At 31.6% G+C, this 70,943-nt stretch overlaps 8 protein-coding genes and 1 pseudogene across 11 annotated transcripts; 3 read left to right on the top strand and 6 right to left on the bottom strand.

Annotated features, from left to right (window-relative positions):
* Positions 1–5,773: 5,773 nt before the first annotated feature.
* Positions 5,774–7,101, bottom strand: LOC119610651 (testis-specific serine/threonine-protein kinase 4; the record flags this gene model as incomplete). The annotated part of the gene is given in 6 exon segments (XM_037965964.1): positions 5,774–6,179; positions 6,261–6,421; positions 6,480–6,567; positions 6,570–6,612; positions 6,614–6,629; positions 6,740–7,101. Coding segments are annotated over 6 exon segments (927 nt in total), but the record flags the coding sequence as incomplete, so codon positions are not given.
* A 1,603-nt stretch (positions 7,102–8,704) lies between these two features.
* Positions 8,705–9,402, top strand: LOC119610655 (B9 domain-containing protein 2). The gene is made up of 3 exons (XM_037965967.1): positions 8,705–8,831; positions 8,890–9,241; positions 9,307–9,402. Exons 1-3 carry the CDS (start codon positions 8,744–8,746, stop codon positions 9,398–9,400), a joined length of 534 nt encoding a protein of 177 aa, XP_037821895.1. The 5' UTR covers positions 8,705–8,743; the 3' UTR covers positions 9,401–9,402.
* On the top strand, positions 9,368–13,144 carry LOC119610653 (tectonic). Its single transcript, XM_037965966.1, has 4 exons — positions 9,368–10,092; positions 10,150–10,297; positions 11,859–11,935; positions 12,110–13,144. Exons 1-4 carry the CDS (start codon positions 9,418–9,420, stop codon positions 13,142–13,144), a joined length of 1,935 nt encoding a protein of 644 aa, XP_037821894.1. The 5' UTR covers positions 9,368–9,417.
* A 2,474-nt stretch (positions 13,145–15,618) lies between these two features.
* Positions 15,619–17,676, bottom strand: LOC119610660 (trimethyllysine dioxygenase, mitochondrial-like). Its single transcript, XM_037965975.1, has 3 exons — positions 17,574–17,676; positions 16,736–17,514; positions 15,619–16,584 (listed from the first exon to the last, which is right to left on the bottom strand). Exons 1-3 carry the CDS (start codon positions 17,591–17,593, stop codon positions 15,728–15,730), a joined length of 1,656 nt encoding a protein of 551 aa, XP_037821903.1. The 5' UTR covers positions 17,594–17,676; the 3' UTR covers positions 15,619–15,727.
* Positions 17,677–21,643: 3,967 nt separating this feature from the next.
* Positions 21,644–24,995, bottom strand: LOC119610654 (annotated as a pseudogene).
* LOC119610657 (telomerase Cajal body protein 1 homolog) lies at positions 22,861–53,108 on the top strand. 3 transcript variants are annotated; one of them, XM_037965969.1, is made up of 7 exons: positions 22,861–22,990; positions 50,996–51,046; positions 51,113–51,826; positions 51,885–52,050; positions 52,108–52,296; positions 52,360–52,786; positions 52,857–53,108. In XM_037965969.1, the coding sequence occupies exons 2-7, from the start codon at positions 51,007–51,009 to the stop codon at positions 53,052–53,054; spliced, it is 1,734 nt and encodes a 577-aa protein (XP_037821897.1). In that variant the 5' UTR covers positions 22,861–22,990; positions 50,996–51,006; the 3' UTR covers positions 53,055–53,108. The 3 variants fall into 3 exon arrangements, with proteins under 3 accessions (XP_037821897.1, XP_037821896.1, XP_037821898.1); XM_037965970.1 differs by lacking the exon at positions 22,861–22,990 and having other exon boundaries at positions 50,983–51,046; positions 51,113–51,162; positions 51,225–51,826; XM_037965968.1 differs by lacking the exon at positions 22,861–22,990 and having other exon boundaries at positions 50,809–51,046.
* On the bottom strand, positions 29,852–36,835 carry LOC119610658. Of its 2 annotated transcripts, none has more exons than XM_037965971.1 (2): positions 36,706–36,835; positions 29,852–30,915 (listed from the first exon to the last, which is right to left on the bottom strand). In XM_037965971.1, exons 1-2 carry the CDS (start codon positions 36,787–36,789, stop codon positions 30,214–30,216), a joined length of 786 nt encoding a protein of 261 aa, XP_037821899.1. In that variant the 5' UTR covers positions 36,790–36,835; the 3' UTR covers positions 29,852–30,213. The 2 variants fall into 2 exon arrangements, with proteins under 2 accessions (XP_037821899.1, XP_037821901.1); XM_037965973.1 differs by lacking the exon at positions 36,706–36,835 and adding an exon at positions 35,661–35,855.
* Positions 53,109–53,574: 466 nt separating the features above from the next.
* LOC119610659 (actin-related protein 2/3 complex subunit 4) lies at positions 53,575–54,524 on the bottom strand. The gene has a single exon (XM_037965974.1). It carries the CDS (start codon positions 54,336–54,338, stop codon positions 53,832–53,834), a length of 507 nt encoding a protein of 168 aa, XP_037821902.1. The 5' UTR covers positions 54,339–54,524; the 3' UTR covers positions 53,575–53,831.
* Positions 54,525–56,096: 1,572 nt separating this feature from the next.
* LOC119610652 (tubulin gamma-1 chain-like) lies at positions 56,097–59,038 on the bottom strand. Its single transcript, XM_037965965.1, has 5 exons — positions 58,857–59,038; positions 58,593–58,795; positions 56,837–57,427; positions 56,642–56,776; positions 56,097–56,580 (listed from the first exon to the last, which is right to left on the bottom strand). Exons 1-5 carry the CDS (start codon positions 58,903–58,905, stop codon positions 56,194–56,196), a joined length of 1,365 nt encoding a protein of 454 aa, XP_037821893.1. The 5' UTR covers positions 58,906–59,038; the 3' UTR covers positions 56,097–56,193.
* Positions 59,039–70,943: the final 11,905 nt, after the last annotated feature.

Raw genomic sequence — 70,943 nt, forward strand, 5'->3', positions numbered from 1 at the left:
TAAAACTCTTCTAATGCCAGTTTATGTTGTGGGTATGGATTGTGGGGTTTATTATGTTTGCCTTGTGGGAGTTTATTTTGCAAATATTTGCTATTTTTTATGGATTTATAGGTGAGATTTTTATGAAATGTTAGAAACAGTAGTGAATTAAGTTAGATATTTAAATAACTAAATGGTACTTAATATATAAAAGTGTCGACTTATACATTTGGCTGATATAGGAAAACTTATCTTCGAAGTTAACGACAATGATTTTTCAGTCTAGTTCTAGTTCAGTTCTAATTCAGTTCTAGTTCAGTTCTAGTTCAGTTATAGTTCAGTTCTAGTTCAGTTCTAGTTCAGTTCTAGTTCAGTTCTAGTTCAGTTCTAGTTCAGTTCTAGTTCAGTCTAGTTCAGTTCTAGTTCAGTTCTAGTTCAGTTCTAGTTCAGTTCTAGTTCAGTTCTAGTTCAGTTCTAGTTCAGTTTAGTCAGTTCTAGTTCAGTTCTAGTCAGTTCTAGTTCAGTTCTAGTTCAGTTCTAGTTCAGTTCTAGTTCAGTTCTAGTTCAGTTCTAGTTCAGTTAGTCAGTTCTAGTTCAGTTCTAGTTCAGTTCTAGTTCAGTTCTAGTTCAGTTCTAGTTCAGTTCTAGTTCAGTTCTAGTTCAGTTCTAGTTCAGTTCTAGTTCAGTTCTAGTTCAGTTCTAGTTCAGTTCTAGTTCAGTTCTAGTTCAGTTCTAGTTCAGTTCTAGTTCAGTTCTAGTTCAGTTCTAGTTCAGTTCTAGTTCAGTTCTAGTTCAGTTCTAGTTCAGTTCTAGTTAGTTCTAGTTCAGTTTAGTTCTAGTTCAGTTCTAGTTCAGTTCTAGTTCAGTTCTAGTTCAGTTCTAGTTCAGTTCTAGTTCAGTTCTAGTTCAGTTCTAGTTCAGTTCTAGTTCAGTTCTAGTTCAGTTCTAGTTCAGTTCTAGTTCAGTTCTAGTTCAGTTCTAGTTCAGTTCTAGTTCAGTTCTAGTTCAGTTCTAGTTCAGTTCTAGTTCAGTTCTAGTTCAGTTCTAGTTCAGTTCTAGTTCAGTTCTAGTTCAGTTCTAGTTCAGTTCTAGTTCAGTTCTAGTTCAGTTCTAGTTCAGTTCTAGTTCAGTTCTAGTTCAGTTCTAGTTCAGTTCTAGTTCAGTTCTAGTTCAGTTCTAGTTCAGTTCTAGTTCAGTTCTAGTTCAGTTCTAGTTCAGTTCTAGTTCAGTTCTAGTTCAGTTCTAGTTCAGTTCTAGTTCAGTTCTAGTTCAGTTCTAGTTCAGTTCTAGTTCAGTTCTAGTTCAGTTTTCTAGTTCAGTTCTAGTTCAGTTCTAGTTCAGTTCTAGTTCAGTTCTAGTTCAGTTCTAGTTCAGTTCTAGTTCAGTTCTAGTTCAGTTCTAGTTCAGTTCTAGTTCAGTTCTAGTTCAGTTCTAGTTCAGTTCTAGTTCAGTTCTAGTTCAGTTCTAGTTCAGTTCTAGTTCAGTTCTAGTTCAGTTCTAGTTCAGTTCTAGTTCAGTTTAGTTCAGTTCTAGTTCAGTTCTAGTTCAGTTCTAGTTCAGTTCTAGTTCAGTTCTAGTTCAGTTCTAGTTCAGTTCTAGTTCAGTTCTAGTTCAGTTCTAGTTCAGTTCTAGTTCAGTTCTAGTTCAGTTAGTTCAGTTTAGTTCAGTTCTAGTTCAGTTCTAGTTCAGTTCTAGTTCTAGTTCAGTTCTAGTTCAGTTCTAGTTCTAGTTCAGTTCTAGTTCAGTTCTAGTTCAGTTCTAGTTCAGTTCTAGTTCAGTTCTAGTTCAGTTCTAGTTCAGTTCTAGTTCAGTTCTAGTTCAGTTCTAGTTCAGTTCTAGTTCAGTTCTAGTTCAGTTCTAGTTCAGTTCTAGTTCAGTTCTAGTTCAGTTCTAGTTCAGTTCTAGTTCAGTTCTAGTTCAGTCTAGTTCAGTTCTAGTTCAGTTCTAGTTCAGTTCTAGTTCAGTTCTAGTTCAGTTCTAGTTCAGTTCTAGTTCAGTTCTAGTTCAGTTCTAGTTCAGTTCTAGTTCAGTTCTAGTTCAGTTAGTTCAGTTCTAGTTCAGTTCTAGTTCAGTTCTAGTTCAGTTCTAGTTCAGTTCTAGTTCAGTTCTAGTTCAGTTCTAGTTCAGTTCTAGTTCAGTTCTAGTTCAGTTCTAGTTCAGTTCTAGTTCAGTTCTAGTTCAGTTCTAGTTCAGTTCTAGTTCAGTTCTAGTTCAGTTCTAGTTCAGTTCTAGTTCAGTTCTAGTTCAGTTCTAGTTCAGTTCTAGTTCAGTTCAGTTCTAGTTTATTTATATTTCAGTTCTAATTCAGTTCAAGTTAAATTTCTGAAGAAGAATAATATTCTAGAGGAAGGTTTACTATTGGAAACGTAGTTCTAAAATCAAAGACCATATTTAAAAATAAAATTTACATGCTTAAAGTCTCATTTAAAACTACTTTTGCATCTCAATATTTAAAATAAATATTTAATTTTCTTTTTACTTCTCGTTTGAATACAAAATGGAATTAACCATATTTACTGAAAACTTGACGCCATTGTTAATATTATAGTTTGAAATGTTCATATGTATGTATTTATGTGTATAACAGTAAATAAGGATATTTATGTTGGAAAAGACAGACACTTGCACTTGTATTAAAATGTTTACCACTGCATTACTTCCACAACAAACCAATAAACATTTCCCCTTTTTTGTTTGTTAACAACAAAAGTATGGTAACTTTCATTATGTATGTATATAAACACTGTAAAAAAAAAAGATAAAAATCTAAATAAAATATTTTACTTAAAAAACTTGACCTACTTTAAATAGATTAAATAGATTTTAGAGAAAATTGTTATTTTAGTTAGTTTCTTTAAATTTAAAATAACAAATAAAATAAATATTTGTTGGATATATTACGTTCAGTGTAGAAATTTTTTACGCATAAACTGCCAAGTTGAAAATATTATTCAAGGAAATAGGCTACAGAAAATTAAAACAGAAAATGCAAAGAACAGGAAAATGAAAATAATAATGAAAACACCATGTCAGAGGATAATGTAACAACAGTTGATGTTAAATATAAATACAAACAACTGGTCAGTTTTTAATTTAATAATTAATGGTTTCTTTACAAAGAAAAATTAAAAAAAAAAAACTTCAAAAAGTAGTTGTAAATACATAATAATTCCTGTAACACTTTTTAATTAAGTATTAAAATAAAGAAATATCTTAAAATTGTTCAACTTTCCATAAAGAAAGACTTTTTTATAAGAAGTACCTAGTATCAGCTGTAGATCTTCAAAAAGCTCACCAATTGAGTAACTGAAAATCGGCTGTAGATCCTTAAAAAGCTTCCAATTTTTTATTTATGAATTCATCTTTCTAATTTTTTTATTTTTTTTTATTTTCCCAGAGATTAATTTTCAATCAAAACTTTACTTAAGTCTTGTCAGTTTTTTGTGTTCCTTTTTATATAATTTCTCTTAATGTTATTTCCATCACCTGAGGTTGTAAACGTTAACAAATTCCAACATTTCCTGATGAACATTTGAAATTTTGTTCTTGTATAAAAACACAAACTTAAAGTTAGTGGTAAATCATTCACTTTACTGGACAGCGATTGTTGTTACTGCTAATATTTAAATATTTCGCAGAAATAAAACTTTCGCTTAATGTTTTTGTAAAGTTTTATATATGAATATAAACGTGAAAATAATAAAACTGAGCGGAAAAAAGAAGCATAATAAATAATGCGTTAAAAATTTGAAATTTCAACACTGTATTAAAGAATAAACAAAAGTAGTGGCCAAAAAATATTTGTCCAGTAAAATCAGATGCTTTACAGTAAAACATGCATTAGACACCCTACACTTTATAAAATGTGACTTACTCTTACGTATTAACTTACTTACTTACTTACTTACTTACTTACTTACTTTACTTACTTACTTACTTACTTACTTACTTACTTACTTACTTACTTACTTACTTACTTACTACTTACTTACTTACTTACTTACTTACTTACTTACTTACTTACTTACTTACTTACTTACTTACTTACTTACTTACTTACTTACTTACTTACTTACTTACTTACTTACTTACTTACTTACTTACTTACTTACTTACTTACTTACTTACTTACTTACTTACTTACTTACTTACTTACTTACTTACTTACTTACTTACTTACTTCTTACTTACTTACTTACTTACTTACTTACTTACTTACTTACTTACTTACTTACTTACTTACTTACTTACTTACTTACTTACTTACTTACTTACTTACTTACTTACTTACTTACTTACTTACTTACTTACTTACTTACTTACTTACTTACTTACTTACTTACTTACTTACTTACTTACTTACTTACTTACTTACTTACTTACTTACTTACTTACTTACTTACTTACTTACTTACTTACTTACTTACTTACTTACTTACTTACTTACTTACTTACTTACTTACTTACTTACTTACTTACTTACTTACTTACTTACTTACTTACTTACTTACTTACTTACTTACTTACTTACTTACTTACTTACTTACTTACTTACTTTTACTTACTTACTTACTTACTTACTTACTTACTTACTTACTTACTTACTTACTTACTTACTTTACTTACTTACTTACTTACTTACTTACTACTACTTACTTCTTACTTACTTACTTACTTTACTTACTTACTTACTTACTTACTTACTTACTTACTTACTTACTTACTTACTTACTTACTTACTTACTTACTTACTTACTTACTTACTTACTTACTTACTTACTTACTTACTTACTTACTTTACTTACTTACTTACTTACTTACTTACTTACTTACTTACTTACTTACTTACTTACTTACTTACTTACTTACGTACTTACTTACTTACTTACTTACTTACTTACTTACTTACTACTTACTTACTTACTTACTTACTTACTTACTACTTACTTACTTACTTACTTACTTACTTACTTACTTACTTACTTACTTACTTACTTACTTACTTACTTACTTACTTACTTACTTACTTACTTACTTACTTACTACTTACTTACTTACTTACTTACTTACTTACTTACTTACTTACTTACTTACTACTTACTTACTTACTTACTTACTTACTTACTTACTTACTTACTTACTTACTTACTTACTTCTTACTTACTTACTTACTTACTTACTTACTTACTTACTTACTTACTTACTTACTTACTTACTTACTTACTTACTTGACTTACTTACTTACTTACGGTTAAATTACTTACAGGTACATTACGTACGGTCATGTTCAATTTATAGGATACAATTCCGTAGTGCCATTTGGATTCTAGTGTTGATTCATTTAACTTTCCTGAGGTACCTCAGTGTTGGCGAAGTACAGAACAGAAAAAGGCTCAAGTGTAAAGTAATGCTTTTAACCCTAAGGCTGAAATCAAGGCAAGTTTTTCAAACATAGACTGTTACGACCAACCACATCCTGTATAACGGTTTTCCATTATCAGTTTTAATAAAGTAGCCATTTTTTATTTAAACTTTGTACTTTTTTAGTTGCTTAAATATTTCAAGTTTTTTCTTGTGGTGTTTTTAATATATTTTGTAGATTTTTTTGTAAAATTTTAGTTTGTTTTTAGTTGTTTGTTTGGCATTATATCACGAAATGGTTGGAGAAAATGTTTTATAAAAATTAAGGAAATTTTTAATTGAATTTATTGGCCTAAAGGTAACAGCGTGAAAATCATAAACAAACAAAAACAAGTTTTATTCAAGTTAAAGCTTTAAATAAAAAACATCGTGATTTTATTATTAAAAGAAATAAATTTTATTAAAATATTTAAATGAAAATCTTAGCCGAAACATTTGTTTTATTTCATATTTACTTTTGCCTTATTCCAAAAAACCTTCATCTCTCCTGTACACCTCTTTAGTACCATTCCTTCCGACTTCTCATGACATGTTCATCCAGGGATCTTCTTTAATTTGTGCAATATTATAACGCATCTTCAAGGGAGCCAGAATATGTAAAATCAAATGTTTACACTCGCTACTGGCTGTCGGTATTTTGGGGAAAACCAATGAAGAGTTAATACGTTTTAATAAAACATGTACATTAGAACCATCGTAGGGTAGACGACCAAATATCATGGCATAGCAGACCACACCACAGGCCCAGATATCAGAATGAAATGGATCGTAAGCAACACCTGTGGGTACAGGAAAGAAAGCTGGTTTTAAAAGCAATCCCCATATCCCAATATATTCACTAAAAGTCTATCTTCTGTTACCTTTTAGAATCTCTGGACTAGCATAGGCATAACTGCCACAAAATGTCTTCGATAATATCACTTGTTGATCACTGGTACGCGTGTCTTTCCGTGCAAACCCGAAATCGATTAGTTTTAGGTTGTAATTTTCATCCAATAAAAGATTTTCACATTTTATATCTCTAAAAGACAAATGGCTCCTTATTAATTCAAAATTTGTTAACTAACATTTGGGATTACCTGTGCACCACTCCTTTAGAATGTATATATTCCACAGCACTTATTAATTGTTGAAATAATTTACGTGACTGAGTTTCATCTAAATATTTTTATCGCGCACATAATCCAAAAGAGTGCCATTCTCAGCCAATTGGCATGATTAAGTAGACTCTTAAGAAAAATAAAAATAGTTTAGTCTAATCTATATTCTAGTCTAAAGATAAGTCTCTAGTCCACTCTATAGCTTTTCATAGCAGAAGAGAACTCATTCCTCCACTCACCTATGACTCGTTTCGATACTCTGATAAAATGTTATCAGATTATCATGATGCAAACCCTTTACGGCCTCTATTTCTCGGGGTAAAAATTTTTGTGTATACTCTGCCGGAGCCTTAACCTTCGATATAATTTTAATAGCGACTCTCTTGCCATACTCTTCGGAATAACCTATCTTGACCTTGGCATAATTACCGGACCCAATAACTTTACCCATCAATATGCCATGTTCTTCCAAAATCGATTTAGGTTTTCCCGCTTTATTAGTACCACTGCCCGCGGGAGACACTTGTTCGGAACCCTGTCCGGTTTTAGCAGCAGTACTAGTGCGTGGTGTTTCATCGTGGAAACTCGTTTTTTGGCAGTTTCAAAAACTTCAAAAAGAGAAAATTGCGGTTCCTCTTATTCGCCAGAGGACTTTTTAAAATTTGAAAAAGGCAGCTGTGTTTCAAGTTTTTTGAGTCTTTAATAAAATCTCTCTTTAACTGCTGATCTTTACAGAGAGAGATTAAGTTTCTTGGAATTTTTTTGGCTTTTATTTATGATTTATTACTAAGAATTTTGTAAATTTGGAAAAAATTTCCTATTTTCCTTTATGTTTGAAAATTTAATAGTAAATTGTAAATTTTTAAAGTATGGTGTCAAAAATTTAATGTGATGAACATAATATTAAGGGATGGATCACATATATCAAATGTGATATACGCACGGAATAGGTACTAAATGTCAGTCTGAACTAGAACTGAACTAAAACTGAACTAGAACTGAACTAGAACTGAACTAGAACTGAACTAGAACTGAACTACAACTGAACTACAACTGAACTACAACTGAACTACAACTGAACTACAACTGAACTAGAACTGAACTAGAACTGAACTAGAACTGACTAGACTGAACTAGAACTGAACTAGAACTGAACTAGAACTGAACTAGAACTGAAACTAAACTGAACTAGAACTGAACTAGAACTGAACTAGAACTGAACTAGAACTGAAACTAGAACTGAACTAGAACTGAACTAGAACTGAACTAGAACTGAACTAGAACTGAACTAGAACTGAACTAGAACTGAACTAGAACTGAACTAGAACTGACTAGAGACTGAACTAGAACTGAACTAGAACTGAACTAGAACTGAACTAGAACTGACTAGAACTGAACTAGAACTGAACTAGAACTGAACTATAACTGAACTAGAACTGAACTAGAAACTGAACTAGAACTGAACTAGAACTTGAACTAGAACGAACTAGAACTGAACTAGAACTGACTAGAACTGAACTAAACTGAACTAGAACTGAACTAGAACTGAACTAGAACTGACTAGAAACTGAACTAGAACTGAACTAGAACTGAACTAGAACTGACTAGAACTGACTAGAACTGAACTAGAACTGAACTAGAACTGAACTAGAACTGAACTAGAACTGAACTAACTGAACTAGAACTGAACTAGAACTGAACTAGAACTGAACTAGAACTGACTAGAACTGAACTAGAACTGAACTAGAACTGAACTAGAACTGAACTGAACTGCTAGAACTGAACTAGAACTGAACTAGAACTGAACTAGAACTGAACTAGAACTGAACTAGAACTGAACTGGAACTGAACTAGAACTGAACGAGAACTGAACTAGCACTGAACAAGAAGATATTGCAGGTGTATCTAATTTATTAAATAACACCCCTAAAAACTTACTCCCTTAAAAAAATAAATTAACTTAGCCAAGTTAACAACCTTTTTAACGGCTATTTTCTATCTTAAGGGTTTCCATTGTTGTAGTAATTAAAGGACATACAAAGCAACCCTTAGGTAAACCATGGTTACCAGAGTTATATAAACAAATTGAAATCATTTTTAAAAGCAAAAGGAAAAATTGAACCATTCGCTTTAGAAATCGAAACTGTAAAACTAAAAAAATTATGAAAATCATAATAAATAAGTAGAAATAATAATGAACAAATGTTGAATAAAAATAATTCAATGCGAGCGAAAATATATTGATGGCGGAAGTTCATATTATAGGACAAATATTGAAAGCAGTTGATTTTCAAGAACCTCATATATTCTGCAAGTGGAGTTTACAAAGTGGTGAGTAGTAATTGGGCTTAACTAAAATCAGATTTTATGCAATATTTGCTTTCCAAAGGAACTGCTTGGCGCATTATCCAGGGCGAAGCAGTTGGTCAAACTTTTGTAGCCACAAATCGTTTAGAATCTTGTTCGGATTTTTGTCAACCTTTGGATTTGCATTTGGGTACAGCTTCGGTGCAAGGTTGGCCTAAATTGCATGTCGAAATACATGCTGTTAATGTTTTAAGCAAAAGTTGGCCGGTAGGTTATGGTTTTGTGCATATACCCACTAAACCGGGTTTCCATCGTTTAGAGGTATTGTGTTGGAAAATAGCGCCACGTTCGTGGTACGATAGCGTTAGAGAGAAATTTGGAGGTGGCGGTTTGGCTTTGTGTAAAGAGGATTTGATTTACAGCGGATTGGAAAGGTTTGTTGTTTATTTTTCTAATTCAAGATTATTAGATTAATATTGAGACTTTTGGTTTTAAATAGATACAAATTACAGACACGTTCGTCGGGCAAGATTATAATTGATATTAACTTGGTCTTTCGTAATTTTGCTAAATTTGGCATAGAATTCAAGTGATTTCGAAAACTATAGTCATGGATCCGATTAAGGTTTTGTTAATATGCCAGTTTTTAATGATTACATTGGTTGCCACAAAAGCCGTCAAAATAGGCATTTCTAAACCTTTACCTGTTACCACAACTGTGGTTCCTAATACCACCACAATAGAGGAAACTACCACAGAGGAAATTACAACAGATGTAACTGATTCCCCATTAATATCCTCTACTCCCAGTTCTACAACTTCCACCACAACTGCAGCAACAAAAGATGATGCGGAATGGCCAGAATTTCCACCCAAAAAAACTGTAAAAATATCCAACAACACAACCACCAAAAAACCTACTACCACCACCATTAAACCCTCAACTACCACCACCATTAAACCTTTAAATAAAGAGATTAATACCACGGTTAAACCAAATATTACCGAACCTTTACCAACTTCCTTGCCCAAATGGCCAATTAAAGCGCAATATTGCTTTTGTGATCTTTCACAAGACACTTGTGATATAAATTGTTGTTGTGATCCTGACTGCTCCGCCGATGCTTTAAAGGTATTTCGTTGTCAACTAGAAGAGCCCATTGATTTAGAGATACATGAAGGACGTTTTGAGGATTTTAAATTTCAACATGGTCTGCCTTCGTGTGAGATTAATGACGGTTGGTTGTGTGTGTTAAGAACCTATAAACCTTTGGTTAAAGAAGAAGTAAGTCCGTTGTAGAGATTATTTACAAACATTAGTTTTTAATTTATGTAATTTCAGGTAACACATTCTTTTGAGGATACTTCCCGTTATAATAAATGGCCGAATTTATTATTGGAATCGGAAGAGGTGAAAAATCGTGAATTTTATAAATTCGGCGATATATTGAGAATATTTAATGTGAAAACTAAAGAAATACAAAATTTTGGTAAGAAAAATAGAAACTCTAATTCAGAGCTATTTTCTATGAAAAACTATAGCCTAATTCAGAACAATTTTCGAAAGTGGAACTTGCTCCGATTCAGGAGTTCAAGACTATAGACTAGACTATAGACTAGACTATAGACTAGACTATAGACTAGACTATAGACTAGGCTATAGACTAGACTATAGACTAGACTATAGACTAGACTATAGACTAGACTATAGACTAGACTATAGACTAGACTATAGACTAGACTATAGACTAGACTATAGACTAGACTATAAACTAGACTATAGACTAGACTATAGAGTAGACTATAGAATAGACTATAGAATAGACTATAGACTAGACTATAAACTAGATTATAGACTAGACTATAGACTAGACTATAGAATAGACTATAGACTAGACTATAGACTAGACTATAGATTAGACTATAGACTAGACTAGACTATAGACTACCTAGACTAGACTATAGACTGACTATAGACTAGCTATAGACTTGAACTATAGACTATACTATAGACTAGAACTATAGACTAGACTATAGACTAGACTAGACTATACTATAGACTAGACTATAGAAACTAGACTATAGACATACTATAGATAGACTATAGACTAGACATAGACTAGACTATAGACTAGACTATAGACTAGACGATAGACTAGCCTATAGACTGAGCTATAGACTAGACTTAACTACTATAGCTAGACTATAGACTAGCTATAGACTAGACTATAGACAGACTATAGACTAGACTATAACTAGCTATAGACTAGACATATACTAGACTATAGACTAGACTAACTAACTATAGACTAGACTATAGACTAGACTATAAAACTAAGACTATAGACTAGACTATAGACTAGACTATAGACTAGACTATAGACTAGACTATAGACTAGACTATAGACTAGACTATAGACTAGACTATAAACTAGACTATAGACTAGACTATGAGTAGACTATAGAATAGACTATAGAATAGACTATAGACTAGACTATAACTAGATTATAGACTAGACTATAGACTAGACTATAGAATAGACTATAGACTAGACTATAGACTAGACTATAGATTAGACTATAGACTAGACTATAGACTAGACTATAGACTAGACTATAGACTAGACTATAGACTAGACTATAGACTAGACTATAGACTAGACTATAGACTAGACTATAGACTAGACTATAGACTAGACTATAGACTAGACTATAGACTAGACTATAGACTAGACTATAGACTAGACTATAGACTATAGACTAGACTATAGACTAGACTATAGACTAGACTATAGACTAGACTATAGACTAGACTATAGACTAGACTATAGACTAGACTATAGACTAGACTATAGACTAGACTATAGACTAGACTATAGACTAGACTATAGACTAGACTATAGACTAGACTATAGACTAGACTATAGACTAGACTATAGACTAGACTATAGACCAGAGTATAAACTAGAAAAATTGCTCTTAGTATTGCTCAGAGCATTTTATAGATAACATTGTTGTGCTAAAACACTTACACTTATCTTTATTTTACAGATCTTCCATCATCTTATCAAACTGCCACTTGTCGCCTACAAGAACCCATTTATCATTTAAAACCCCTAAAAAATCTTGTCTGGTTTCCTCTCATGAAAATTTAAAAGAAATTGAAATCAAATTTAAACAACTACAAGAAGACTATAAAATATTTAGCAAACCCACGATGCCAGATGATATTTACAACAACAAACATATGGAAAACTATATAGAAAATATAACGGTTAATAATTGTTATGAAAACAAACTAAATTGCTCAAGATATAGAACTAAAAAAAGAAAGACAGGACAATTTTAATTTATATAAAGTTAAAATAAATATCTTACACAATTTTACCCATATTCAAGAGCTAATAGTGGACTTATGGCTAAAGGAAAACAAAACCTTGGATAAAATGGAAAGTACTAAAACAGAATATTGGTTGTCTTACGAAATAGAGTTTTTAAATAAAACTTTAAAGGAATTTTTAAAAACAAATACAACAGAAAACGTATATCCCCCTGTAATATCTGGGCCCTTAGGTTATCTACTGGGTAAACCAATAATCCTAGCACGCTATGAGGTTTTCAATAAAAGTCTACCTTTATCATCTAAAAATCAAATAATCAATTACTTTAACCCCAATAATACCGAGTCTCATATTTTAACTTTATTTTCAAAAGAAAATGGTGAATGTGCCCGTTTTAATCCTGCTAAAGATTATATTGCTTACGGTATTAATATAGCCAAATATTGTAAAATAAAACTGGAAAATGAAACGCTTTTACTAAAGGATGCCTCAAAAACTAATTTCACAGAAATATGTTTAAATTTACAGCAACATATACATAAACAACTATTTGGTGAGGACCTAGAAATTGCTGAATTATCTTTCTACTTAATATCCCAATTGGGTAAACCCGAGAATGATTCACAAAAATGGTTGCCGTTAAATGTTTTCAACAGCGATTTTGATTCAGTAATTGGACAATATCTACAGGAGACCAATACATTTATATGCCGGAATATTTTATTAAGTTTAGCATATGAATTTCATATGGCCACCTACGAGGTGGATAATGTTCCCTTGCAAAATGTCATTAAGCATGCTGCTTTACATTTGGCCGAACGTCATGATTTGGAATTTGCTTTAGATGAAAATTTGGAAGTGCCCATTACAATGACTGTGCGTTTTTATGATGTTCACGAAAAAGCTATATCAGCTGCTAATAGTTTAAAGGATTTGCATTTGGAATATGGTGTAATCTTAGTTCTAGTATTAGTTTTTGTAGATTTATATAATTAGATTTAGTAGATTTTTCTTAAATTTGTATTGAAATAATCTAGTCATGCTTTTAATCAAACAAATTGAAATTTTTTTATTATTCTTTTCCGTAACTAGAACTGAACTAGAACTGAACTAGAACTGAACTAGAACTGAACTACAACTGAACTACAACTGAACTAGAACTGAACTAGAACTGAACTAGAACTGAACTAGAACTGAACTAGAACTGAACTAGAACTGAACTAGAACTGAACTAGAACTGAACTAGAAACTGAACTAGAACTGAACTAGAACTGAACTAGAACTGAACTAGAACTGAACTAGAACTGAACTAGAACTGAACAAGAACTGAACTAGAACTGAACTAGAACTGAACTAGAACTGAACTAGAACTGAACTAGAACTGAACTAGAACTGAACTAGAACTGAACTAGAACTGAACTAGAACTGAACTAGAACTGAACTAGAACTGAACTAGAACTGAACTAGAACTGAACTAGAACTGAACTAGAACTGAACTAGAACTGAACTAGAACTGACAGAACTGAACTAGAACTAGAACTGAACTAGAACTGAACTAGAACTGAACTAGAACTGAACTAGAACTGAACTAGAACTGAACTAGAACTGAACTAGAACTGAACTAGAACTGAACTAGAACTGAACTAGAACTGAACTAGAACTGAACTAGAACTGAACTAGAACTGAACTAGAACTGAACTAGAACTGAACTAGAACTGAACTAGAACTGAACTAGAACTGAACTAGAACTGAACTAGAACTGAACTAGAACTGAACTAGAACTGAACTAGAACTGAACTAGAACTGAACTAGAACTGAACTAGACTGAACTAGAACTGAACTAGAACTGAACTAGAACTGAACTAGAACTGAACTAGAACTGAACTAGAACTGAACTAGAACTGAACTGAACTAGAACTGAACTAGAACTGAACTAGAACTGAACTAGAACTGAACTAGAACTGAACTAGAACTGAACTAGAACTGAACTAGAACTGAACTAGAACTGAACTAGAACTGAACTAGAACTGAACTAGAACTGAACTAGAACTGAACTAGAACTGAACTAGAACTGAACTAGAACTGAACTAGAACTGAACTAGAACTGAACTAGACTGAACTAGAACTGAACTAGAACTGAACTAGAACTGAACTAGAACTGAACTAGAACTGAACTAGAACTGACTGAACTAGAACTGACTAGAACTGAACTAGACACTGAACTAGAACTGAACTAGAACTGAACTAGAAACTGAACTAGAACTGAACTAGAACTGAACTAGAAACTGAACTAGAACTGAACTAGAACTGAACTAGAACTGAACTAGAACTGAACTAGAACTGAACTAGAACTGAACTAGAACTGAACTAGAACTGAACTAGAACTGAACTAGAACTGAACTAGAACTGAACTAGAACTGAACTAGAACTGAACTAGAACTGAACTAGAACTGAACTAGAACTGAACTAGAACTGAACTAGACACTGAACTAGAACTGAACTAGAACTGACTAGAACTGAACTAGAACTGAACTAGAACTGAACTAGAACTGAACTAGAACTTGAACTAGAACTGAACTAGAACTGAACTAGAACTGAACTAGAACTGAACTAGAACTGAACTAGAACTGAACTAGAACTGAACTAGAACTGAACTAGAACTGAACTAGAACTGAACTAGAACTGAACTAGAACTGAACTAGAACTGAACTAGAACTGACTGAACTAGAACTGAACTGAACTGAACTAGAACTGAACTAGAACTGAACTAGAACTGAACTAGAACTGAACTAGAACTGAACTAGAACTGAACTAGAACTGAACTAGAACTGAACTAGAACTGAACTGAACTGAACTAGAACTGAACTAGAACTGAACTAGAACTGAACTAGAACTGAACTAGAACTGCACTAGAACTGAACTGGAACTGACTGAGAACTAGAACTGAACTAGAACTGAACTAGAACTGAACTAAACTGAACTAGAACTGAACTAGAACTGAACTAGAACTGAACTAGAACTGAACTAGAACTGAACTAGAACTGAACTAGAACTGAACTAGAACTGAACTAGAACTGAACTAGAACTAACTAGAACTGAACTAGAACTACAACTAGAACTGAACTAGAACTGAACAAGAACAGAACTAAAACTAAACTATATCTGAACTAAAACTGAATAGTAAAAGATGCATCGATTCAGATCTAATTATATGTATACAACAAATTGTTCTAATTCAGAAAAAGTATAGTATAAACAATTATGCCAACCAATGCTATTACTATTATAATAGTAATAGCATTAATTGGCATAATTGTTTATACTATAAACTTTATAGGAAACAAAAGCAAACTTTTGAAGGAAACTTGGCTATAAATCACCAATTTTTAAATACATACTGAATCTGCTGGGACATATTGACTGTCTATCGAAGGTTTTTCTTACAATTTGCAGTTAAAAACTCTTAGGAATATTTTTTTCTTAATAACTATTTTATTAAATCAGCATTAAAACAGTAATATAGAAAATAAAAATACTTTTCTAAAGGGAAATGTATTTAAATATGAAAAAATTACCTTATCAAATATTCTTCAATATATTCAAACTGCTTAAGTAATGTTTTCTCTCCAAGTACATGCAATCCAATTCGCTATCGATTGTGATATTTTTTAAACTCCAACAAATGCGATAATTATCTAAAATAATAATATTTTCCGAATTTAACTCCACACACCATTGGTTCTGTTGCATTTTCAAGGCAACACTTAAATGTTTAAAGGGTTTAGTCGCCGAGCAATAATCTTGTGTATTAATACAATCCAAGTGATAAGGATTAAACCAAATACGTTCCATGAAATCACTTTTCCATAAAACTGGTTGTTTGATTTTATAATTAAAACCTTTGTCATCTTCAAAACAATAGTCCATTTGATGAAGTGCTAGAAATTCTTGTGTAGTTTTGGGTAATTGTTCTATGGCTTGAAAACCATCCACTAAATTTAATTGTAATTTTAAATGCTCTTTATTCTGAGGCACTGACAGTATTTGTATGCCTTTGTCCATGGATTCGAAAGTACAATTTGAATGTGGTGTCTTGTGTTCTCCTAAGGACTTTTGTCGTTTTTCGTTAATTATTTGATTGCATGAAATATTAAATATTTTAGTTATGATACATTTCTTTAGTAAAGAATCTTTATCATCTTTGGGTACTTGTTTTATGATTAATACTCCTGACTTTTGCAAACGATCTAAGGCTTTATAGATGCCCGATTTGTTCGATTGTAAGAGTTCGTAAAAGTTCATAGATTGTAAATCATCGCGAAATTGAGTGTGTTGAAAATTCCATAATAAATAGTTAGGACTGATGGTTATTTGGGATTTTTGTAGTTGTTCGTATAACTTTGTGAGATTGTAGGAGGAAGTGTGACCATCACTCCCTGCAATTGAGAAGAGAATATAATTAAGTAAACTAGAACTGAACTAGAATTGTACTAGAACTGAACTAGAAGTAAAGTAGAAGAAAACTAGAACTGAACTAGAACTGAAATAAGTGGATCTTAATTTTAACTAATCTAAATAGTTACTTACATATTATATCCAATCTTCTAGTTTCCTCTATAACCGTGGCCATTACCGGTTGCAAATCCTGATCAAATTCAAAAAACTCTATCAAAGGCCTATTTATCTTACTATCAAAACATTCACTACAACGACAAATATGACGCATCCATAATATATCAGCTTTTACCTCAGTATCCAGCTGAGAATCTTTCATCTGTATAAAACCATCATTAACCACCAACTCAAACCCATTACCTTCTTTGACACAAGAAGTGACTAGAGTTGAATCACTTATATCCTTGCTAGAGGACACCAAATTATCATTAAGAAAAGCAGCATCATCAGACGCTAATGAACTTTGATTTATATTACTAAAACATTTAGGGGATATTGGAAATTCCTCTGCATCATTAAGTTCATCTTTGGTTGTATTAGGTTCATTATTTTCTTTCCCCTCCGTATTAATATTATCACGAGGCCAACGTTCAGTAGTATCATATTCCACCTTATTCGTTTTACCATGGCGGCACATGTCCAGTTGATTAAGAGTCTTCAGATTTAAACTTGGAACTGCCACTGCATTTAATTTCCTAGATTCAGGATGACTATAGTCCGAAATGCGAAAATGACGACTGCAGATAGCCATAGTTATTAGGCGCAAATGGGGAATGGCATAAAGTGTGGGATTATCAAAAGCTGCTAACCAGGCTTTACATTTTTCAAGATTTCGTGGAAATTTATGGAATAAACTGAAACGTAATCCTTTACACTGGGGTAAAGCGCATTTAACGAAGACTTTTGGTTCACTGAAAAAATAAAAGAATGTTTTAAATAAAATTTCGTTTAAAAACTTTAAAATACTTACGATTTGTCCGGCGCGTTCATTTTGAGCACTAAATATGTCGGCGGCGGCTTAAAATCGATTGTAAGCCGGCTATGTTTTCAACTACGTTTAGTTTTTAATTTTTCTACGATTTAAAAAAAAAAAACGGTATCCGAGAGATCAGAAAGTGGGATTTTGGAAGCAAATATATTGTTTATAACAACAAAACAGAGCAAGCTTATAAGTTGTGTGAGAAATTATGCAGGGATGAATAAAAAATTCTTAAAAATTAAAAACAAATCCTTTCTCCAAGTTCTACTACGATCTACCGATATTTAACCCTATCCTCCATATAAAACAAATTGCAGAAAATCAGTTTCTAAAAAATTTTGCATTAAGAAAATGATCAATAACGTAAAACAAAGATTTTTTATTTGTTTATTTACTAGCTATACCCAGTGTGCTGTGCTACCCTAAAAGCAATATAAATAAGAAACTCACTTAACGATTTTGATGATTCTAACTACAATGGTTTTCCAGATATACAATCTGTTACATATGGGAGATTCCACGCAAATTATTGCAATTTCGCCAATTATTCCGAACGTTAATTAAGATTTTAATTTAATCTATGAAATATTTGAATAATCTAATAGCTTCCCAGATATACAAAATTTGCATTTAATTCATATGAGAAGTGCCAAACTCCCATTGAAAGTCCGCCCGTTATTCTCTAAATGTTTTTCAGTAAAATTTGAAGATTCTAGCTCTAACAGTTTCTCAGATATACGAATTTTTCTATTTAATTCATATGGGAGCTCCAAGCCCCCCAGATGAAAGTCAGATGAATATTAAAGTTCTTCGTGCAAAATTTTAAGAATTTAGTTCTATTAGTTTCCCAGATAAACGAATTTTTGTATTTAATTCATATGGGAGGTTCCGCTCCCCTCATTGGTAGTCCCCCAATTTATTACCCGAAATGTTTACATGGATGTTAAAGTTCTTCCAGAACAACATCATTTAAAGGGATCACAAAGAGATTGAAAAATATTCCAAAAGTTTCACTTTGAAAACATTATTAGAGTGTATGAAAACTCGCAACTCTAAAGGCAGACTATTCTTATTTTAGCGGTAATTTATGATTAAAATAAGTAAGAAGTAAGAGTTATATTTTTGAAGAACGAAAAAGTACCAAAAAGTCCCCTTTATAGGACCTCACTTAATCCGGGCTCTACATGCTTAATTTCACGTTTCTAGGTTCATTATTATACAAAAACTTAAAATGTACCTTTTAAAGAACCAAAAAGTCCCCTTTTACAGGTTCTCACTTAATCGGGGCTCTACATGCTTTCATGTTTCTAGGTTTAATATTATAGAAAATTCAAAAAGTTCCTTTTGAAGTACGAAAAAGTACCAAAAATTACACTTTTATAGATTCTCAAGTACTTAATTACAAGTTTCAAAGTTCTGAGTCAAAAAAGTACCAGTCGAAGTACGTTAAAGTACCAATAAGTCCCATTTTATAGATTCTCATTTACTCCGGACTTTACTTGCTTAATTTCATGTTTCTAGGTTAAATTTTATAGAAAACTCAAGAAGTACCTTTGTAGAACGAAAAAGTTCCGAAAAGTTCCTTAATTATTAATTTCATGTTTCGATTTCAATATCATAGAAAACCCAAAAAGTACCAGTTGCGGAATGAAAAAGTACCAAAAAATATCACTTGGTACCGGTGTTCCAAATAACATCCCATTAGCATATTTAGTGTTTCTTGAATAAAATCAAATTTCCCGTTTTTACCCTTTTTGGTACTTTTTTCCTCCCCATTAACGAAATAAAAATTATCTTCCAAAAAGTTGCAACATCGTATTGGGAGCCCGTTATTATGTATTCATATGTATAAGTTAATAAACCAAAAAAAAAATCTTTTATAAAAAAGTACCAAAAATAGGTACAATTTTTCTCCCCTTAAACGTCCGAATATCCATAAAGTACTAAATTCATATTTTTATTTGTTCGTCAAGTTATGAAGGATTCAAAAATATTTTTTGAATGTTCTCTGGTTTAAAAGATACATGGGGTGCAAAAGAAGTACCAAATTACAGTTTTTTACCCGTTTATTCCCCAAAGGGGCCGAATTTGAAAAAATTACCGGACACCTGTCCGCTTTTTTTTTTTAATGAACGACCATAAGCTTTAACTGTTTTTGTTAGGAGATTTGAGGTTACCGAATTTACGTTTTTACCCTTTTTTTAACCCCCAAAAAATTCGAATTTCCATTTGGTGGGAGACCAACCTCCTGCCCAAATTTCAGCTCTTTAGCTTCAAGGCTCTAGGCTCTACGATGATGAATCAGTCAGTAACGTTAGAATTTTATATACGTATGTATGTATATAGATTTCGTGCATTGAATTATACTGTAAAAACATTGTAATGTTCGACTTGAATTCAAGTTTCGTTTTCACTGGAGAATGATATTGAATTAAAGTGTAACGAAAGTGTATTTCAACACTTGAAATTTGAATGTTTGACTGGAATTAAAATTGCTTTAAACTTTAATTCCAGCAAGAATGCTTATTTGATATAGTGTGACAACTATAAGGGATCTAAAGTCGACATAAAGCCCACAATGGTTAGTACCAATATTTTGCCCAAACAACATCTACATACCTAGCCAGGTTATATCCTCTAGGTCCGTGAAGACAGTCTCTACAAAGCTATAAATTTGTATAAAAGGCGGCTTAACAATTGTTTCTTGTAAATATTCGGCCACCATAGTGTTTGGAGACAACAAGAGCTTCACTGAAAGGCACACCTGACAGACATCGCGCTCTATTATGGGTGTATGGTAGTGATTCAGCTGAGATCAATGGTATAATAATAAGTATGTATCCCAAGGATACTCCCTGAATACGGCAATCAGCTTCCTTCCATTGCCTCTAGGTGATAATATACTCTATGTACTAGCCGACCGACCACCACCCGCCTAGGTGACTAGGGAGGTATACAATTGCCACTCTCTTGTGGGCATTCTTCCAGGAGACCATCATGATGCCTCCCTCCTCTTTCTTGAAAAGAAAGACGTTCTTTATAGACAAATAAATAATTAATTAACACCATTACTTCCATTTTTTAATCTTCTAGATCTCACAAATACGCCAAATCTAGATTTCAATAAACACTTTTGGGTATAATACCAATATAATAACGAAAACAAACCCCGCCTGGAAAAACATTTTCATCATAGTTATTAACAATTTATCTAAATTAAACGAAACACTTGCTGTTTCTTTGCACAATGACCCTCGGTATAGTAGTATAGCAATCTTATTAATTTCAATTGTTAGTAAAAAAATATTTTTTTATTTAAAGAATATCATTACTGTCACTTTAGATTTTTGCACACACACAACAACATTTTTTTTTTTGCAAATAAAAAATGCAGAAAACAGTTTGGCGCGAAAAATTCTAGCAGAATTTCTTTTCGCAGTCGGCAGAATTGACATCAACTGCACTTCCCATTTAAAATACACATGTTTGATACCTTAGCCCTTTACGGTATGACATACCAGCAATGTAAAAAGGTATAGCTCCGTTGACGTCAACGAAGCTGGTTTGAAGTAAAAGCAGCGACTCGAATCAGGCGCGTAAAACACGAAAATATCTGAGGCGGGCCAAATTTCAATAAGCGGCTTATTATTAGATAAAGAAAACTTGCTTAAATGAAAACAAATTAATTTTATATTGTAAATTCTATAAATTTAGCGAAAGTATTCTGTAAATTGTACAAAATATGGCGAAATTTTCAAGCCGTATTAAGCTGAAAAATTTTCGGCGGCGGCGGCTTTGACATTTTGTTCGGCGGCTAGGGCTTAGTCGGCTTAAGCCGAATCGGCGCAAGTCTCTGGTCCGGCGCGTTCATTTTTTTGTTTACCTTTGCTGCTTCTACATGAAAGTGTAATGTACTGTGGAGTAACAGCATTATGATTGGGATATGCAAGATATCAATTTTCAGTGAGTATTTTGTTTTGTTTACGTTTTTTTGCTGAAATTTAAAATTGTAATGAAAGTAAATTTTAGTTTTTATTTTTATTAATTATCAACAATAAAGATCAATTTAACAAATATCTGTACGGACATTTACGCATAGCTTTATGCATTAGCAATGCTAAGCGCTCCTCCTCTTTACGTCTTTCCTCCTCTTCAAAGGCTTTGCGTATAGCATCCGCTTCATTGTAGCCTTTTCCGAAATCTCGTGCACCAATTCCAAATGATCCATTATTACCCTTACGCATGCAAATTGGAAATTCATGGCCATGGAATATTTAATATCTAAACCAGAACGTGTTGCCAGCTCTTGCCAAGTAAGAAAAGCCAATTTTCATTTTTCAATCTTTAATAGCCTGGTATTTTGGTTTAAATTCCTCCAGCATATTAAGGAAGTATTTTAGAGACTTCCTGTAATTCTGGCTTCTCAGCAAAGACTTGTAATGATAGCTGCAAAGAGTTTTGTATGGTGTCCAGGCCATGACCAACATCGTCGAGTTCTATATTAACCAAGGATTGCCTAAAGTAGCCTCTTCTAGTTTAACCATATCCTGGCATGCGTACCAAGATTTTTGTAAGGCAGAAAGCCTTCTATGATGCTATAAGAAATTCTAGAGACAGATCCTCCAATTCAAAAAAGTTCTTGGCGATAACGCAAAGTTCGCCCAGTTTTTGCAAATCCAATATAACTTTCCAGGTTTTTTTGATCTACAAATTAGAAAAATTTTAAAATTTCTTATTTATTTAAGACTATATGTGTTACATACCTCTACTGCAACTTCGTGTACTTTTGCGGATTAAATTGCAAAGAAAATTGTTTGAATTTCATCATTTTAACGATTCTAAACGTTCCTCAAAACCAATGCACTCACTTAAGTGCAAACGCTTAAAATCTTCTATATCCAATTTTTGCTCTTCCCTTAATGTAGTTAAACGTTCTAGTATGGTTTTCGGCCAAGCGGTAAACCTCCCATTTTCATGGCAAACTGATGATCCGGGTAAATTATAGAAAAAACTATCCAACATATCATATTCCAGCCACATTATCGTATATCAGCTCTTAACTGTTCCACCCAAATCGGTTATAGTAAGCAAAATCTCTGATAGCATATAAATGTTCTATACTTTGAGGTTTTTCATTAATCTTCTGATACATTTCCAGACAACGTTCCAGTAAACGCTCATTGGTATCAAACATACGATCCAGGTAATACTCGAAAATTTTCTTAACAATTCTATACGTTTCTTGATCATATATGGTTTCATAGGATCCACAATAACCAAAAAGGGTCCTATGTTAATGGTTGCTGGCAGTATTAAACGCATTTCTTCTTTGTTGCGCTTATGTTCCAAAATATCAGCCTTTACCTGCATGGAGGACTTTTTTGGCGGCCTTATATTCTGACATATAGGTGGGTACACTTAGCAGATAGAATTCTATAAAACGATCGTATTTATGGCATATGATCTTAAGGGAAAAATAGCTTTTAAATAACACTCTTGCAGCAAATCGTTGCATTTCACATATAACTCTTCTACCAATTCCACCGTCAAAATATATAAATCTGAAGCAAATCTTAGATTGCTTAAACATTCCGCATCTATTTGCCTAACACCACTGGACTTTTCCAAACCCTTTTTAAATAATTCTTTAGGGCAGGAGCAAACTCCTCGGGAGGGGTAGAATAAACAACTTCTTTATCCTCGGTTACCGATAAAAACCATAGCAAATATGGGCTTATTAAAGGGAAATTCTGTATTTATAAAATCACTAGACCATTGATATTGCAAATCCAGCAATAAAAACTGTTTACAAGGATTCGCTTAGCAAATTGGTAAAACTTTCATAGATTTTTCCAATAACACCCTGCATAGATTCTTGCATACGAAATTTCACTTGTAATATAAAGCGGGAAATTTTACTGATTTCAAAGACTTTCCAATTATTTAGACTAATATCGAGCCAACCTGTGCCCAGAGCCCTTAAAACTAAAATTATACCATTGGAAAGCTTACAAGGCCAAGTTGTTTTCAAATAATTGCCTATATTAGTAGATTGTTTCTGCTGGGATTTTAGAAAATCGGCTAAAGCCAAAGGTTTAGCAAAATTACCAACAACATATTTAAGGTCTCGATATATTGACATTCCGAGTTAACATTAATCATGCCTCAAATCCTTTAAAGGTATACAACAACCAGAAAGTCAATAACTTAGTTTTTCTTTCCTGCTATATCTATTTTCAAAGCTTTCAAATGACTCCTTTCTTCTTCGGCAAATCCAGAGTGAAAGGCCTTCTCTAGGGAGTTTCTTATGATCTCAGGTTTAAAATTCGAAATTCCAAAGGTAAAAGTTTGATAAATTTCTCAAACTCATAACTGGTCATCAAATGTTCATATAATATATAAATTTTCCAGTTTTAGTTGCTCAAAGAATTTGGCATCACATTGTATACCTTCCATTAACGTGTCCACCAATTTGTGGCGATACAAACGCTTCGCGGCTATATCCTGCCATAAAACACAATCCACTAAAGACTGCATACTTATTAAAATTTCGGCATTGTTGCGTTTTTCTACGGCCCGCTTTAACGCCGTATGAAATCAAAGGGATTTTCAGCCAAAAACATGATTTGTATTTTCGGCACCTCATAAACACATTCATCCTCTCTAAAACCCTGACAGACCATTTGCCATTAAAGGCCTCATATTTAAATACGGCCACATTTTGCCATCGTATTGTAATAAACTTTGCTGTAAAGGCAAATATGCTTTTGCCGGCAAAGGATAAACTTCTCCCGTTTCGATTTCACCCAATTTTAACCAGGCCTCCGGAGAATGACAATCATAATCAGTGTCATCAAAAAAACTTAAAGGCAAAAAATGTTTAAATGAATTTTCTGTTAGCAGATAATATTGCTCCTCTGTAGGCATTAACTCTATTTTAGTTAAACCCTCCTTTTCCAATTCCTTTTCAAGCTGCACTTTATTATAAATTCTTCTTCTCCTATCCACCTCTACATCTCGTGGCAATTGCTTGGCCGGCACATGTTTTGTCATTTGTACTTTGGGCAAAATGGTGTTTAAAGGGAACTTGTGGATTTTACCATTCTTACCCTTTAAGGTCAACCACTTTTGAGCCGTCTCTATTTTATGATATTCCTGTGAGGGCAGTTTGTTGGGTATATTTAGTTCTTTACACGTTGCCACAAAATCTGTAATGGGTTGACAAGTTTTAACCATTATGGGCATACTATCTATACTTTCTATAGTGCCACGATTTTCAGGCTTAATAAGTCCCTGAGAATAGATAACAGTGTGACGTTTTTCTAAGGCTGATATGGGCGGTTCATTGATCGAAGATGAAGTGGTATAATGTCTGGCCGAACTAAATATTGAAACCTTGGGTCTCTGGGACATTTTTTTTGCAAGTTATAAGTTCGATTTTTTTTTTTTTAAATGTGGTTTGAGTTTGAAAATATGTTTTTTTAAATAATATTTGTCAAATTTTATTAAAATCGTTACCGTTTTCAAAATTCCAATACTAATTTTAGTTTGATTTTTTTAGATTTTACATAATTTTCTATAAAAGTTTTTTTTTTATAAAAACGATAAAATTGTCTTTAAAAAGACAAAATTTCGAATAATTTTCCATTGAACAAAAATCTTTTATATAAAAGGAGAAAATTTTCAAAATTGTCTATAGAAAAACGAAATTTTGTAAAAAAAAAACGAAAAATCTTAATAATTTTCTATAAAAAAGAGAAAATTTCTATTAAAAAAAATTTTTTATAAAAAATTTCAAAAATAAAAAATCTATAAAAAGTAGAAAATCGAAAAAAATTTCGTAAATTTATAAAAAATAAAAGTTTGTCTTTTTTTATAAAGAAAAAGAACAATTGGATAATTTCTATAAAAAGATTTTTAAAAATTGTCTACCTTGAAAGGTTAAAAAAACAGTTTATTTCAATATAACAACTTTCCATCCCTGCTAGAAGTCACTAACAGCTGTCAAAACAATAATCGTCAGTTGCCGGCAAGATATAATAATATACAAAGTAAATTAATAAAGTAGCGACACGAGTTGTTGTACAACAAACGTCTACAAAAACCACAGGCAATTTGTTTTTTGTTCGAAATACTCACTTGTCAAAATTTGTTTACAAAAATGAACCAATAATTAATGGAAAATATGGCATTATTGTTGTACTTTCCAAAAATATGTTGTTATTTATATTAAAAGTCACAAAGTTTTCTTTATTTTTAAAAATTAGAACATTTTTAAAAATATTACACTTAAAATACACTTTTTTCACATTAAATACAGCAAATTACTCAGAAATTTGTACAAAAGCAAGCGTTAAAATGAAAACAAATATGGCAACATAAACATTTTTGACAAGTAAGTCCACAAATAGCAAGTTTAAAAAAATAGTCAGCTGTTCAAATGAGTCTACTTTATAAATTTACTTTGATAATATAAAATAAAATATTAATTATAAATTAATAACGCACATAAAGAAAACAACCCGACGAAAAATAAAACAAACCGTAACAGCTGTTTTATCAAAATAAACATTTTTTTTGGTGTGGTGAGTTATTTTTGTTTACAAATATGTGTTTCTGCACGTGGAAAAGACGCAAAAACTCGTTTTCATTATTTACATTTTCAATATGTGTTTATGCACGTGGAAAAAATTCAAAAAAATTGATTTCATGATTTACATTAAAAAAATATTTTTGATCAATTAAAATATGTGTATAAATGTGGAAAGGAACAAATCTGATAAAATATAAATATATTTGGGATTATATCGTTACCGAATGCCTTTTAATAAAAAAACATTCAAAAAATGTTACTATGGTCATATATAAAATGATATATAAGTGCTATCGGACGATCTTGTGCACGATAAAAACCTATATAGAACTTTAAGTTGGAAGTGTAGAAATCGGATGGCATACTTTTTTCCGGATTTCATCGTTCTAGGGGTGTACTACAACAACAAACTTTTTTTTACAAAAAAAGTTACTATAGCCGTATATATAAAATGATATATAACTGCTATCGGACGATCTTGTGCACGACAAAAACCTATATAGAACTTTAAGTTGGAAGTGTAGAAATCGGATGACATACATTTTTTTCCGGATTTCATCGTTCTAGGGTGTGTACTACAACAACAAACTTTTTTTTTACAAAAAATGTTACTATGGCCGTATATATAAAATGATATATAACTGCTATCGGACGATCTTGTGCACGATAAAAACCTATATAGAACTTTAAGTTGGAAGTGTAGAAATCGGATGGCATACATTTTTTCCAGATTTCATCGTTCTAGGGTGTGTACTACAACAACAAACTTTTTTTTACAAAAAAGTTACTATAGCCGTATATATAAAATGATATATAAGTGCTATCGGACGATCTTGTGCACGATAAAAACCTATATAGAACTTTAAGTTGGAAGTGTAGAAATCGTATGGCATACATTTTTTCCGGATTTCATCGTTCTAGGGTGTGTACTACAACAACAAACTTTTTTTTACAAAAAATGTTACTATAGCCGTATATATAAAATTATATATAAGTGCTATCGGACGATCTTGTGCACGATAACAAAACCTAGATTATAGGTGGAAGTGTAGAAATGGATACATTTTTTATTTTTCTGGGTTTATATTTATGATTCGTATATAATTATAAATTTTTATCTATAGAACTTTAAGTTGGAAGTGTAGAAATCGGATGGCATACATTTTTTCCGGATTTCATCGTTCTAGGGTGTGTACTACAACAACAAACTTTTTTTTTACAAAAAAGTTACTATAGCCGTAATATAAAATGATATATACTGCTATCGGACGATCTTGTGCACGATAAAAACCTATATAGAACTTTAAGTTGGAAGTGTAGAAATCGGATGGCATACATTTTTTTCCGGATTTCATCGTTCTAGGGTGTGTACTACAACAACAAACTTTTTTTTACAAAAAATGTTACTATGGCCGTATATATAAAATGATATATAACTGCTATCGGACGATCTTGTGCACGATAAAAACCTATATAGAACTTTAAGTTGGAAGTGTAGAAATCGGATGGCATACATTTTTTTCCGGATTTCATCGTTCTAGGGTGTGTACTACAACAACAAACTTTTTTTTACAAAAAATGTTACTATAGCCGTATATATAAATGATATATAAGTGCTATCGGACGATCTTGTGCACGATAAAAACCTATATAGAACTTTAAGTTGGAAGTGTAGAAATCGATGGCATACATTTTTTTCCGGATTTCATCGTTCTAGGGTGTGTACTACAACAACAAACTTTTTTTTACAAAACTGGTTACTATAGCGATATATAAATTTACTATATAGTGCTATCGGAACGATCTTGTGCACGATTAAACACCTCTATAGAACTTTAAGTTGGAAGGTGTTAGAAATCGGATGGCATACATTTTTTTCCGGATTTCATCGTTCTAGGGTGTGACTACACAACAACTTTTTTTACAAAAAGTTACTATAGCCGTCTAATATAAATGATATATATCTTGCTATCGACACGATCTTGTGCATGATAAGAAACTATATAGAACTTTAAGCTGGAAGTGTAGAAATCGGATGGCATACATTTTTTCCGGATTTCATCGTTCTAGGGGTGTACACAACAACAAACTTTTTTTTTACAAAAAATGTTACTATGGCCGTATATATAAAATGATATATAACTGCTATCGGACGATCTTGTGCACGATAAAAACCTATATAGAACTTTAAGTTGGAAGTGTAGAAATCGGATGGCATACATTTTTTTCCAGATTTCATCGTTCTAGGGTGTGTACTACAACAACAACTTTTTTTTACAAAAAATGTTACTATAGCCGTATATATAAAATGATATATAAGTGCTATCGGACGATCTTGTGCACGATAAAAACCTATATAGAACTTTAAGTTGGAAGTGTAGAAATCGTATGGCATACATTTTTTTCCGGATTTCATCGTTCTAGGGTGTGTACTACAACAACAAACTTTTTTTTACAAAAATGTTATTATGGCCGTATATATAAAATGATGTATAACTGCTATCGGACGATCTTGTGCACGATAAAAACCTATATAGAACTTTAAATTGGAAGTGTAGAAATCGGATGGCATACATTTTTTTCCGGATTTCATCGTTCTAGGGTGTGTACTACAACAACAAACTTTTTTTTTACAAAAAAGTTACTATAGCCGTATATATAAAATGATATATAACTGCTATCGGACGATCTTGTGCACGACAAAAACCTATATAGAACTTTAAGTTGGAGTGTAGAAATCGGATGGCATACATTTTTTTCCGGATTTCATCGTTCTAGGGTGTGTACTACAACAACAAACTTTTTTTTACAAAAAATTTTATTATGAAAGTATATATAAAATGATATATAACTGCTATCGGACGATCTTGTGCACGATAAAAACCTATATAGAACTTTAAGTTGGAAGTGTAGAAATCGGATGACATACATTTTTTTCCGGATTTCATCGTGCTAGGGTGTGTACTACAACAACAAACTTTTTTTTTTACAAAATATTTTATTATGGAAGTATATAGAAAATTATATATAACTGCTATCGGACGATCTTGTGCACGATAAAAACCTATATAGAACTTTAAGTTGGAAATATACAAATCGGATGGCATAATTTGTTTTGTGGATTTCATCGTTCTAGGGTGTGTACTACAGCACAAACTTTTTTTACAAAAAATTTGACTATATCCGTATATAGGAAAATTATATATAACTGCTATAGGAAGATCTTTGCACGATAAAACATATATAGAACTTTAAGTCGGAAGTGTAGAAATTGGATGGCATAATCTGTTTGAGATTTTAGGAAGGGTCAACTGTGGACCGACCCTTACAAAATTCAACAGATAAATTTTGTTTCATATAAAAGTTGTTGTCGAATTTTATAGCTATTTTTTTAAGCCAGTTATGAGTGGTAGTAATTTCCCGAGGTGGACCTTATATCGGGGATAGGTTAAATTATGGACCGATCCCCTTAAATTTGACAAAACGATGTTGACTCCTTGTTTATGTGGAATTTCTTTGCTATATTGGTATTTGCTCGGGCGCCACAAAATGAAAAACCTTAATATTTTTAAGGTAAAATTTAAAAATGGTGGGCAAATCTTTTCTATTTTTATTAAAAAATTAGTTTAAAAAACGAAGAAGAAACACGTCTTGTTTAAACCAATATATAATGAACAGTAAGTCTTTATTTAATTCAAATTTTCTATATAGCTATTAATACTTCATTTTTCTTTAGATATTTCTCCTACTTTCCCGTTGGCCATTGTTCATTCCATTTAACCGAACAGTAAGTAGAATATCTTATACTTTTGTTTAATGTTACATATGTTTAGATACATGTTTAGATTTATGTTTACTTTTATGTTTAAATACAATTCATTTTTAGTTTTAAATCTTAAACATGTTGTTTAATTGGGACAATTAACAGATAGGTAAGTGAACGCGAACTGGTGCAGAATCGAACGAACATCCCGGCCCCATTGAAGGACCAAAGGTCTTCAACTCATTGGTAATAATGCGAGCTTTTGAATGGGACGTTTAAATACGCCGTTTTTTGTGCGTATCTCTGCCACCCTGACCTTGCCGTCCTTGCCTTCTGTTACGGCTACGATGCGTCCGGTCAACCACTCCTGGGGTGGCAGGTTGTCTTCGTGAATTATCACTAACTCGCCCACCTGCAGATTGGGAGCTTGCTGCTGCCATTTGGCCTTGTGCTGTAGACCCAGTATATATTCTTTGGACCAAGCTTGCCAAAACATCTCCTTGAGTCCGGAGAGTAGTCGCCATCGCCTCCAAGACTTCAGCACGTTGCCTTTCGCGCCTTCTTCTGATCCTGGCGGCAGCGAACGCAGACCCCCGCCTATTAACAGATGTGCTGGCGTTAGTGCTTCCCCGTCGTTGGGATCTGGTGACAGCGGTGCTATGGGTCGGCTGTTCAGCACCGCCTCCACTTCTGCAAGCATGGTTCCCATTTCTTCGGCGTTGAGAGACGCGTTGCCTACTGCTCGCAGAAGCAGGTGTTTGGCTTGCTTGACAGCAGCTTCCCACAGACCTCCGAAGTGAGGTGCTCGAGGTGGAATGAAGCTGAACTCGATTTCGACTGATGCCGCGAATGTCACCAGGGCCTCTCGTTGATCCTCGAACGCCTTCTGTAGTTCCTTCAACTCTCTGCTGGCTCCTACAAAGTTCGTTGCATTGTCGCAATGAATCCTCCTCGGCAGTCCTCGTCTGGCAGCAAACCTTTTAAGACATAAAATAAATGCATTAGATGACAAATCAGACACCAACTCCAAGTGAACAGCCTTTGAAGAAAAACAAACAAACACCGCAATATACATCTTTATTGGCGGTCTTCCTCGAATTCTCAGTGATACATTTACTGGTCCACAAAAGTCAACGCCAACAACTAAAAATGGACGCATAGCCCTCACTCTATCGGTGGGTAAGTCTCCCATTATCTGAGACATTAATTTTGGTTTGTATCGAAAACAATGGACACATTTACGAACAATTCTTCGACATTCCTCCTTGGCATTTACTAACCAGATTTTTTCTCTTAACAATGATATCATAGCCTTGGCACCGGCATGACAATTAACAATATGTAAATGTCGAAGATATATCTCGACGAAATGTATACCCTTTGGTAATAAGAGTGGAAATCTTGTATCATAAGGTATTGGAGCATTAAGTAATCTGCCTCCCACTCTTATAAGAGAAAAAGAACGACCGTCCTCAGTGACATTGTGAATGAATGGGGTCAATTTTTGGATATTAGATGGTAATATCTGAGACTTTTTCAATTTAAGTATTTCGTCACTGTAATACTCCATCTGTATGATCTCCACAATTTTTAGAAAAGACCAATTTAATTCCTTAGCTGTGGGAACCTTAAACTTATCTATTTTCAATTTTCTAGTGCCATTGACAAATCTAAGAACAAAACACACGATCCTTAGGAACTTGTTATAAGAAGAATGCCTTTTCAAAAGATTAATGAAAGTGTTCGTAGAATCTTCTATACCTTTCTGATTCTTTATTGACAATAAAACAGTGGATTTTCTTTTTTCTAAAGACTCTTGTTCGGGATTTAGCTTAATGTTTTTACTAGCTGGCCAATTAGAAGATTCTTTTAACAGAAAAGCAGGCCCACCGAACCATATAGAATTTATTAATTCATCCACATCACACCCTCTTGATACTATGTCAGCAGGGTTATGTTTCGTTGGAACATGTCGCCATATTGCGTGAGCTGTACATTCTTGAATCTCTGCGACTCTATTTGAAACAAAAGTTGTAAGTAAAGACGGGTGTGTTTTTATCCAATACAATGTTATTTCCGAATCTGTCCAAAAATTTATAGTTTCGATTTCAAAATTTATCATATTTTTCAACTTAGTCCACAGTTTAGCCAATAGATGAGCGGCGCATAACTCAAGTCTAGGTAGCGATTTGGTCTTAATTGGAGCTACTTTAGACTTTGCGGTTAACAGTCTACAATATGTTTTGTCTTCAATTGTGCTCCGTATATAAATACAGCACCCATAAGCTCTTATCGAGGCATCGCAAAATCCGTGTATTTGGACATTTGCCGTTGAGGTTGTTTGCACAAATCTGTGAACTGAAATTGATTTTATTTTTAATAAATTACTTTTGAAATTCTCCCATGTCGTATTCAATCGCATGGGGATCGATTCATCCCAGTCTAGTTTTTGAAGCCAAAGCTCCTGAAGAAGCATTTTAGACTTGGTTACAATTGGGCTTAAAAGTCCGAGAGGATCAAAGAGCCGAGAAGAAACGGACAAAATGTTTCGTTTTGTTGCTCGTAAATTACTAAATGTATCTTCCAAATGAAAAGTGAAAGAATCGTTCTTCGGAACCCAATGTATTCCTAATGCCTTAGACGTTTCTGAATCATTTACTAACAGTTTTTCCATTTGATTACTATTTTTATCATCTGAATAATTTGTAAACCACTTTGTTAATATAAATCCAGCAGATTTAAGGATTTCTGTAACTTGATCTCTAATTTTTACGAGATCAACTATAGTATCAGCGCCAGTTATTAAATCATCAACATAAAAGTCAGTCCGAATGACCTTGGCGCCGAGTGGTAAACTATTTTGGTATAAATCACTTAGGTAAACAAGGCACCTAATTGCGAGAAATGGAGCCGATGAAATACCATAAGTTACTGTGTTCAATCGAAATATTTTCAATGAATCTGAAGGACTTTCTCTCCATAGTATAAGCTGAAAATTTCTATCAGCCTCACTGATTAAAACCTGACGGTACATTTTTTCAATGTCAGCAGTTACAACATATCTATGAAACCGAAAGCGAATTAATATTGAATAAAGCTCCTCTTGTATAGTTGGTCCAACCATTAACAAGTCATTTAAAGATGTATGAGAAGTAGTTTTACTTGACGCGTCAAAAACTACTCGAAGTTTAGTACTTGTGCTCTGTGGACGTAAAATACATTGATGAGGGATAAAATAGTGAGAATAGTTTGGAATACGATTGTCAGTGACGGACATATGACCTAATTCGAGGTATTCTTTCATGAATTCATGATACATATTTTTCATTGTTGGATCTTTCGAAAGTCTACGCTCTAAGGATATAAATCGTCTCTTAGCTATTTCAAAGGAAGATCCTAACATATTTGAATCTTTCTTGAATGGCAAGGAAACTAAAAATCGACCTGAGTCTAAGCGCTTAACTGACTCCTTAAATTTTTTCTCACATTCTCGTTGTTCTTCATTATACATTACTACATCACGAGGTAGCTCTTCTAACTCCCAAAATTTTCTAACAACGGAATCCACATAATCTTCATTTTCAATAAGTTCATTTACGTGACAAAGATTTGATCTCGTGCCCTTTGGTTGATTGCATTTTCCAGCTACAATCCAACCAAGTGTAGTTTTCTGAAGCATTGGCATATTGTGTGTAGATTTTATTTGACCCACACAAAGTAGCTCGAAGAAAATTTCACTACCAATTAGAATATCCACTTTTTGTGGTTTGTAGAAGCATGGATCTGCTAATTCAATATTCTTTGGAATATCCCAGTCGTTTATGTTTATCTTACGATCAGGTAGATAGCTTGTAATCGAACCTAATATCCAGAATTTCGAATTTAATTGTGTGCTATTAACTCTTGATTTCATAGTCAATTCAACACTTGACTTAGCAACTGAATTAGCTTTTCCGATACCATTTAAACTCAATTTACCTCCCTCTCTTTTTAGTCTCAGTCTTTGGGCCAATTCTTCAGTTATTAAATTCGTCTGAGACCCAGAATCTAATAATGCTCTTGCCATAATAAAATCACCAGAATAGCTTCTTACTTTGACTAATGCCGTTGCAAGAATCACATTATCGTCAGAAGATGAAAAATTTATTGAAGCCTGAGATGTTGCTGGATGATCAGTAGCATTTGAAATGTTTTGACTATTAGTTGTAACATTAGAATCGTTCCCAAAACGATGCAAAAGATTGTTGTGAGAACCATTACAAATTCCACATTTCCTATAATTACATCTCGATACAGTGTGACCTTTTTTAAGACAGTTAATACATGCAGGAACGGATTTTATAAACTCAAATCTTTGACGAACCGATTCTGCAGTAAAAGAGGGGCAATCGTAAATATTGTGTTGAGCAGATTTGCAAAATAAGCATTTATCTGCTGATTGTTTTGTTTTCACACAAGTTAGTGATGTTTTTGAAGATTTTTTCGGTGGAATTTCATTTTTATTTTTTATGGATTTAAGCCTTGAATTTGAAGATTCGTCTGCAGCAATATGCTGATAACGTTTATTCAAAATGGCTTCACAGTCACTCCATAATGGAAGATTTTCAAAATCTAAATGTTCTTCCCATTTAGATTTAGTGACTGGATCAACTTTTGACATTACCAAATGAATTAATATTGCATTTGTAATCTTTTTGTCATCACCGATTGATAATAACGAGTCATAAATTGCCGATACTGTGTCGATCATGTTACGCAAAGCAGGAGCCGAAGGTTTTTTAATTTCAGGGAGATCAAAAAGTTTAGAAATGTTATCAAAAAATATTAGGCACTCATTATCATAAACCTTTTTTAGGCTGTTTAGTGCTTTTGGATAATTTTCCTCAGAAATCTGAAAAGCTTTGACTGTACCCAAAGCTTCGTCAGATAAGCATGAAATCAAATGATTAAATTTCTCGATATCAGTAAGCGTATGATCGTTATGAACCAAATTCTCGAATAAACTCATGAAATTTTTAAATTCGGAGTATTTTCCATTGAATTTTGGGAGTCGCATATTAGGTAACCTAGAGTGGTGAGCCGACATGTTAAATGACGTCTCAGCAAAGCTTGGTTTCCTTTTTTTGGCTTGTAAACTTAGCAATAACGATTTAGTTGATACACAAAGATCTTCAAGCTCAGATCTGTCACTATTCAAAGGATCAAAATTTTCCAACTCTGACTGATATTCCATAGCTTGAGTAATATAACCTTGCAATATTTCTAGACGACAATCTATCTCAAAAGTATTAAAAGATATTGTTTTTGAAATAATAGATTGTCGGATTCTAGAAATGCTATCTATCACTTTGGATTTTCTTTGAACTAAAATCTCCAGAGTATCTGGTTGAGGATCTTTTTGGTGTTTTTTGCCAACCATTTTACGGCCAATATAAACTTTCAAAAGAAAACTAGCTAATATTTTATTAAACCGAAAGGCATATATTGGAGCGTAATAAATTTTTAAAGAAATTCTCAAAATAGCCAATATAAAAAACTAAGACAATAACAGTCCTTGTACTTTCTAATGTGGCAGTAGATAATATTGAAATAAAAGTCTATTTTTACATAAAATTTTTCAGGGTGTAAAACTAAAAACGACTTTTGTAGATTCTTGTTCCAAAAACTAAATGCCACACAATTTATTTTGGGATTTATTTCAAATTGAATACAAAAGGAATACCTGTTAATATTCTGTCCTATGTCCAGTACAAAATCACACATGCAACCAGATTCCTTTTCCACTTTCAGATTTCATTAAATAAAATAATGGCAACTTAATACCAATTCCACATCAAAACTTTTTTATGTTTATTTTATCCGCTTTTTAATTTAATCTTTTAATTTTTATTTTTGATTTTATACACGAGTTTTGTTTATTTTTGATTATTAATTATTTAGGGATAGTATATTTTTAAAGAACAGATCAATAACTATACCATGAACCATTTATGTCACCACTAACCAATTCAGAGTATTGCCAGGTATAATAATTAATAGAATGATTTTATTAATCAAACTATATTAAACTAAAACTTTTAATAATATATTAAAATATATATTATTTGATCTGTTAAAACCTTTTTTAATTTTTCTCACAAATATAGTATCTATTCCTTTAGTTTATTTATTCTTTTAGTTAAAAAAAGAAAAACACACAGACTTATTTCGTTCAGTGTAACTTTTTTGTGGAAAAATAAACTTGGCACCACCTTTTATAACAATTCGATTAACAGGCAGCCAGCTGACATACATTAATCGATGTATTTAACTAAAATGTAAACAAATCGAAAAAAAAATTATTAAACAAATAAACAACAGATGAAACAAATAAACACTGGCGAATAAAATAGCAAAAAAAAAAAGGAAATTTAATAAATGAAAAACAAAATAATTGTTAAACTTGAAGTGTTTAAACAACTTTGTGTGGTGTGAATATTCGTTCGGATGCGATCGTGAAAATTTATAAAATGGCAGGAATGTACGTGTGAATCAAATATTTTCGTGGACAATTAAAATAGTTTTTGTTTGTTCTTTCTTTTTCTTTTCTTTCAGGCTAGTATCACTTTTATAAAAAATATAATTGCAAATGGAGTGCAATATAATTTCGTGAAATTACCCGTAGAAATGCAAGTTAAATAATTTTGAGCAGTTTACAAAATTATCTCTCAATCTGAGTATATTACAGATTGTAGGTTAGAATTTCACAAAACTTAGTTGCACGTTACCTCGGTATCAGACAGTCCTGAATCCGTATTACTTTCCTGGTGATTGCTTCTACAGTTTCGGCAACGACAGCGGCAGCGAGGCATCAGTACGAGATGACAGTGTTCCAAGTAAGTAACGATGTTTTAAAAATGCTCGATTACTTTAGTAAGACGTGTTTCTAAACTTTTGCAATATATTAGCAATAAGTTTAATGTTTTATTTTGTATAATCTTAACAAAATAACACAATTGGATCGTAATAAATTAACGAATTAACAATTGATAATAAATAGAAAAAGATAAGTCCCTGCTCGGGCGCCAAAATGAAAAACCTTAATATTTTTTAAGGTAAAATTTAAAAATGGTGGGCAAATCTTTTCTATTTTTATTAAAAAATTAGTTTAAAAAACGAAGAAGAAACACGTCTTGTTTAAACCAATATATAATGAACAGTAAGTCTTTATTTAATTCAAATTTTCTATATAGCTATTAATACTTCATTTTTCTTTAGATATTTCTCCTACTTTCCCGTTGGCCATTGTTCATTCCATTTAACCGAACAGTAAGTAGAATATCTTATACTTTTGTTTAATGTTACATATGTTTAGATACATGTTTAGATTTATGTTTACTTTTATGTTTAAATACAATTCATTTTTAGTTTTAAATCTTAAACATGTTGTTTAATTGGGACAATTAACAGATAGGTAAGTGAACGCGAACTGGTGCAGAATCGAACGAACAGTATTTTTATTACAATTATTGGAGTTAATATCTTTTTCTGAAGGGGAACTTATATGGGGGTAGGGTCAATTTTGAACCAACCCAGAAAGGTTTTAGATCATATAAATCTTGTAAAATAATTTCCTGATCCTAATAAAATTTGGCAAAAAGATTTTAGTTCCTATAAAACTTGTTTTTGTCGTTCTTCTTCGCTATACTGGAATATTGAAGCTCAATAATAAACTCCATCAACTAAAAATATATTGGCAAATATTGGCTAAGATCCTAGTCTATAGTTTTATGGATTTTAGACCAATATTTCGGTGTAAAAGTTCCTTGGCTCCCTGATGAGTTTATCGTATACCGATATTGTCCATTTTCAATAACAAACTCAATCTTAGACTGTAATAAGATCCCAGCATATACTTTTATGGATATTAGACCAATATTTCAATGTGTTACAAACGGTGTAAAATGTTCCTTGACTCCCTGATGGGTTGTGTCTTCCAAGTGGTGATTTAGCGATCTTGAAAGTGACGGAACTAATAGGGAATCACATTGTTCGCCGGTCTCTGGTAAGATTTTAGGTTGATAGTCATGCTGCATTTAAAGCATTATTATGTCATAGCTGTATTCTTGCATAGTCGTAGAATGAAGAAAAGATCTAAGTATTATTATGAGACCGTTTAAAATAAGGCTGTGTTGGGTACCAGGACCCTGCAATATACACAAATGATGTATCTGGCGAACTGATACGATGAGGCTCGAATCTTGTCCCATATGAACGGAACAAGAAGTTAAAGCCACCCCTTTTTCATTTTTTAGGTTGATCTCCGGTGGATTCCGTGACTCTTTCAACCAGTCATGGAATATAGAATGAATTGCACATTATATATGGCCGTTTTAAAAATACTTGATTTTAATGAAACCGGGATTATTATTGGGATAGATGGTGTACACCAAGAACACTTGCACTGGCTACAAAACATTATTAAAATACATAAATTTTTCTTAGCACAAAATAAATATGTCTAGTAATTTTTTTTTGTTTCATTTGTTTACGTTTTTACAGAAACTCACCACACAACAATCAAAAACAGCTGTTAGGGTTTGCTGTTTTATCAAAAGGTTGTTTTATTAACGGGTATAAATTAATAGGGTTCTATAAATCGACTTTCGAATAATCGAACAATCGACTTTTTGTCGAAAAAAGTCGAAAAGTCGAAGTCGACTATTTTGTTCCAAAAAAGTCGATAACTCGACTATCGTCTATGAAAAAAGTCGACTTTGTAAATAAAAGTCGAAAAAAGTCGAAAAGTCGAAGAAAGTCGAAAAAAGTCGGAAAAAGTCGAAAAGTCGGAAAAAGTCGAAAAGTCGAAAATATTCGAAAATTTTAAAAAAGTGGAAAAGAGGTCAAAAACTCTAAAATAGTCGGAAAAAACTCGAAAAAAGTAAAAAATAGTCGAAAAAAGTCGAAAAGAAGTCGAAATAAGTCGAAAATAGTCAAAAAGTCGTAAAAAATCGAAAAGTCGGAAAATGTCGAAAAGTCGAAAAAAGTCGAAAAGTCGGAAAAAGTCGAAAGGTCGAAAAGTCGAAAAAAGTCGGAAAAAGTCGAAAAGTCGACCATTTATAAAATACTAAAAGTCGAAAAGTCTAAAAGTCGACTTTTAAATAAATGAAAAATTTTAAAAAAGTGGAAAAGAGGTCAAAAACTCTAAAATAGTCGGAAAAAACTCGAAAAAAGTAAAAAATAGTCGAAAAAAAGTCGAAATAAGTCGAAAATAGTCAAAAAGTCGTAAAAAATCGAAAAGTCGGAAAATGTCGAAAAGTTGAAAAAAGTCGGAAAAAGTCGAAAAAAGTCGAAAAGTCGAAAAAAGTCGGAAAAAGCCGAAAGGTCAAAAAGTCGGAAAAAGTCGAAAAGTCGACCATTTATAAAATACTAAAAGTCGAAAAGTCTAAAAGTCGACTTTTAAATAAATGAAAAAGGTCGAAAAGTCGAAAAATCGACTTTTCATAAAATGGAAAAAGTCGAAAGGTCGAAAAGTCGACTTTTAACTAAATGCAAAAAGTCGAAAAGTCGACTTTTCGTTTCAACTATAGAACCCTAAAAATTAATACCCGTTAATAAAACAACCTTTTGATAAAACAGCAAACCCTAGCAGCTGTTTTTGATTGTTGTGTGGTGAGTTTCTGTAAAAACGTAAACAAATGAAACAAAAACAAATTACTAGACATATTTATTTTGTGCTAAGAAAAATTTATGTATTTTAATAATGTTTTATAGCCAGTGCAAGTGTTCTTGGTGTACACCATCTACCCCAATAATAATCCCGGTTTCATTAGAATCAAGTATTTTTAAAACGGCCATATATAATGTGCAATTCATTCTATATTCCATGAATGGTTGAAAGAGTCACGGAATCCATCGGAGATCAACCTAAAAACTGAAAAAAGGGTGGCTTTAACTTCTTGTTCCGTTCATATGCGACAAGATTCGAGCCTCATCGTATCAGTTCGCCAGATACCTCATTTGTGTATATTGCAGGGTCCTGGTACCCAACACAGCCTTATTGTAAACGGTCTCATAATAATACTTAGATCTTTTCTTCATTCTACGACCATGCAAGAATACAGCTATGACATATTAATGCTTTAAGTGCAGCATGACTATCAACCTAAAATCTTACCAGAGACCGGCGAACAATGTGATTCCCTATTAGTTCCGTCACTTTCAAGATCGCTAAATCACCACTTGGAAGACACAACCCATCTGGGTGTCAAGGAACATTTTACACCGTTTGTAACACATTGAAATATTGGTCTAATATCCATAAAAGTATATGCTGGGATCTTATTACAGTCTAAGATTGAGTTTGTTATTGAAAATGGACAATATCGGTATACGATAAACTCATCAAGGAGCCAAGGAACTTTTACACCGAAATACTGGTCTAAAATCCATAAAAGTATAGACTAGGATCTTAGCCAATATTTGCCAAAATATTTTTAGTTGATGGAGTTTATTATTGAGCTTCAATATTCCAGTATAGCGAAGAAGAACGACAAAAACAAGTTTTATAGGAACTAAAATCTTTTTGCCAAATTTTATGAGGATCAGGAAATTATTTTACAAGATTTATATGATCCAAAACCTTTCTGGGTTGGTTCAAAATTGACCCTACCCCCATATAAGTTCCCCTTCAGAAAAAGATATTAACTCCAATAATTGTAATAAAAATACCAATATAGCAAAGAAATTCCACATAAACAAGGAGTCAACATCGTTTTGTCAAATTTAAGGGGATCGGTCCATAATTTAACCTATCCCCGATATAAGGTCCACCTCGAGAAATTACTACCACTCATAACTGGCTTAAAAAAATAGCTATAAAATTCGACAACAACTTTTATATGAAACAAAATTTATCTGTTGAATTTTGTAAGGGTCGGTCCACAGTTGACCCTACCTAAAATCTCAAACAGATTATGCCATCCGATTTCTACGCTTCCAACTTAAAGTTCTATATATGTTTTTATCGTGCACAAGATCTTCCGATAGCAGTTATGTATCATTTTCTATATACGGATATAGTCACATTTTTGTAAAAAAGTTTGTTGCTGTAGTACACACCCTAGAACGATGAACTCCACAAAACAAATTATGCCATCCGATTTGTATATTTCCAACTTAAAGTTCTATATAGGTTTTTATCGTGCACAAGATCGTCCGATAGCAGTTATATATCATTTAATATATACTTCCATAATAAAATTTTTTGTCAAAAAAAGTTTGTTGTTGTAGTACACACCCTAGCACGATGAAATCAGGAAAAAAATATATGCCATCCGATTTCTACACTTCCAACTTAAAGTTATATATAATTTTCTATATATTTCCATAATAAAACTATGTAAAAAAAAGTTTGTTGTTGTAGTACACACCCTAGAACGATGAAATCCGAAAAAAATGTATGTCATCCGATTTCTACACCTCCAACTTAAAGTTCTATATAGGTTTTTATCGTGCACAAGATCGTCCGATAGCAGTTATATATCATTTTATATATACTTCCATAATAACATTTTTTGTAAAAAAAGTTTGTTGTTGTAGAACACACCCTAGAACGATGAAATCCGGAAAAAAATGTACGCCATCCGATTTCTACACTTCCAACTTAAAGTTCTATATAGGTTTTTATCGTGCACAAGATCGTCCGATAGCAGTTATATATCATTTTATATATACGGCCATAGTAACATTTTTTTTTAAATAAGTTTGTTGTTGTAGTACACACCCTAGAACGATGAAATCCGGAAAAAAATGTATGTCATCCGATTTCTACACTTCCAACTTAAAGTTCTATATAGGTTTTTATCGTGCACAAGTTCGTCCGATAGCAGTTATATATCAATTTATATATACTTCCATAATAACATTTTTTGTAAAAAAAAAGTTTGTTGTTGTAGTACACACCCTAGAACGATGAAATCCGGAAAAAATGTATGCCATCCGATTTCTACACTTCCAACTTAAAGTTCTATATAGGTTTTTATCGTGCACAAGATCGTCCGATAGCAGTTATATATCAATTTGTATATACTTCCATAATAACATTTTTTGTAAAAAAAAAGTTTGTTGTTGTAGTACACACCCTAGAACGATGAAATCCGGAAAAAAATGTATGTCATCCGATTTCTACACTTCCAACTTAAAGTTCTATATAGGTCTTTATCGTGCACAAGATCGTCCGATAGCAGTTATATATCATTTAATATATACGGCCATAGTAAAATTTTTTGTAAAAAAAAAGTTTGTTGTTGTAGTACACACCCTAGAACGATGAAATCCGGAAAAAAATGTATGCCATCCGATTTCTACACTTCCAACTTAAAGTTCTATATAGGTCTTTATCGTGCACAAGATCGTCCGATAGCAGTTATATAACAATTTATATATACTTCCATAATAACATTTTTTGTAAAAAAAAAGTTTGTTGTTGTAGTACACACCCTAGAACGATGAAATCCGGAAAAAAGTGTATGTCATCCGATTTCTACACTTCCAACTTAAAGTTCTATATAGGTTTTTATCGTGCACAAGATCGTCCGATAGCAGTTATATATCAATTTATATATACTTCCATAATAACATTTTTTGTAAAAAAAAAGTTTGTTGTTGTAATACACACCCTAGAACGATGAAATCCGGAAAAAAATGTATGTCGTCCGATTTCTACACTTCCAACTTAAAGTTCTATATAGGTTTTTATCGTGCACAAGATCGTCCGATAGCAGTTATATATCATTTAATATATACGGCCATAGTAACATTTTTTGTAAAAAAAAAGTTTGTTGTTGTAGTACACACCCTAGAACGATGAAATCCGGAAAAAAATGTATGCCATCCGATTTCTACACTTCCAACTTAAAGTTCTATATAGGTTTTTATCATGCACATGATCGTCCGATAGCAGTTATATATCATTTTATATATACGGCCATAGTAACATTTTTTGTAAAAAAAAGTTTGTTGTTTTAGTACACACCCTAGAACGATGAAATCCGGAAAAAAATGTATACCATCCGATTTCTACACTTCCAACTTAAAGTTCTATATAGGTCTTTATCGTGCACAAGATCGTCCGATAGTAGTTCTATATCAATTTATATTTATGCCAAAAATGTATGCCATCCGATTTCTACACTTCCAACTTAAAGTTCTATATAGGTCTTTATCGTGCACAAGATCGTCCGATAGCAGTTATATAACAATTTATATATACTTCCATAATAACATTTTTTGTAAAAAAAAAGTTTGTTGTTGTAGTACACACCCTAGAACGATGAAATCCGGAAAAAAGTGTATGTCATCCGATTTCTACACTTCCAACTTAAAGTTCTATATAGGTTTTTATCGTGCACAAGATCGTCCGATAGCAGTTATATATCAATTTATATATACTTCCATAATAACATTTTTTGTAAAAAAAAAGTTTGTTGTTGTAATACACACCCTAGAACGATGAAATCCGGAAAAAAATGTATGTCGTCCGATTTCTACACTTCCAACTTAAAGTTCTATATAGGTTTTTATCGTGCACAAGATCGTCCGATAGCAGTTATATATCATTTAATATATACGGCCATAGTAACATTTTTTGTAAAAAAAAGTTTGTTGTTGTAGTACACACCCTAGAACGATGAAATCCGGAAAAAAATGTATGCCATCCGATTTCTACACTTCCAACTTAAAGTTCTATATAGGTTTTTATCATGCACATGATCGTCCGATAGCAGTTATATATCATTTTATAAATACGGCCATAGTAACATTTTTTGTAAAAAAAAGTTTGTTGTTTTAGTACACACCCTAGAACGATGAAATCCGGAAAAAAATGTATACCATCCGATTTCTACACTTCCAACTTAAAGTTCTATATAGGTCTTTATCGTGCACAAGATCGTCCGATAGTAGTTCTATATCAATTTATATTTATGCCAAAAATGTATGCCATCCGATTTCTACACTTCCAACTTAAAGTTCTATATAGGTCTTTATCGTGCACAAGATCGTCCGATAGCAGTTATATAACAATTTATATATACTTCCATAATAACATTTTTTGTAAAAAAAAAGTTTGTTGTTGTAGTACACACCCTAGAACGATGAAATCCGGAAAAAAGTGTATGTCATCCGATTTCTACACTTCCAACTTAAAGTTCTATATAGGTTTTTATCGTGGACAAGATCGTCCGATAGCAGTTATATATCAATTTATATATACTTCCATAATAACATTTTTTGTAAAAAAAAAGTTTGTTGTTGTAATACACACCCTAGAACGATGAAATCCGGAAAAAAATGTATGTCGTCCGATTTCTACACTTCCAACTTAAAGTTCTATATAGGTTTTTATCGTGCACAAGATCGTCCGATAGCAGTTATATATCATTTAATATATACGGCCATAGTAACATTTTTTGTAAAAAAAAGTTTGTTGTTGTAGTACACACCCTAGAACGATGAAATCCGGAAAAAAATGTATGCCATCCGATTTCTACACTTCCAACTTAAAGTTCTATATAGGTTTTTATCATGCACATGATCGTCCGATAGCAGTTATATATCATTTTATATATACGGCCATAGTAACATTTTTTGTAAAAAAAAGTTTGTTGTTTTAGTACACACCCTAGAACGATGAAATCCGGAAAAAAATGTATACCATCCGATTTCTACACTTCCAACTTAAAGTTCTATATAGGTCTTTATCGTGCACAAGATCGTCCGATAGTAGTTCTATATCAATTTATATTTACTTCCATAATAACATTTTTTGTAAAAAAAAAATTGTTGTTGTTGTACACACCCTAGAACGATGAAATCCGGAAAAAAATTTATGTCATCCGATTTCTACACTTCCAACTTAAAGTTCTATATAGGTCTTTATCGTGCACAAGATCGTCCGATAGCAGTTATATATCATTTAATATATACGGCCATAGTAAAATTTTTTGTAAAAAAAAAGTTTGTTGTTGTAATACACACCCTAGAACGATGAAATCCGGAAAAAAATGTATACCATCCGATTTCTACACTTCCAACTTAATATTCTATATAGGTCTTTATCGTGCACAAGATCGTCCGATAGTAGTTATATATCAATTTATATATACTTCCATAATAACATTTTTTGTAAAAAAAAAGTTTGTTGTTGTAGTACACACCCTAGAACGATGAAATCCGGAAAAAGATGTACGTCATCCGATTTCTACACTTCCAACTTAAAGTTCTATATAGGTCTTTATCGTGCACAAGATCGTCCGATAGCAGTTATATATCAATTTATATATACTTCCATAATAACATTTTATGTAAAAAAAAAGTTTGTTGTTGTAGTACATACCCTAGAACGATGAAATCCGGAAAAAAATGTATGCCATCCGATTTCTACACTTCCAACTTAAAGTTCTATATAGGTCTTTATCGTGCACAAGATCGTCCGATAGCAGTTATATATCAATTTATATATACTTCCATAATAACATTTTTTGTAAAAAAAAAGTTTGTTGTTGTAGTACACACCCTAGAACGATGAAATCCGGAAAAAAATGTATGCCATCCGATTTCTACACTTTCAACTTAAAGTTCTATATAGGTTTTTATCGTGCACAAGATCGTCCGATAGCAGTTATATATCAATTTGTATATACTTCCATAATAACATTTTATGTAAAAAAAAAGTTTGTTGTTGTAGTACATACCCTAGAACGATGAAATCCGGAGAAAAATGTATGTTGTCCGATTTCTACACTTCCAACTTAAAGTTCTATATAGGTCTTTATCGTGCACAAGATCGTCCGATAGCAGTTATATAACAATTTATATATACTTCCATAATAACATTTTTTGTAAAAAAAAAATTTTTGTTGTAATACACACCCTAGAACGATGAAATCCGGAAAAAAATGTATGCCATCCGATTTCTACACTTCCAACTTAAAGTTCTATATAGGTCTTTATCGTGCACAAGATCGTCCGATAGTAGTTCTATATCAATTTATATTCACTTCCATAATAACATTTTTTGTAAAAAAAAGTTTGTTGTTGTAGTACACACCCTAGAACGATGAAATCCGGAAAAAAATGTATGCCATCCGATTTCTACACTTTCAACTTAAAGTTCTATATAGGTTTTTATCGTGCACAAGATCGTCCGATAGCAGTTATATATCAATTTATATATACTTCCATAATAACATTTTTTGTAAAAAAAAAGTTTGTTGTTGTAGTACACACCCTAGAACGATGAAATCCGGAAAAAAATGTATGTCGTCCGATTTCTACACTTCCAACTTAAAGTTCTATATAGGTTTTTATCGTGCACAAGATCGTCCGATAGCAGTTATATATCATTTAATATATACGGCCATAGTAACATTTTTTGTAAAAAAAAAGTTTGTTGTTGTAGTACACACCCTAGAACGATGAAATCCGGAAAAAAATGTATGCCATCCGATTTCTACACTTCCAACTTAAAGTTCTATATAGGTCTTTATCGTGCACAAGATCGTCCGATAGTAGTTCTATATCAATTTATATTTACTTCCATAATAACTTTTTTGTAAAAAAAAAGTTTGTTGTTGTAGTACACACCCTAGAACGATGAAATCCGGAAAAAAATGTATGCCATCCGATTTCTACACTTCCAACTTAAAGTTCTATATAGGTCTTTATCGTGCACAAGATCGTCCGATAGTAGTTCTATATCAATTTATATTTACTTCCATAATAACATTTTTTGTAAAAAAAGTTTGTTGTTGTAGTACACACCCTAGAACGATGAAATCCGGAAAAAAATGTATGTCATCCGATTTCTACACTTTCAACTTAAAGTTCTATATAGGTTTTTATCGTGCACAAGATCGTCCGATAGCAGTTATATATCAATTTATATATACTTCCATAATAACATTTTTTGTAAAAAAAAAGTTTGTTGTTGTAGTACACACCCTAGAACGATGAAATCCGGAAAAAAATGTATGTCGTCCGATTTCTACACTTCCAACTTAAAGTTCTATATAGGTTTTTATCGTGCACAAGATCGTCCGATAGCAGTTATATATCATTTAATATATACGGCCATAGTAACATTTTTTGTAAAAAAAAAGTTTGTTGTTGTAGTACACACCCTAGAACGATGAAATCCGGAAAAAGATGTATGCCATCCGATTTCTACACTTCCAACTTAAAGTTCTATATAGGTTTTTATCATGCACATGATCATCCGATAGCAGTTATATATCATTTTATATATACGGCCATAGTAACATTTTTTGTAAAAAAAAGTTTGTTGTTTTAGTACACACCCTAGAACGATGAAATCCGGAAAAAAATGTATACCATCCGATTTCTACACTTCCAACTTAAAGTTCTATATAGGTCTTTATCGTGCACAAGATCGTCCGATAGTAGTTCTATATCAATTTATATTTACTTCCATAATAACTTTTTTGTAAAAAAAAAGTTTGTTGTTGTAGTACACACCCTAGAACGATGAAATCCGGAAAAAAATGTATGTCGTCCGATTTCTACACTTCCAACTTAAAGTTCTATATAGGTCTTTATCGTGCACAAGATCGTCCGATAGCAGTTATATATCATTTAATATATACGGCCATAGTAAAATTTTTTGTAAAAAAAAAGTTTGTTGTTGTAATACACACCCTAGAACGATGAAATCCGGAAAAAAATGTATGTCATCCGATTTCTACACTTCCAACTTAAAGTTCTATATAGGTCTTTATCGTGCACAAGATCGTCCGATTGCAGTTATATATCAATTTATATATACTTCCATAATAACATTTTTTGTAAAAAAAAAGTTTGTTGTTTTAGTACACACCCTAGAACGATGAAATCCGGAAAAAAATGTATACCATCCGATTTCTACACTTCCAACTTAAAGTTCTATATAGGTCTTTATCGTGCACAAGATCGTCCGATAGCAGTTATATATCAATTTGTATATACTTCCATAATAACATTTTTTGTAAAAAAAAAGTTTGTTGTTGTAGTACATACCCTAGAACGATGAAATCCGGAGAAAAATGTATGTTGTCCGATTTCTACACTTCCAACTTAAAGTTCTATATAGGTCTTTATCGTGCACAAGATCGTCCGATAGCAGTTATATAACAATTTATATATACTTCCATAATAACATTTTTTGTAAAAAAAAAGTTTGTTGTTGTAGTACACACCCTAGAACGATGAAATCCGGAAAAAAGTGTATGTCATCCGATTTCTACACTTCCAACTTAAAGTTCTATATAGGTTTTTATCGTGCACAAGATCGTCCGATAGCAGTTATATATCAATTTATATATACTTCCATAATAACATTTTTTGTAAAAAAAAAGTCTGTTGTTGTAATACACACCCTAGAACGATGAAATCCGGAAAAAAATGTATGTCGTCCGATTTCTACACTTCCAACTTAAAGTTCTATATAGGTTTTTATCGTGCACAAGATCGTCCGATAGCAGTTATATATCATTTAATATATACGGCCATAGTAACATTTTTTGTAAAAAAAAGTTTGTTGTTGTAGTACACACCCTAGAACGATGAAATCCGGAAAAAAATGTATGCCATCCGATTTCTACACTTCCAACTTAAAGTTCTATATAGGTTTTTATCATGCACATGATCGTCCGATAGCAGTTATATATCATTTTATATATACGGCCATAGTAACATTTTTTGTAAAAAAAAGTTTGTTGTTTTAGTACACACCCTAGAACGATGAAATCCGGAAAAAAATGTATACCATCCGATTTCTACACTTCCAACTTAAAGTTCTATATAGGTCTTTATCGTGCACAAGATCGTCCGATAGTAGTATCAATTTATATTTACTTCCATAATAACATTTTTTGTAAAAAAAAAGTTTGTTGTTGTAGTACACACCCTAGAACGATGAAATCCGGAAAAAAATGTATGTCGTCCGATTTCTACACTTCCAACTTAAAGTTCTATATAGGTTTTTATCGTGCACAAGATCGTCCGATAGCAGTTATATATCATTTAATATATACGGCCATAGTAACATTTTTTGTAAAAAAAAAAGTTTGTTGTTGTAGTACACACCCTAGAACGATGAAATCCGGAAAAAAATGTATGCCATCCGATTTCTACACTTCCAACTTAAAGTTCTATATAGGTTTTTATCATGCACATGATCGTCCGATAGCAGTTACATATCATTTTATATATACGGCCATAGTAACATTTTTTGTAAAAAAAAGTTTGTTGTTGTAGTACACACCCTAGAACGATGAAATCTGGAAAAAAATGTATGTCATCCGATTTCTACACTTCCAACTTAAAGTTCTATATAGGTTTTTATCGTGCACAAGATCGTCCGATAGCAGTTATATATCAATTTATATATACTTCCATAACATTTTTTGTAAAAAAAAAGTTTGTTGTTGTAGTACACACCCTAGAACGATGAAATCCGGAAAAAAATGTATGTCATCCGATTTCTACACTTCCAACTTAAAGTTCTATATAGGTCTTTATCGTGCACAAGATCGTCCGATAGCAGTTATATATCATTTAATATATACGGTCATAGTAAAATTTTTTGTAAAAAAAAAGTTTGTTGTTGTAGTACACACCCTAGAACGATGAAATCCGGAAAAAAATGTATGCCATCCGATTTCTACACTTCCAACTTAAAGTTCTATATAGGTCTTTATCGTGCACAAGATCGTCCGATAGCAGTTATAAACAATTTATATATACTTCCATAATAACATTTTTTGTAAAAAAAAGTTTGTTGTTGTAGTACACACCCTAGAACGATGAAATCCGGAAAAAAGTGTATGTCATCCGATTTCTACACTTCCAACTTAAAGTTCTATATAGGTCTTTATCGTGCACAAGATCGTCCGATAGCAGTTATATATCAATTTATATATACTTCCATAATAACATTTTTTGTAAAAAAAAGTTTGTTGTTGTAGTACACACCCTAGAACGATGAAATCCGGAAAAAAATGTATGTCATCCGATTTCTACACTTCCAACTTAAAGTTCTATATAGGTCTTTATCGTGCACAAGATCGTCCGATAGCAGTTATATATCAATTTATATATACTTCCATAATAACAATTTTTGTAAAAAAAAAGTTTGTTGTTGTAGTATACACCCTAGAACGATGAAATCCGGAAAAAAATGTATGCCATCCGATTTCTACCCTTCCAACTTAAAGTTCTATATAGGTTTTTATCATGCACAAGATCGTTCGATAGCAGTTATATATCATTTTATATATACGGCCATAGTAACATTTTTTGTAAAAAAAAGTTTGTTGTTGTAGTACACACCCTAGAACGATGAAATCCGGAAAAAAATGTATGCCATCCGATTTCTACACTTTCAACTTAAAGTTATATATAGGTTTTTATCGTGCACAAGATCGTCCGATAGCATTTATATATTATTTTCTATATATGACCATAGTATTATTTTTTGAATGTTTTTTATTAAAAGGCATTCTGTAACGATATAATCCCAAATATATTTATATTTTATCAGATTTGTTCCTTTCCACATTTATATACATATTTTAATTGATCAAAAATAATTTTTTTAAAGTAAATCATGAAAATCAATTTTTTGAATCTTTTCCACGTGCATAAACACATATTGAAAATGTAAATATTGAAAACGAGTTTTTGCGTCTTTTCCACGTGCACAAACAAATATTTGTAAACAAAAAAAACTCACCATACCAAAAAAAAATGTTTATTTTGATAAAACAGCTGTTGCGGTTTGTTTTATTTTTCGTCGGGTTGTTTTCTTTATGTGCGTTAAAAATTAATATACCATGAAATTAGTGGGAAACTTTTGCAAAAGCTCGCAAAATTGCTTTCCTAAATTATCAAGTAACCAGTAACCAAATAGTTAATACTTTTACAACACAACCTGCAATTGTCAATTCTCCAATAAATTAATTCAAACATTGTTTTATATTCCATGTTTCCCGGTTTTTATCAATATTTATAAAATAAAAGAATTATACGAAATGAATCTTCAAGACAGCAGCTTAAATACATCACAACAATGTAAGTTAATTAAGAAAACTCTGGAAATTCTTTATTAAAATAATACATATTATTTATTTCTATCAGCTGCCTTTTCCGAATCCGTTTTAGAGGAATCCGCCACTCTCAATCACAATGTAAATTTTAGTAAATTAGATTTTAGTCAAATACTAACCGAGGAATCCACATTACAAAACAGTAAAACTATTTCAGAATCCTCACCTAAACTGAGTATAACTTTGGAGCAGGAAGAAAGGGATATATTGCGCAAAAAATGTGTTAATGGCAATAGTTCACAGATGGATGTAACACAAACAACAAATGGTTGTTTACAATCAACAGCAGATACCCTAAAGGAGGCAACTTTAACAAAGTCTCGCAGAAATACTAGTAATAAAGAAATCACCATGGAATTAAGTGATGATGAGGATAATGCTGAAGAAAGTGTTATACCGGTCGAAGAAGATGATGACGATGATGATGTGGAAGAAATAAGTACTATGGAGTGCTCAGCGATAGAACAAACACAAAAAGATATGTTTTCACATTTACAACCCAATAAAACTGCCGGAGAAAATGAGAAAGTATCGGATGAAACACATAATGAACCAGAAATGACTGAGACCATTATAGAGCAGGACACATCACAATTTTTGCCCGATGAAAGTAAATTATTTCGTTATCCTTTGATAGAAGTTGGACGTAGACTATGGCCTTCAACGGCGGAGAAGCAAAATTTTACGAAAGGATGTTTATGGTCACCGGATGGTACTTGTTTATTGGTGCCAGTGCATTTGGATGGTTAGATATGGAAAAATTAGTAAAAATTAAAATTCTTCTTATATTAAGATTCTTTTAGGAATGCACATTGTAGAATTGCCCACAGATTTATACACCGTGCAAGAATTGGATGCCGAAAGAAGTCTGAGTGATTTGGCTTCGGCGGTGCATGTAAAAGAGGGTGGTACTGTTTATGATTGTTGTTGGTATCCTTTTATGAATAGTTCAGATCCAGCTACATGTTGGTAAGCTTTTGTCATTTTAAAAATTTTGTTAGAATTAATAAAATTATATTATTTTAGTTGGCTTGCTACTAGACAACATGAACCCATACACATGTGGGATGCCTTTTCAGGGGAGTTAAGATGTTCTTATCGTGGCTACGATGAGGTAGATGAAGTCGAATCAGCCATTTCCATAATATTTAGCAATTGTGGCGAAAAAGTTATAGGTGGATATAAGAAAACCATTAAAATATTTGATACTAATATGTAAGTCTTTGAAATATTACAAAGAAATTTATTTAAATGTATATTTGTTTTAAATTCCTAAAGACCAGGTCGTGCTTGCTCGACGATACCAGTAAAAAAAGCCGTTTCCTGTTTTGCCTTAACTACTGACAATGATAATTGTGTTACCGCGGGTACATGGACAGGTTATATAAATCATTATGATTTAAGGGCTCCCAAATTGGGCCCCTTATTTACCTTGGGTGGCCATAGTGGTGGCATAACCTGGTTAAAATATTCTCCCACATTAGATCAAAATTGGTATTTATTTAGTGGTGCCCGTAAGGACAGGAAAATCTTGCAATGGGATATGCGTAACTATACTGAACCATTGCAAGTATTTGAAAGAAATGTGGAGACTAACCAAAGAATTTATTATGATTTAACACCTATGAAGACATGGTTAGCCAGTGGTGATACCCAGGGTTTATTAAGGATATGGAATTTGGGCGATAAGGCGCAACAATATGAGGTTTTTTATTTGTTAAAAGCCTTCTTAGGAGTTGTTTTTTTCTATGTATGTTTTTTCTTTTTATTTCCAGTTACCTTTACATCAGGATTGCTGCAATGCTGTAAGTTTTCATCCTTCTTTACCTATACTTACCACTACCTCAGGTCAATATCATTTTGTGGATGTTACAAATTCAGAGAGTGGCGATTCCTCGACGGAAAATATTGTAGATTATGAAAATTCCTTGTTGTTTTTGTGGTATGGTCCTTCGAAAGGAAGTCAACATTAAATTATTAAATAAAGAAAATATTTCGCAGTGAAATACTGCCAAGTTCAAAATTTACAGGTTAGTTATTGAAAAGTTATTTCATTTTTTGATAGTATTAGTCGGGACACTTACAAAACCTGCAGGTTAACTTTACCCAATAAACCAAACGATAAAGTTTACCCAGTAAACGAATCGAAATTACTTAAGTGATAAAAACTATCATAAGTGATAGTCGTTCTTGTATCGAGAATTGGAAAAAAACGTTTAAAATATTCTTTTAAAAAAAAGACATTTGGAGATTTCTAATAATGTAATTTTGAACATTTTTTAAAAGTAAATTTGAAAAATTTTGATATAAAATAGAATTTTTGAAAAAATTTCTAAAATAATTTTGAAATTTTTTTTTATAAAACGAATATTTTTAAAAATTTACATCAAAATGTAAAAAATTAGAGAAATATTGAAAACATTATATCAAAATGTAAGATTTTGAAAGTTGTTTGAATAACGTTCAAACACAATTTTAATTCCAAACACAGTATTTTTTGTTTTAAAACACTTTCAGCTTTATGAAAAGTCTATTAACTCTAGTTTATTTCTTTTATAGTTTTTCTTCAATCAACTTTTCCGGGAAGAAAAATTACGAAACTTTTGTTCACTTAAAATCAAGAAAAAATGCACTGATACAAAAGAAACACATTTATAAAAATTAAATTAAAATTTAAACACCGGAATACTTTTAACTTTGAGCACATCCTTAGGAAGCTCTACCGCCACTGCAACTACCTCCCCTCGAACTTAGAATCTCTTCAAAAACTCCTCAGCACAAGTACGGGCACGGGCATTGACAGCCAATTTCATTTCACTGATTTCCTTATCAATTTCCTCCATAAAGCTGATGACAAAATCTACCAATTTATGTTTGTACATCTGCTCCGTATGGAAATTGGTAATCAAAAAGCTAATATCATAACCATCAATAGGTTTACGTCTCAAAATGATAAAGGATTCAGCACGACGCATCATGAAACGGGTGAATTTGTGACAAAGAATCTTTTCAATTTCATCGGCCTGTTTGACGGCAATACTGACACGCACTGAATTGATGGAGGGTTCAATAAGGACACGTTCTCTTTCGTTGCGGGATATGACCACAGGTGTTAAAATCAATTCCTTGCTAGAGCAGACCTCTACCTCTGGTTTGTTGTGTCTCTCTACCACCTGCGAAGCAAAGTCTTGTAAACACATTGCTGCGGTTAAGGAATGGCGTACAGCAGTCAGATATGGTTTCAAAGTAGCAGCCATTACGGAAACTTTTGTTGTAAATTGTTAAAAGTAAATATTTTTCAATTCTTTTAATGTTTTTTAACAAAAATGAATCACTTATAGGTGTTTTTATCAGCAGAGAAGGAAAATATGCAAAACAACACCCGAGAATGACAAATGAACGAATGAAATGTCAAAATAAATATAACAACACAGAGTTGCATGTTTGAAAGAAAATACCAGTATTTTGTTACAACAAAGTTGCCAGATGATGGGTTTTGAAAGGTAAGTGGAAAATAATGTTTTTTTTACTTTATTGATACATTTTATATAAATTTTTAAAGAAATTCAATATTTTGGTAAAGAAAATTTTCCATAAATTTTAATTCTTATAGAAAAAATTTCTTTTTGTGCTAAATTTTGCTTAAATTTTATTTTTAGAGAAACTTTTCGATAAATTTAGTTTTTTAATAGGAAATTTTCGAAAAAAAAAATTTTATAAAACATTTGCGATTATATTTTAAAAAATATTTTCGATAACTTTTCTTTTTCATAGAAAATGTTCTTTTTTCAAATTTTCGATAAATTTTATTTTTATAGAAAATTTTCGATAAACTTTATTTTTATTAGGAATTTTCGATAAATTTTATCTTTATTGAAAATGTTTCTCTTTTTATAGAAAATGTTCTCTTTTTATAGAAAATGTTCTCTTTTTATAGAAAATAATCTTTTTCTCGATAAATTTTATTTTTATAGAAAATTTTCTATAAATTTTCTTCTTTAAAGAAAATTTTCCATAAATTTTCTTTTTTATAGATAATTTTCGATAAATTTTATTTTTATAGAAAATTTTCGATAAATTTTATTTTTATAGAAAATTTTCGATAAATTTTATTTTTATAGAAAATTTTCGATAAATTTTATTTTTATAGAAAATTTTCAATAAATTTTATTTTTATAGAAAATTTTCGATAAATTTTATTTTTATAGAAAATTTTCGATAAATTTTATTTTTATAGAAAATTTTCGATAAATTTTATTTTTATAGAAAATTTTCGATAAATTTTATTTTTATAGAAAATTTTCGATAAATTTTATTTTTATAGAAAATTTTCGATAAATTTTATTTTTATAGAAAATTTTCGATAAATTTTGTTTTTATAGAAAATTTTCGATAAATTGTCTTTTTTATAGAAAATTTTCGATAAATTTTATTTTTATAGAAAATTTTCGATAAATTTTATTTTTATAGAAAATTTTCGATAAATTTTCTTCTTTAAAGAAAATTTTCCATAAATTTTCTTCTTTAAAGAAAATTTTCCATAAATTTTCTTCTTTAAAGAAAATTTTCCATAAATTTTCTTCTTTAAAGAAAATTTTCCATAAATTTTCTTCTTTAAAGAAAATTTTCTATAAATTTTCTTCTTTAAAGAAAATTTTCCATAAATTTTCTTCTTTAAAGAAAATTTTCCATAAATTTTCTTCTTTAAAGAAAATTTTCCATAAATTTTCTTCTTTAAAGAAAATTTTCCATAAATTTTCTTCTTTAAAGAAAATTTTCGATAGATTTACTTCTTTAAAGAAAATTTTCGATAGATTTTCTTTTTTATAGAAAATTTTCGATATTTTTTTTGTAGAAATTTTTCGATAAATTTTCTTTTTAAAGAAAATTTTCGATACATTTTAATTTTTAAAGAAAATTTTCAATAAATTTTCCTTTTATACAAAATTTTTGATAAATTTTACTTTTTTATAGAAAATTTCGATAAATTTTCTTTTTATACAAAATATTCGATAAATTTTCCTTTTTGTAAAAAAATATTTTAGAATTTTTTAAATACATTTTAGTAGTTCTTTTTTTATTAAATTTAATTGATAAATCCCTTTACTCACTTTATTCCCCCCGATTTTTTGGCACCCATTGCAAATAATTCCTCTGGGTGGCCGCCTCATATTCTTGAGCCAAACAATCGATAACATCTCGAGAATTATCTAATTCAGATAAATCATCTTTAAACATATCTTCACGGCGAAATTGATCCAAAAAGGCACCTCTCTTACGCAACTTATCATATTGAGCCAGAGAACGATTAAACAGGGAACTAATGCCCGTATGATTGGCCATCATTAGGCCCGAAACCTTATGATTACTTTGTATATAAGGGGAACTTCTGGACAATGCCACTTGTATACTGGCCGGACCCCAGGGTATAAATTGAGCCAATTTGCGTTCACGTATACGTTGTAGGGATTTGTGGACTTGAGTGGGATCTACTTCACCCTAAAAAAGTTATAAATATGCTTTAAATCGTGTTTTCAGATTTTAATTTATATAAGTTCACCTGTATAATGTTCAATATGGAAATATAACAATGAATATTAGCTTTATCCGGACCCGAAGAAACCATCATGTTTTTGGGCTGCAATAAACGCCTCATAACATCTAGAACCGTAGTTTTGCGTATATTCAAATTGGGCTAGATAATACAAAGTATTCATTTGAGGATTTTGTTTTTTAAGAAAAGGTCCCTACTTACATCACTATCTGTAGTAAGAGGAGTATAACCGGTCATTAGAAAATGTAATTGCGGTGTTGGTATCAGAGGAGCCGTTAATCCTATCAAATTATTATTCATATATGAAGGATAACGCAGGGTCGTAGTACTAACCGACATTATGGTCGATACCAAAGTATTAATTTGGGTAAAAGTAGGATTTTCAATATGCAAACGCTCTGAAGCTATACGATTCAAAGCGGTATTATCTAAGACCACAACACAATCTGCACAATTGGTTAATCTCTTCAATGTTAATATAGAATTATAGGGTTGTACTACCACATCACTTATTTCATCTTGATTGGGAAATACACTATAGGTTTGTAAAAGTTTTTTGGGAAAACGATCAGAGAGACGTTCCAACATATATGAACCCATACCGGACCCAGTGCCACCAGCTATGGAGTGACAAAGTACAAAACCTTCCAACGAATCACTACCGTCGGCTTCACGATCGATAATATCGAAAACTTCCTCTTGTAGCTTTTCGCCCTGACTAAAACCGGAGGCCCAGTTGTTGCCAGCACCGCCACCATGTTTGGAAAGATAAACATTTTCGGGGTTATAGAGCTAGAAGTAAAGTTCAAATTTTTCTATAGAAATCTTAAGTAGAACAGAACTAGAACAGAACTAGAACAGAACTAGAACAGAACTAGAACAGAACTAGAACAGAACTAGAACAGAACTAGAACAGAACTAGAACAGAACTAGAACAGAACTAGAACAGAACTAGAACAGAACTAGAACAGAACATAAGAACATAATTAGAACAGAATAGAACAGAACTAGAACAGAACTAGAACAGAACTAGAACAGAACTAGAACAGACAACTAGAACAGAACTAGAACAGAACTAGAACAGAACTAGAACAGAACTAGAACAGAACTAGAACAGAACTAGAACAGAACTAGACAGAACTAGAACAGAACTAGAACAGAACTAGAACAGAACTAGAACAGAACTAGAACAGAACTAGAACAGAACTAGAACAGAACTAGAACAGAACTAGAACGAACTAGAACAGAACTAGAACAGAACTAGAACAGAACGATACAGAACTAGAACAGAACTAGAACAGAACTAGAACAGAACTAGAACAGAACTAGAACAGAACTAGAACAGAACTAGAGAACAGAACTAGATACAGAACTAGAACAGAACTAGAACAGAACTAGAACAGAACTAGAACAGAACTAGAACAGAACTAGAACAGAACTAGAACAGAACTACAGAATAGAACAGAAACTAGAAACAGAACTAGAACAGAACTAGAACAGAACTAGAACAGAACTAGAACAGAACTAGAACAGAACTAGAACAGAACTAGAACAGAACTAGAACGAACTAGAACAGACTAGAACAGAACTAGAACAGAACTAGAACAGAACTAGAAACAGAACTAGAACAGAACTAGAACAGAACTAGAACAGAACTAGAACAGAACTAGAACAGAACTAGAACAGAACTAGAACAGAACTAGAACAGAACTAGAAGACTAGAACAGAACTAGAACAGAACTAGAACAGAACTAGAACAGAACTAGAACAGAACTAGAACAGAACTAGAACAGAACTAGAACAGAACTAGAACAGAACTAGAACAGAACTAGAACAGAACTAGAACAGAACTAGAACAGAACTAGAACAGAACTAGAACAGAACTAGAACAGAACTAGAACTAGAACAGATCTATCTACTTCCAAAATGCAGTTTAATTCCTACAGTTTTACTTTACCTTGGCGTGCGTTGATGTCATTATCGTGTGTATGACACGTGGTTCCAAATCCAAAAGCACAGCTCTTGGTATATAATGATTATCATCGGCTTGATAGAAAAACACATCCTTGCGATCTAAACCATCAGTGGTGAAATCTTCCAAAAGCCCTGTAGGCGAAATTCCATGCTCCAGACACAAACGTTTCCAGAATTCGAAACCAACTGGTAGTAAAGAAGAGTTTAATCAAAAACTATCTCAATATTTATAAATTTTTAAATATACTTTGATTTCCACACTGTCCAAGTTGTAGGGTAATAATTTCACTGGGCATTTTCTTTTAATTCCAATTTTGTAATAAATAAATTTAATTTAATAAATTTTAAACAAACAAATAATAAATAAACTGATAATGAAGTAGTAACGATTACCGTTATAAATATATTGTTATTGTTGTTAAACTGATCTTACTTAACAAATTGAATCTTTACAAGTTTATCACAAGATAAAGATCGGACAATGTAGAGGAGATTTTGATAGTTTTTTTTAACATGAAGTTTGACATTTATATTAAGAAGAGAGTGAAATGTTAGCGACAAATTCCTTTCTCGGAATTGGCTCTTGGGGATGATCTTATAAAAATTGTAAATAACAGGGTTGGGAAATCAAAAACGTATACAAACATTGATTTTTATAATCATTGACAAGTTTTTTTTGTTAAAATCCCATTGTGCTCTAAAGAAAGTAGCATTTAAATATTTATTTATTAAAACGAAACTACTAAATCATTTTTGTATTTCTTATTTAGAAATTTAAATTCTAATTATTTGTATTTTTTTATTTACATTTCTCTTCCCTCATAATTTGCTGCAACCCACCTAAAAAATATAACATGTTTAACAAATATTTACAATAATTTAAATAATAAAATAAATAAATCTTAATCAAACAGTTATGGCAAAAAACCATATTTGTAAAATAACGTACATCTTTTCTAATACAAATAAATAAATAAAACAAAAATCCAAATTTGTTAAAAAAAAAAATTATTTATTAAAACAAAACATTGCCATAAATAATGAGATCAATTGTTGGCAAATTGTCATATATTGTAGTCGATACCACAGATATTAACATTTAAAAAAATTGTCATTTAATATAATTTATGAATTTCTGTAAAGTTAGAAAACAAAAAAAATAAAAAAATAATAACCAAACATTGTATGTAGTTAGAATTTATAATGGAGCACTCCTTTTTTGTGTGTTTAGGAGTAGAAAAACGTTAAAAAGTAACGTATTTTTTTTTTGAAAATAAAATACCCTACGGGTGGTAGGCAATTCAATTTTGCAAAGAAATCAAGATTATTATTTTTAAATTCAAGTTTAATTTTCGTGTTTTTACCAGTCCTAGTTCAATTCTAGTTTAGTTCTAGTTCAGTTGTAGTTCAGTTCTAGTTCAGTTCTAGTTCAGTTCTAGTTCAGTTCTAGTTCAGTTCTAGTTCAGTTCTAGTTCAGTTCTAGTTCAGTTCTAGTTCAGTTCTAGTTCAGTTCTAGTTAAGTTCTAGTTCAGTTCTAGTTCAGTTCTAGTTCAGTTCTAGTTCAGTTCTAGTTCAGTTCTAGTTCAGTTCTAGTTCAGTTCTAGTTCTGTTCTAGTTCTGTTCTAGTTCTGTTCTAGTTCAGTTCTAGTTCTGTTCTAGTTCTGTTCTAGTTCTGTTCTAGTTCTGTTCTAGTTCTGTTCTAGTTCTGTTCTAGTTCAGTTCTAGTTCTGTTCTAGTTCTGTTCTAGTTCTGTTCTAGTTCTGTTCTAGTTCTGTTCTAGTTCTGTTCTAGTTCTGTTCTAGTTCTGTTCTAGTTCTGTTCTAGTTCTGTTCTAGTTCTGTTCTAGTTCTGTTCTAGTTCTGTTCTAGTTCTGTTCTAGTTCTGTTCTAGTTCTAGTTCTGTTCTAGTTCTGTATTAGTTCTGTTCTAGTTCTCTTCTGTTTTAGTTCTGTTCTAGTTCAGTTCTAGTTCAGTTCTAGTTCAGTTCTAGTTCAGTTCTAGTTCAGTTCAGTTCTAGTTCAGTTCTAGTTCAGTTCTCGTTCAGTTCTAGTTCAGTTCTAGTTCAGTTCTAGTTCAGTTCTAGTTCTGTTCTAGTTCTGTTCTAGTTCTGTTCTAGTTCTGTTCTAGTTCTGTTCTGTTCTGTTCTAGTTCTGTTTCTAGTTCTGTTCTAGTTCTATTCGAGTTCTGTTCTAGTTCTGTTCTAGTTCTGTTCTAGTTCTGTTCTAGTTCTGTTCTAGTTCTGTTCTAGTTCTGTTCTAGTTCTGTTCTAGTTCTGTTCTAGTTCTGTTCTAGTTCTGTTCTATTTCTGTTCTAGTTCTGTTCTAGTTCTGTTCAGTTCTGTTCTAGTTCTGTTCTAGTTCTGTTCTAGTTCTGTTCTAGTTCTGTTCTAGTTCTGTCTAGTTCTGTTCTAGCTCTGTTCTAGTTCTGTTCTAGTTCTGTTCAAGTTCTGTTCTAGTTCTGTTCTAGTTCTGTTCTAGTTCTGTTCTAGTGCTGTTTCTGTTCTAGTTCTGTTCTAGTTCTGGCTGTTCTAGTTCTGTTCTAGTTCTGTTCTAGTTCTGTTCTAGTTCTGTTCTAGTTCTGTTCTAGTTCTGTTCTAGTTCTGTTCTAGTTCTGTTCTAGTTCTGTTCTGTTCTAGTTCTGTTCTAGTTCTGTTCTAGTTCTGTTCTGTTCTAGTTCTGTTCTAGTTCTAGTTCTGTTCTAGTTCTGTTCTGTTCTAGTTCTGTTCTGTTCTAGTTCTGTTCTGTTCTAGTTCTGTTCTGTTCTAGTTCTGTTCTAGTTCTGTTCTGTTCTAGTTCTGTTCTGTTCTGTTCTAGTTCTGTTCTGTTCTAGTTCTGTTCTGTTCTAGTTCTGTTCTAGTTCTGTTCTGTTCTAGTTCTGTTCTGTTCTAGTTCTGTTCTGTTCTGTTCTGTTCTAGTTCTGTTCTAGTTTTGTTCTAGTTCTGTTTTAGTTCTGTTCTAGTTCTGGTCTAGTTCTATGCCAGTTCCATTCTAGTTCTGTTTTATTTCTTCTATTGCACTTCAGGGTAAGTTCTACTTCAGTTTATCTTCATCTCGGTTTCCCAGATAACTCCTCATTTTCTTAGTAAAAACACCTTAAGAAAATCTCTAAGTTTTTCGCTCCAACTTTCTTAGTGACATGTTTTTCCTAATAGAAAACTTTACCGCTCCTTTATTCTGTTGTTTACAGTTTCTACAGTCAGTTTGACTTGCGCAGTAAATCATTTTCTTAAAATCAAATCTATAACAAATAACTTGAACAATATTGTGATGAAATATTTTCACAATCTTTTTTTTTTTTTCTTCTTGGTATTAAAAAGAAGTCATGTTTCTGGTTTCTAAAGACAAGAGGAAAAATGAATAAAAAACCGCATTTAACCGTTGTAGTTTGTACAAACAAACTTGGTTCAATAGTTTTTTTTTTCATTACCATTTTTGGTGTCAAAGATAAACGTGATACTATTGTAAGTTTGTTTTTTTTATTGTTTTATATAGTTGGTTATAATATAAGAAAAAAAAATACTGAAAACCATAAATGAAAAGAAACCAACAACAATAGCAATATTAAGCAATTAAAACCATGAGTTTCATCTCAGGCTTTATGACAAAATAACACTGAAAACATAAACTTACTAAAATCATAATAGAGTTACTACGGAGTGATGTTGCTAATCGCCAAATCTGCACTTCATTTGAAAACAATTACAATTGTGTCATTGTGACACTTATGTTGTCATCATCTGTAAAAGAGACAGACACCTTAACGGAACATAAAAATTACTAACTGCACCTTAAAAAATTTCAATAGCTGAGAAGTTTAATCTTAAAAGACACGGGGGGTTGAACTAGACATTTTTTAAGTTTTCTGAATTTTGATTACTTCATAGTAATTTTTTTTAATTTTTTAAACTTCTTAATAATAATTTAAAGAAATAATCATAATTCGTTTCTTCAATTATTTCTATGACATCATTTAAAGTAAAAAATTTAATAATTTCTTTATTATTTAATTTTTAAGCCTATTATGAAATCAAGAAACCATTCGCTTTAGCAGCAGGTAAGGAACTCAGATTTCAAAAGAAATATATTTTAACCACCTTAAAGGTGAACAAACTCATTTGCCAAAAAAAACTAATTTCTAAAGTAATTGCGATTTTTTGCGCTTTTTTTTTGCTTAAAATACAAAAATAATTTTACAACTTTTTAGACAAAACAAATGACTTTAGCATTAGAAATACAATTGTTTAATAAAAATAATTTATGTTTATTTTATGAGAAAATAAAAAAAGAACAAAGGAAATTGTTTAAACAAAAAGAATAAAATTTTGCCAAATAAAAATTAGAGTAAAAAATTTAAATTTAAAAAAAAATTCTAGGAAATACTTTAACTCGATTTAAAAAAGCAAACCAAGAGACAATGTTAATGAAAAAGTTAGATAAACTAATTAACATTCCGTTTACAAAATCTTCTTAAAAACACAACTCTTCAATAACAGCTGATTTTCTCAATTATCTGTTTATTTCAAATATAAATATACATATCTCTAAAAGTTAATATTTTTTATCTGAAATTATGAATCTAAATATTTCTGACAACCATTGTTTTAACTTTAGACTACGTAATGGAAATAATTAAAATATTCGGTAACTTTTTGAAGATTTACCAAGATTTATTTTTGGTATTCTTAATGTGAAGTTATTAAAGATATTGTGTGGTTTTGATTTATAAGAATAGATTAACATTAATAAATGCATAATCATAACATACGTGATGTTAAGAAAATATTAATTTTTTCGTAATTTAAAAATTCTTATAAAAAGAACTAATAAATAAGTTATGGCGTTATCATGAGAGTGGTATTATGAATATTAAATTTGAAAAAAAAAAAATACTTAAAAATTATTTCATAAAAGTTTTCACAAGAAAAAAGACTCTTTCTTATTCAACGATGTATAAAAAATAAAACAGGAAGTGAACTAGAACTTATCTAGAATATAAATAGAAAAGAACTAGAACAGAATTAGAACAGAACTAGAACAGAAGTAGAACAGAACTAGAACAGAACTTGAACAGAACTAGAACAGAACTAGAAACAGAACTAGAACAAGAACTAGAACAGAACTAAAACAGAACCTAAAACAGAACTCTAAAACAGAACTAAACAGAACTAAAACAGAACTAAAACAGAACTAAAACCAGAACTAGAACAGAACTAGAACAGAACTAGAACAAAACTAGAACAAAACTAGAACAGAACTAAACAGAACTAGACAGAACTAGAACAGAACTAGAACAGAACTAGAACAGAACTAGAACAGAACTAGAACAGAACTAGAACAGAACTAGAACAGAACTAGAAACAGAACTAGAACAGAACTAGAACAGAACTAGAACAGAACTAGAACAGAACTAGAACAGAATAGAACAGAACTGAACAGAACTAGAACAGAACTAGACAGAACTAGAACAGAACTAGAACAGAACTAGAACAGAACTAGAAACAGAACTAGAACAGAACTAGAACAGAACTAGAAACAGAACTAGAACAGAACTAGAACAGAACTAGAACAGAACTAGAACAGAACAGAACTAGAACAGAACTAGAACAGAACTAGAACAGAACTAGAACAGAACTAGAACAGAACTAGAACAGAACTAGAACAGAACTAGAACAGAACTAGAACAGAATAGAACAGACTAGAACAGAACTAGAACAGAACTAGAACAGAATTAGAACAGAACTAGAACGAACTAGAACAGAATTAGAACAGAACTAGAACAGAACTAGAACAGAACTAGAACAGAACTAGAACAGAACTAGAACAGAACTAGAACAGAACTAGAACAGAACTAGAACAAACTAGAACAGAACTAGAACAGAACTAGAACAGAACAGAACTAGAACAGAACTAGAACAGAACTAGAACAGAACTAGAACAGAACTAGAACAGAACTAGAACAGAACTAGAACAGAACTAGAACAGAATTAGAACAGAACTAGAACAGAACTAGAACAGAACTAGAACAGAACTAGAACAGAACTAGAACAAAACTAGAACAGAACTAGAACAGAACTAGAACAGAACTAGAACAGAACTAGAACAGAACTAGAACAGAACTAGAACAGAACTAGAACGACTAGAACAACAGAACAGAACAAACAGAACTAGAACAGAACTAGAACGAACTAGAACAGAACTAGAACAGGACTAGAACAGAACTAGAACAGAACTAGAACAGAACTAGAACAGAACTAGAACAGAACTAGAACAGAACTAGAACAGAATTAGAACAGAACTAGAACAGAACTAGAACAGAACTAGAACAGAACTAGAACAGAACTAGAACAGAACTAGAACAGAACTAGAACAGAACTAGAACAGAACTAGAACAGAACTAGAACAGAACTAGAACAGAACTAGAACAGAACTAGAACAGAACTAGAACACCACTAGAAATTAACTGAAAATTATCTTAATATTTTTATTCATTTTTCTCTTTATAACATTTTTTGGACTTTTTTTTAATAATTTTTAATTTTTATAGAACTAGAACAGAACTAGAACAGAACTAGAACAGAACTAGAACAGAACTAGAACAGAACTAGAACAGGACTAGAACAGAACTAGAACAGGACTAGAACAGAACTAGAACAGAACTAGAACAGAACTAGAACAGAACTAGAACAGAACTAGAACAGAACTAGAACAGAACTAGCAACAGAACTAGAACAGAACTAGAACAGAACTAGAACAGAACTAGAACAGGACTAGAACAGAACTAGAAACAGAACTAGAACAGAAACTAGAACAGAACTAGAACAGAACTAGAACAGAACTAGAACAGAACTAGAACAGAACTAGAACAGAACTAGAACAGAACTAGAACAGAACTAGAACAGAACTAGAACAGAACTAGAACAGAAACTAGAACAGAACTAGAACAGAAACTAGAAGCAGAACTAGAACAGAACTAGAACAGAACTAGACGAACTAGAACAGAACTAGAACTAACTAGAACACCACTAGAAATTAACTGAAAATTATCTTAATATTTTATATTCATTTTTCTCTTTATAACATTTTTTTGGACTTTTTTTTAATAATTTTTAATTTTTATAGAACTAGAACAGAACTAGAACAGAACTAGAACAGAACTAGAACAGAACTAGAACAGAACTAGAACAGAACTAGAACAGAACTAGACAGAACTAGAACAGAACTAGAACAGAACTAGAACGAACTAGAACAGAATTAGAACAGAACTAGAACTAGAACAGAACTAGAACAGAACTAGAACAGAACTAGAACAGAACTAGAACAGAACTAGAACAGAACTAGAACAGAACTAGAACAGAACTAGAACAGAACTAGAACAGAACTAGAACAGAACTAGAACTAGAACAGAACTAGAACAGAACTAGAACAGAACTAGAACAGAACTAGAACAGAACTAGAACAGAACTAGAACAGAACTAGAACAGAACTAGAACAGAACTAGAACAGAACTAGAACAGAACTAGAACAGAACTAGAACAGAACTAGAACAGAACTAGAACAGAACTAGAACAGAATTAGAACAGAACTAGAACAGAACTTAGAACAGAACTAGAACAGAACTAGAACAGAACTAGAACAGAACTAGAACAGAACTAGACAGAACTAGAACAGAACTAGAACAGAACTAGAACAGAACTAGAACAGAACTAGAACAGAACTAGAACAGAACTAGAACAGAACTAGAACAGAACTAGAACAGAACTAGAACAGAACTAGAACAGAACTAGAACAGAACTAGAACAGAACTAGAACAGAACTAGAACACAACTAGAACAGAACTAGAAATTAACTGAAAATTATCTTAATATTTTATATTCATTTTTCTCTTTATAACATTTTTTTGGACTTTTTTTTTAATAATTTTTAATTTTTATAGTTTTTAGATTAATATAAACTCTTTTGGGCATCTTAATATTTAGACATCATATTATTCTACTTAATAGGTTTTTAATTAAACTCCTCCAAACTTTTCTAATCATTTATTAAGTAATCAAATCGCTTAATTATGCAAATGTAAATTTGAACAGCAGAACTCAAATAAAAACATTAAATTAAGAGCATCTTTAAATTTATTACAAGACTTATGAGTCATTTAATGGGTTAATTTAAAACTCCCGTTGTTTTTAATTTCCTTATAAAACCAACCATAATCTAAATGATAATCTTTTTGTATTCGCTTTAAAAGAACTTAAACTCCAAACAAAAATTCGAAATAAACTTTATTATTGACCATATTAGGTAGCTGAAAATTAACTTAACATAAACATCTTATTGTTCAAGTAAATGATTTTTAGCCAAATTTAATAAACAACCAAATACAAAAAAAAATTCAAAAGAAAACCATTAAAGCATAACATGATTTTTTTTTTATTAGCAACATATTTAAATTCTGTGAATTTAGTTTTTTTTAATTATGTATAGAATTACTTTAAAATTCTTTGTAATTTTTATATAATTTTTTTTTTTGTTATAAACTTAAGTTGAAGTTATTAATCAAAATTATGTTTTATTATTTATAATTTTTAGATTTATTATAGTCGTCTTCCAATTTTGGTTTATTAATTACTTTTTCCCTTCAACCATAAATTCACTTACACGCATTTCCAATGAAGCAAAAACTATTAATTTATATTTTTTTAAATAATTACTTTAAACTGTGTAATTAAAGTGTCAATGATGGTGGGCGTTTAAGGAATTTATTAGGTAATTAAGTATTTAATTTTATGTAAAAAAAAAAATAAAAGTTTTTCTTGTTTAGAAGTTTATGTCATGTTAATAGTTTTTAAAATATAAATAAATTAGTCATTGCAACAGATCAAATTCAGACACTCAATAGAAATTAAAAAGACGTAAACAGTTCTAGTTCAGTTCTAGTTCAGTTCTAGTTTCAGTTCTAGTTCAGTTCTAGTTCAGTTCTAGTTCAGTTCTAGTTCAGTTCTAGTTCAGTTCTAGTTCAGTTCAGTTCTAGTTCAGTTCTAGTTCAGTTCTAGTTCAGTTCTAGTTCAGTTTCTAGTCAGTTCTAGTTCAGTTCTAGTTCAGTTCTAGTTCAGTTCTAGTTCAGTTCTAGTTCAGTTCTAGTTCAGTTCTAGTTCAGTTCTAGTTCAGTTCTAGTTCAGTTCTAGTTCAGTTCTAGTTCAGTTCTAGTTCAGTTCTAGTTCAGTTCTAGTTCAGTTCTAGTTCAGTTCTAGTTCAGTTCTAGTTCAGTCGTTCAGTTCTAGTTTCAGTTCTAGTTCAGTTTCTAGTTCAGTTCTAGTTCAGTTCTAGTTCAGTTCTAGTTCAGTTCTAGTTCAGTTCTAGTTCAGTTCTAGTTCAGTTCTAGTTCAGTTCTAGTTCAGTTCTAGTTCAGTTCTAGTTCAGTTCTAGTTCAGTTTCTAGTTCAGTTCTAGTTCAGTTCTAGTTCAGTTCTAGTTCAGTTCTAGTTCAGTTCTAGTTCAGTTCTAGTTTCAGTTCTAGTTCAGTTCTAGTTCAGTTCTAGTTCAGTTCTGTTCAGTTCTAGTTCAGTTCTAGTTCAGTTCTAGTTCTAGTTCAGTTCTAGTTCAGTTCAGTCAGTTCTAGTTCAGTTCTAGTTCAGTTCTAGTTCAGTTCTAGTTCAGTTCTAGTTCAGTTCTAGTTCAGTTCTAGTTCAGTTCTAGTTCAGTTCTAGTTCAGTTCTAGTTCAGTTCTAGTTCAGTTCTAGTTCAGTTCTAGTTCAGTTCTAGTTCAGTTCTAGTTCAGTTCTAGTTCAGTTCTAGTTCAGTTCTAGTTCAGTTCTAGTTCTAGTTCTTTAGTTCAGTTCTAGTTCAGTTCTAGTTCAGTTCTAGTTCAGTTCTAGTTCAGTTCTAGTTCAGTTCTAGTTCAGTTCTAGTTCAGTTCTAGTTCAGTTCTAGTTCAGTTCTAGTTCAGTTCTAGTTCAGTTCAGTTCAGTTCTAGTTCAGTTCTAGTTCAGTTCTAGTCAGTTCTAGTTCAGTTCTAGTTCAGTTCTAGTTCAGTTCTAGTTCAGTTCTAGTTCAGTTCTAGTTCAGTTCTAGTTCAGTTCTAGTTCAGTTCTAGTTCAGTTCTAGTTCAGTTCTAGTTCAGTTCTAGTTCAGTTCTAATTCAGTTCTAGTTCAGTTCTAGTTCAGTGTTACTTCAATTTTAGTTCAGTTATTTGACTTTCAAACCGTTTTAAATAGATTATTTAACAACTTCTTTAACAATAATGTCTCCAAATCTATCTCCACCTACCACATAAATATTTAAAATTGTATATTTTGTCATCTTCCAAACATTTCAAATGATTAAAGACCTTCCACTTAATATTAGTTTCAAACAATTTTCTCTTTTTGTAAAAAAAATTAAAAAAATTCCCATATACATAAAATTCAATTATACATTTCTTTATAATAAATAAAACTAATTAACTGTGTGGGTACAACACGCGTTTTTAATCAAATAAATTTCTATTCACACCAAAAAAAACTAAAAGTCTAGACAAATTTTGTTGAGAAGACTAATCTTTAAATATTTACTACTATAAATAATTAACAATAATTTATAATGCAATACAATACTCAGGCATGGCAACAAAGTGACAACTTAAGCAAAAAAAAAAAAAAAACACAATAAAAAGTGTCAAAATTTTATGTCACTAAACAGAAACTTTTTAAAGAATATACCCAACCAACATGATCGAGCAATAAAAGCCTATATGGGCGTAGATTAATGTTTATTAAATGATGTGCAACATTGTTTAAAACACCAAAAAAAAAAAAAAAAAAGCACCAAAATCAGTTAACATTTAGTTTTTTTAGAGTTGAATAACAAAAGGTGCAGATGATTTACATATGACATCATTTTGAAAGAGATTTTAACGATTAGACTGAGTGGAGCCTCATAAAGTACAAAAACGAATAAAACAAATTTTATTTAAAATATATGTACATATGTACGTACATATATGTATATTTTTATAAAACTGATTGCAGGTGTAGTTAAGTTTAATGTGGTGGTGTTAAAATTAAATTATTGCAGAATTGAATAGTTGAAAACTAATTTGTACAAAACATTTTTTATAAAATGATTTTAAGGCAGTTTAACCGAACAGAAATATTGTCAATTTTGATATACGCGATCAATTCGTATATAAATCAGCTATAGTAGATCTGTTAAAGTTCAATTGTACATCATTTCAGTTATAGTTCTGCTTTAGTTCTGTTCTAGTTCTGTTCTAGTTCTGTTCTAGTTCTGTTCTAGTTCTGTTCTAGTTCTGTTCTAGTTCTGTTCTAGTTCTGTTCTAGTTCTGTTCTAGTTCTGTTCTAGTTCTGTTCTAGTTCTGTTCTAGTTCTGTTCTAGTTCTGTTTAGTTCTGTTCTAGTTCTGTTCTAGTTCTGTTCTAGTTCTGTTCTAGTTCTGTTCTAGTTCTGTTCTAGTTCTGTTCTAGTTCTGTTCTAGTTCTGTTCTAGTTCTGTTCTAGTTCTGTTCTAGTTCTGTTCTAGTTCTGTTCTAGTTCTGTTCTAGTTCTGTTCTAGTTCTGTTCTAGTTCTGTTCTAGTTCTGTTCTAGTTCTGTTCTAGTTCTGTTCTAGTCTGTTCTAGTTCTGTTCTAGTTCTGTTCTTTCTAGTTCTGTTCTAGTTATGTTCTTCTAGTTCTGTTCTAGTTCTGTTCTAGTTCTGTTCTAGTTCTGTTCTAGTTCTGTTCTAGTTCTGTTCTAGTCTGTTCTAGTTCTGTTCTAGTTCTGTTCTAGTTCTGTTCTAGTTCTGTTCTAGTTCTGTTCTAGTTCTAGTTCTGTTCTAGTTCTGTTCTGTTCTAGTTTGTTGTTCTGTTCTGTTCTGTCTAGTTCTAGTTTGTTCTGTTCTGTTCTGTTCTGTTCTGTTATGTTCTGTTCTAGTTCTGTTCTAGTTCTGTTCTGTTTCTAGTTCTGTTCTAGTTCTGTTCTAGTTCTGTTCTAGTTCTGTTCTAGTTCTGTTCTAGTTCTGTTCTAGTTTGTTCTAGTTCTGTTCTAGTTCTGTTCTAGTTCTGTTCTAGTTCTGTTCTAGTTCTGTTCTAGTTCTGTTCTAGTTCTGTTCTAGTTCTGTTCTAGTTCTGTTCTAGTTCTGTTCTAGTTCTGTTCTAGTTCTGTTCTAGTTCTGTTCTAGTTCTGTTCTAGTTCTGTTCTAGTTCTGTTCTAGTTCTGTTCTAGTTCTGTTCTAGTTCTGTTCTAGTTCTGTTCTAGTTCTGTTCTAGTTCTGTTCTAGTTCTGTTCTAGTTCTGTTCTAGTTCTGTTCTAGTTCTGTTCTAGTTCTGTTCTAGTTCTGTTCTAGTTCTGTTCTAGTTCTGTTCTAGTT

Source organism: Lucilia sericata, unplaced genomic scaffold, assembly GCF_015586225.1.
Source record: "Lucilia sericata isolate MDLA Ls3-8-SP2 unplaced genomic scaffold, ASM1558622v1 Contig001259F_arrow, whole genome shotgun sequence".
NCBI lineage: Eukaryota > Metazoa > Arthropoda > Insecta > Diptera > Calliphoridae > Lucilia > Lucilia sericata.

Excerpts from the sequence above, each read along its gene's own strand:
- LOC119610658 (XM_037965971.1), bottom strand. The coding sequence starts at position 36,789 with ATGCCTCGCTGCCGCTGTCGTTGCCGAAACTGTAGAAGCAATCACCAG. Across the intron at positions 30,916-36,705 it reads CAGGACTGTCTGATACCGAG|GTTTGCTGCCAGACGAGGAC; the intron begins GTAACGTGCAAC and ends ATGTCTTAAAAG.
- LOC119610653 (XM_037965966.1), top strand. The coding sequence starts at position 9,418 with ATGGATCCGATTAAGGTTTTGTTAATATGCCAGTTTTTAATGATTACA. Across the intron at positions 10,093-10,149 it reads AACCTTTGGTTAAAGAAGAA|GTAACACATTCTTTTGAGGA; the intron begins GTAAGTCCGTTG and ends ATGTAATTTCAG. Across the intron at positions 10,298-11,858 it reads TAAAGAAATACAAAATTTTG|ATCTTCCATCATCTTATCAA; the intron begins GTAAGAAAAATA and ends TTTATTTTACAG.
- LOC119610660 (XM_037965975.1), bottom strand. The coding sequence starts at position 17,593 with ATGAACGCGCCGGACAAATC. Across the intron at positions 17,515-17,573 it reads ATGAACGCGCCGGACAAATC|TGAACCAAAAGTCTTCGTTA; the intron begins GTAAGTATTTTA and ends TTATTTTTTCAG. Across the intron at positions 16,585-16,735 it reads TAGAAGATTGGATATAATAT|GGAGTGATGGTCACACTTCC; the intron begins GTAAGTAACTAT and ends TCTCAATTGCAG.
- LOC119610655 (XM_037965967.1), top strand. The coding sequence starts at position 8,744 with ATGGCGGAAGTTCATATTATAGGACAAATATTGAAAGCAGTTGATTTT. Across the intron at positions 8,832-8,889 it reads CAAGTGGAGTTTACAAAGTG|GAACTGCTTGGCGCATTATC; the intron begins GTGAGTAGTAAT and ends TGCTTTCCAAAG. Across the intron at positions 9,242-9,306 it reads ATTTACAGCGGATTGGAAAG|ATACAAATTACAGACACGTT; the intron begins GTTTGTTGTTTA and ends GGTTTTAAATAG.
- LOC119610657 (XM_037965969.1), top strand. The coding sequence starts at position 51,007 with ATGAATCTTCAAGACAGCAGCTTAAATACATCACAACAAT. Across the intron at positions 52,297-52,359 it reads AAAATATTTGATACTAATAT|ACCAGGTCGTGCTTGCTCGA; the intron begins GTAAGTCTTTGA and ends AAATTCCTAAAG. Across the intron at positions 52,787-52,856 it reads ATAAGGCGCAACAATATGAG|TTACCTTTACATCAGGATTG; the intron begins GTTTTTTATTTG and ends TTTTATTTCCAG.
- LOC119610652 (XM_037965965.1), bottom strand. The coding sequence starts at position 58,905 with ATGCCCAGTGAAATTATTACCCTACAACTTGGACAGTGTGGAAATCAA. Across the intron at positions 57,428-58,592 it reads TGACATCAACGCACGCCAAG|CTCTATAACCCCGAAAATGT; the intron begins GTAAAGTAAAAC and ends CTTTACTTCTAG. Across the intron at positions 56,777-56,836 it reads CTCTTACTACAGATAGTGAT|CCCAATTTGAATATACGCAA; the intron begins GTAAGTAGGGAC and ends TGTATTATCTAG.
- LOC119610659 (XM_037965974.1), bottom strand. The coding sequence starts at position 54,338 with ATGGCTGCTACTTTGAAACCATATCTGACTGCTGTACGCCATTCCTTA.